Below are 72,089 nucleotides of genomic sequence, written 5' to 3'. Positions count from 1 at the left end.
GTCAAGGCTACCGATAGCACACTGACCCATTCATTTCTATGTCCCCGTACACAAGGCCATGTTATATCACGGGTATGTGTGTGGGGGGTGGGGTGAGTCCAGACGCAACATGATATTCCTGTTCATTATACAGTCATGGGTCCATCCATACACCTTGTGTGCATATAGCCTTAAATATACACAAAACACATATACTAGGCAAAGCCAGATATTACTTCCATATATTGCTATGTATTACCCAAAAAAATACAATGTCTTAAAGGGGTGGCCCAGGATTTAGGGCAAACTTAGGGGTGGTCGGGTTGGGTGTAAAACAAAAGCAATAGAGCTCCAAGGATAGGTGAGCACTTCTTTTGTTTTACACTCCCCCCCCCCCCCCGAGTTTGCCCCCAAATCTTACCCTTTAATGATATCTCCAAGCAGTATACATTACTATATATCACCCATATAACACGCCTATTATTCAGTGCCCAAAGAACACCGCTATACGTAGTGAAAGGACAATGTAAACTTAGTCATGTCCTTGGACATTTTCTAAGAAACGAGGGCACTGGACGATTGCTCGGTTCATCACCCCATTCGTTCTCTCGTCCTGTCTTCAGAATTGAGAAAGATTTCTTCTCTGAAATATTGCGGTTCTTTTAGCTTCTGCTATTGGCACATGATGTACAAAGTGTCTTTATCTAAGACATTCCTCTCATTCCTGGAGCTTGGAGCCACTTCAGTTTATTTTTAGAGACATCATGAGATGTAGAAAGCTCAGCTGATAATGGACGATATATAAGCTCCATCTGGTGCCGAGGAACGTCACTGGACTGTCCTTCCATTAAATCTACCTTTCTTCTAAGTAGTTGCCATCTTCAGCTACATTGTGGCCCCAAGTTCCATTACTCCAGCTTACCTGACCTACTATGCCATATCAACCTGACACTATGTTGTCACTTGTCTTATACTGTAGCTTCAGTCTATAACTAAAGCCTCAATTATTATTATTATTATTATTGTTTGTTTATATAGCACCATTAATTCCATGGTGCTGGACATTATTATATTAATTCCATGGTGCTGGACATTATTATATTAATTCAATGGTGCTGTACATTATTATATTAGTTCCATGGTGCTGTACATTATTATATTAATTCCATGGTGCTGTACATTATTATATTAATTCCATGGTGCTGGACATTATTATATTAATTGCATGGTGCTGTACACTATTATATTAATTCCATGGTGCTGTACATTATTATACTAATTCCATGGTCCTGTACATTATTATATTAATTCCATGGTGCTGGACATTATTATATTAATTCCATGGTGCTGTACATTATTATATTAATTCCTTAGTGCTGTACATTATTATATTAATTCTATACTGCTGGACATTATTATATTAATTCCATGGTGCTGGACATGATTATATTAATTCCATGGTCCTGTACATTATTATATTAATTCCATGGTGCTGTACATTATTATATTAATTCCATGGTGCTGGACATGATTATATTAATTCCATGGTACAGTACATTATTATATTAATTCCATGGTGCTGTATATTATTATATTAATTCCATGGTGCTTTAAACTATTATATTAAGGCCATGGTGCTCTACATTATTATATAAATTCCTTGGTGCTGTACATTATTATATTAATTCCATGGTGCTATTATTATATTAATTCCATGGTGGCTGATGAAGAATCGGGGGAGAGGTGGATTAAGCGAGCAGCACAGTTTAAAATAGACTGTAGGGGGTGTTCGCTGGGAGGCCATGGAGATGGGTGTTACAATAGTCTAAGTGGGAGATTATGATGGCATGGACTAGCGTCTTTGCAGTTTCTGGGATGAGGAAGGAGCAAATTCGATGGATGTTCTTGAGTTGGAGGAGGCAGGAGGTGTTGAGGGCTTGAATGTTCTGCCAGATCTGCCATATGATGGATAACACCAGTGCACCCTGACGGGGGTGCAAATTTATTTTCCAGATAAAGCTGACCACCAATTCTTATCCCTCCCAACTCCCATACACACGAACACTCGTATAATGTTGCCAGGTCAGCCATCTCTATGCTATATATGGGCCTCTTTCTCCTGGGGCCATCAGCATCTCATGACTCATCTGACTCTTTTATTTGACCTTAAGGCTAAGAGAAGTCAAAACTCTCTCCAAGATCTTAAAAATTAACACTACTTTATGGGAATAGCCGAGTAAACCACATAGATCATACCGTACCATGCAAAAATGATAGGCAGGGGGTGAAAAATGCTGCAAAGTAAGAATGCTTTCAGAAATAGAAGGGTTAATCATTTATTTTTGGTCAATTCGAAAAATGAAATAAATAGAAATCTAAATCCTATTAATATTCGGTGTGACCTTTGGCGGAGCCTGGAAGTGATGATATGGCCCTCACATAGCCCTGATCTCACCATCATCCAGTCTGTCTGGGATTAGAGAAGAGCCAGGCGGATTGGAGCAAGCCTATACCCACAGAAGATCTGTGCTTAGTTTTCCAAGATGGCGGAAAGAACCTCTCTGCCCAGTTCCTTTATAAACTGTCTTCAAGTACCGGGAACTGATTGAAGGCAAAGGGCAATATTGATGGGATTTACATTTCTCTTTTATTCATTCACTCCATTATACTCTCCAACTATGAATCCAATACGAGCCCAAGGTCTACCCAAAGACCCTACACTGAGCCTATACACAAGGGGTGCCCAATACGTCGAACGCGATCTACCGGTCGATCGCAAAGGACGTATGGCTTGATCGCGGGATGTAGCCAGGGATTCCCAGTGTCTGCTTGTTCACAGTGCAGGCTGAGAGTTGACTCTCAGCCTGCGCTGTGAACAAGCACTCCGGACACTTGCAGGTCGGGCAGCAGCAGCTCCGGGGGATGACGCGCTCCCCGCTCTTAGGGATGGAGGGAGCCGGGGTGCTGCTTGTTCACAGCGCAGGCTGAGAGTCATCTCCGGACACTGGCAGGCGGGGTTGCCGCAGCCCCAGCCCCAGCCTGCCAGTGTCCAGAGATAACTCTCAGCCTGCGCTGTGAACAAACAGCCACCGGGGATCCCTGGGTGGCCACAGAACACTGCTGTCTCCTGCTCTCACGCTCCGCCCAACCCCACCCACACGCCCGGCCCCACCCACAGACACGCCCCAGGTCCACCCCGGCCCCGCCCACAAGAAGTGGGTAGTAGATCTTTTGACTTGGTCAGTTTATAAAGTAGCTCACATGCTGAAAAAGTGTGAGCACCCCTGCTATACACCATCTTCTTTGAGGAATCCACTCAAAACGTCTTGATATGTAGCACACTGGCCATGACACTCCAGATATCCCGTATACATACCTCCCAACTTTTGAAGAACAGAAAGAGGGACCAAATGTGCAGCAATTTTTAGCTCCGCCCACTTTTACATTGACTCCGCCTATCTTCATTAATTTTTCATGTGCCCCACAACGTATAAACCTCCTACAGTCACCCGTACATTATAATGTTCCCTTCCAACTGTCCCACAGTATTAAGCCTCTCTCCTGGTGCCCCAGTTTAAACTGGTGGAAACTAGAGGGGACATGAAACTGGAGCAGTTGGAGGGGGACAATAAATTAATGGCAGCTTGAGCGGGACATTAAACTGGGGGCAACTAGAAGGGGACATTAAACAGTGGGGGTAGTTGGGGGGGCAATAAATTAATGGCAGATGAAGTGGGACATTAAACTGGGGGCAACTAGAGGCAGACAGGTCCAGCTACCTTCACGGTTTAATGCCCCCTCCAGTTGTCCCCAGTTTAATGTCCCTCCAGTTTAAGTGCCCCCTTCATCTGCCCCATTTCATGTCCCCCCTCCTTATATACCTGATAATACTCGTCTGTGGACGAGCACTGTGAGCAGAGGGAGGAGGCGTTCCTCCCCGCTCACACAGCACAGCACTATAGGTGCTGCTGAGCAGAAGGACATTCCTGACAGACTGTCAGAAACATCCTTCTGATGATGAAGAGCTACAGTACTGGCACCGATAGCTCTTCACCCGGGGCACAGATTGGGAAAGCCGACAGTGCGCTGAAATCAGTGCACTTGTCGGCTTTCCAGCGGTATATAACACCGCATGTGCCCAAATCCATGAAAGGTCCTCTTTATGTGGATTGGGTTTCTGTTTTTCGAGTCCCCAAGTGGACCCGAAGAACGGAAACCTGATGACAGGTGTGAAGCTCGTGCCCCTTGTACACCACATCCCTACATCTAATCCCCCGACCTCTCACCTGCCTATACACATACTCTAATACAAGGAGGCATTCACACGGAGTAAAGTGGCGCTGATTCTGCCATGATAACTCGCGGCAGAAACAGTGCTGATAAAAAGACTCCCATTGACTTCAGTATATTCCGTTTTCTGTGCGGAACACATTAAAATCAATGGGAGTCTTTTTATCAGCGCTGATTCTGCCGCGAGTTATCATGGCAGAATCAGCGCCACTTTACTCCATGTGAATGCCCCCTAATTTCCACATCCCTGCACACTACACATGTACAGCTTCAGCCACCTCCCAATATGAAGTCTCATGTAAAAATCATTACCCTCTCCCCTCTCCCCCACCTACAACATGGCACTGCATGCAGACAGCACTATCCTCTCTCCCTGCTTCAGCTCCATCCTGCAGGCAGTCCAATGAATAAAAAAGCCCTACAATTTATGCAGTCCCATGCATTTTAATTAAATTTAAAAAAAAAATAAAAAAAAATCCACGAACACCAGCCTCTCCAACCTGCAGCCACTACAACATGGAGATCCATATAACTTATTACAACTTCTTCCAAAGTTTAGAAAAATGCAGTTTAAAATACACAATGCCTCCCCTGTCTGCCATCTCCTCTCTAGTGCCCAGATTGCAGGTCTGTGAAGCAGCATCACCGGACACCTGATGGAAAGAGGAGGCCGGGTTCACACGGAGTTACGTGCCGCGAGATTTGGCACGTAGACGCCGCGTGACCCTTTGCGTGCCGTACACGCTCCCATTCATTTCAATGGGAGCGGGGAGCGTATGCGCCGCGCTAGTTTGCGGCCGTGAATGCACGGCCGCAAACTAGCGCGGCGCATACGCTCCCCGCTCCCATTGAAATGAATGGGAGCGTGTACGGCACGCAAAGGGTCACGCGGCGTCTACGTGCCAAATCTCGCGGCACGTAACTCCGTGTGAACCTGTTTACACAGGAGACGCGGGGTAGTTCAGCTTCTCTCTTCTATGCATGGACTTGATTGCAGAGGGGGAGGGGGGAGGGCTTATAGGTCAGGTGTTAACTCTCCTCTCCGGCTCAACAGCAGTGGGGGGAGGAGACGCAGCAGAGAGCCGGGAGATCGGGGAAAAAAACTTTTAAAGCGACTCGGGGGAGAAAGCACTCGGGGGAGAAAGCGGGACAAGCTGTAAGCTGTCGGGACAGCGGGACAGGACTGCAAATGCGGGACTGTCCCGCCAAAATCGGGACGGTTGGGAGGTATGCGTATAGACCACCTATGATCTCTCATTAGAGCGTCGTCCACCCATTACCCACATGTCCCCTTTGACTTTGCATGACACCCCTCCTCCATCCCTGAAGTATATGTATAATGTCCTGTCCTCTGTTTGCAGACAGTATCATCAAGTCCTGCTCCTACAAGTCCTTCTGTGACCACGCTCGGCAGAATGGGAATGGCGCCTCGGTGGAATGCTGCTTCTCCGACGACTGTAATGGACCGCCCAAGGGCAACAGCGCAGGCCTGAAAAATTCTGCCAGCTGCCCAGCATTGCCCCCTGTCCTCCTCTTCTCGGCATTGTTGATCATGAGACCCCTGTGACTGAATACGAATATAGGTGTCAAGTCGTATAATGTGCGCCTGGTCAATGGGCACCTATAAAGCACAGTGAGAATTACGCCCTACAACCAACAGGTTTTGTGGATGAGTTTACAAAGCATCGCGCACATTATAACACGTAGCGACTGTGTATTGGAGGAAGGAATACGCGCCACTGAGTACAGATGTAGAAGAGTTTAATTTGTCATAGGTAAAATCAGACATTGTATATTGTAAGGAAGTGACAAATTCAGCTCTGCTACATCGCTAGACGTATTTATTACCCCCCATTCCGCTGCATGTACGTTACAGTGTACCAGCGTCTTCTCAATGTCTTCCTCTTGTGTACTTGTAGCTTCTGGTGTGGTGTACTATATGTAGAGAGCTATGTATGTATATGATGTAACTAGACTGACTTATAAAACACGTCAATGACTGAGATTTTTTTTTAATTCATGTTTTTATGTCCATAAAATACTGATGATATAGCGGAGGCCTGCTGCGTGTGGCTACTCCCTGTATCCGACTAATAAACCTATCACACTGTGGACTGCTGATGACAATCATTGTACTCCGAGGGCGACAAACTGCTGTACCGCTCTACAGACACAGATCAGAGGGGGCGCCAAAACAATGGGGCACATGAGATCTTATTTTTTGTGGAATAAATTGTACTTCCTAACGGTACTCTTTAGTATTTCGTACAATGTAGTGGGAGGCTGGAAAAAAATTCAGAATGGGGTGGAACTGGAAAAAAAACTGTAATAATTTCCTTGTCTTACAGCATTGAGTGCGTAGAAACTTGGGCAGAAAATATAGCCATGTGCAGAAAATAGGATTTAAAAAAATCTAAAAAAAAATAAAATTGATTACAAAAAATTTCCACATGGTATGTGGTAGGCATGCTGCAATACAAGCACAGACTGTGCCTCAGATAGAGACCCCAACCTAAGAGAGACAGGCACAGGGTGATTCGTGAATGGCAAGTTGCGGCTAAAGTGGGAATGGGCCTCTTAAAAGGCCACAGTTACATATAGACTACTAGAGCTTGTGGCTCAGTTAGTAAAGTAACAGCCTTGCAGGCTCTGAATCCTGGGTTCAAATCCCCATAATATTCATTGCATTGGAGTGAGGTCACAATACAGTGAGTACCCTCCATCTGATGTTTCAGTAAGGCATGATGGTCCCACAGATTCTCGATTGGGTTCAAGTCTGGGAAATCTGCTGGCCAAGGTTACACTGGTAACTGCTGGTACAGTAAACTCATCCTGGCGCTCCTCGAACCACGCACGTACACTGTGAGCTTTATGACACGTGGCATTGTCCTGCTGGTAGATGCCATCATCCTGAGGAAAAACAATTCGCATGTAGGGGTGAACATGGTCCACAAGGATAGATGCATACTTGTGTTGCTCCATCGTGCCTTGCACAATTATGAGTGCACCCAATGGCTGATGACACGTGCCTTCTGCCATTGGTTATTTAACGTACTCAAAAGTAGGCGCTTGTCACATTAATATGACTGGACTGTGTATAATATACGTTTACAATCTAAACTCTATCTGCCCAGTTTCCACCTTTCCCATATTATTTTATGGTTTTTGGAGCTGCATTGTCCCCATAGATGTTTCCATTTGAATATATGGAAATCGTAGTTCTGGCTGGGAACTATCTGCTTGTGTACAGAGCCAGGTACACTGCGGCCTCCTAGATGTAGTAAAATCTAAACAGGAATAAACTGATCACATTTGCATCAAGATTTGTGTAACCCTTTTATATTGGTAATATGTAGAAGCTGAACTGCATACCAGATTACATGAAGAGAAGGTCACTTTTACCTATGATGGTGCTATAAGGACTGGCTGACTCCCCTAAAGTGTCTGTTTTTGTATATACCCTTTCTCAGGATTTTGGGTTGTGATTTTCCTCCGGTACTCTCCCTGGAAAGGTATAAAAAAAATTGACCATTCCCTTTGTCAATGGGATACATCTGACATTGCCAACATTGATAAGACACTATCAGACTATGTAGGGTCCCATGCAAATCAAATCAAACAAGCTTTATTGGCCCGTCCGAATAGATATTTGGCATTGCCAAAGCTAGTAAAGTGGGGGGATGGGGAGAGTTGGGGTGGGGTGGGTGGTTTGGGGTATAACAGTCTGTGTGGTCTTTTGGGTGGGGGGTTTAATAGTCCATGGGGGTAAGGGGTTTAATAGTCCATGTGTCTCATCTTCCTCTTGTTTGGTGACAGCTGGACACGTATTGGGCAGCGATCTCCACAGTGGCCTCTTCTTCTCCCAGTAGGATGTAGAGTTTCCTCTTCTCGTCTGCAGATATGAAGTCTGGGATGTGGGCAGAGAGTCTTTGGTAGTAGACGGTCATCACAGCTGAGTATTTGGTGCAGTGTAGCAGGAAGTGGGCCTCGTCTTCTAGGGCCCCCTGGTCACAGTGTTGGCACAGTCTGTTCTCCCGTGGCTTGTACGTCTGCCTGTGTCGCCCCGTTTCAATCTCTAGGTTGTGGGCGCTCAGTCTGTACCGGCTCAGGGTCTGTCTGTGTTTGGGGTGGCGTACTCTCTCCAGGTAGGTGGCCATGGTGTAGTCTCGGGGTGCTCACACTTGTACAGGGGTTGAGCTACTTATAAATTGACCAAGACAAAATGATCTACTGTGTGGGCGGGGCCTGGGTCTGCTGTGTGGGCGGGGCCCAAAGTCTAACAAGACTGGGCGGGGCTTAACAAGTCTAAGGGGTGGGGCCTGCTCTGATGCAGATGTTCTGATTGGCTCAGAGCTCACATGGCACTGCCCGGGCACCCAGCACAGAGCCAACAACACTGCCAGTAATGCCGCTGCCCGCAGCACAGACCTCCAGCCTGGAAAGCTCCTGCCCACGGCCGCCTGGAGACTGGAGAGCGCGTCATCCCCTGGAGCTGCTTCTATCCCGTGTGTCTTGGTGGCGGAGCTCTGCCACCGAGACACACGGGACAGAAGCAGCAGCAGCTCAGGGGCATGACGCGCTCCCCGCTCTCCAGTCTGACACGGAAACTAGGCGGGGCTGCTGCCCAGGCCCCGCCCACACAGCAGACCGCACCTGCAATGAACGCTTCTGGCTGCGTCACGCGATCGACCCATACTTCCTTCGCGATTGACCAGTAGAGCGCAATCGACATATTGGGCACCCCTGGTGTAGTCCCTTTGCAGGGATTGGTACATGGTGAGTTTCTTGGAGTTATTTATTTCGTTTCTCCATTCTTCAATGTACTGCTCTCTGTTTGCCTATGTGGTCGCCATGCTATTAACATGTTAACACTATAGACAGGGGTGTAATTTTAAGGGGTGCCGAGGGTGTAGTCGCACAAGGCCCAGAAATTTTAGGGGACCCGTAAGTAGGAATGAGTGAACCTGTTCGGAACAAGCCAAGTTCATTATGAATTTTCCAAAAATTTTGGGTTTAGGTGAGCTTGAAATTTTTGGGATTTCAAGTGTGAAGTCTTCAAGGTTCTTCAGTTCCTTTCTTCAAGGTCTCCCAAGTAGAAACTGTTAGAATTAATGTAAGAACTAATACCTCCTTGCCAAGGTTTTCTCACTGACCAAGGTCTCATACGAGGCTTTACTGGGGCATCACAAAATAAAATTGCTTACAAAATTTGACAAGACAAATCTCACAAGGTTATAAAAAAAAAAAAAAAAACCCTCCCCCCCCCCCAATTTCCCTTGCACTCTTGCATTGACAGTTGGCGCACCCAGAAACCACATGGTTATAGCAATACAATCTTACAAGAAAAAACGTCTCATAAAATCACCTCAAAACAATGTAAAATCTGAAACTTTTACCACAATTAACGTCTGTTCTAATTTTTTTTCTTTTTAACCAGAATTTTCAGTTTCAATTTCTTGTTCTCTGTATAAAAAGAGGAACCGGCCGGTCTAGCAGAGATTTTAGTGAACCCCAAAAATCAGCGCAAACATTGTGTTTGTGAGGGTCACAGTTCCTGCTATGTTCTGTAAGGGCACCCCTAGGCTCATGGCTATGTTAGGGCACAGGCTTATACAATTTGTCTTAATGGGTTAACAAGGTGGCCGAGGCCTAACAAAGGCCTAACATGGCATTGGCCCTACCGCCAGAGGTTATAGATGTAAAGCTCACAGAGGAAGATCCAAACTACTGGGGCCATGTGAGTGACTCTGGGGGACCCGTGAAGTTTTGATCAATTGAGAATATTGGTAAATCTGTTTATTTTACATCTGGACACCACTGAACATGGCATTGGGCAACCCCGCTTTTAAGGCCAAAATTAGGGGGTCCTAAAGGGGTTAAAAATTCCAAATTCAGTTGTGCAACATGGGGCTTGAAGGTTGCAGTAGAACATCTATTGTACCGGTAGAGGAGCCTTTGTGGTTTCTTCAGACACCAGGGATCTGGTATGACTGCCATCTCTGCACTCCCTATAGCACAATTCCCAAATTTCAAAGGACTTAGTTGCACGTAAGCCACACCCCGGAAACTGCCCCTTTGGCCTCACCTATTTCCACCCATGTCCCTTTCTGTCCCCACACAGTATATTGCCCCTTTAGTGGCGTCAACCTAGTATCATACCCCCTTGGAGTCCCAACACAGTATAATGTCCCCCCTTATTATGCTCTCTACAGTATAATGTCCCCTTCATTATAGCCCCCTACAGTACAATGTCCATCTCATTGTGCCCACACACAGTTTAATGTCCTCTCACTTTGACCCCACCAAAAAATGTACAAACCAAAAAAAACCTAATGCTTACCTCGTCCACCTCACTCCTTCCCCCAGTACACCTTTGATCTCTAATGCTGGCTCCTTTGGTAATGTAACTACACCGCCCCTGCCTCCTTCCAAGCTTCTGGCAGGAGAGACCAGGGATCAATGGTGGAGCAGTTGAACAGACAGCTTCCTGCTTCACCAGTGCTTCACTTTATTTGCGTCTTGAGGTGAACTCAGAATCTATCTATCTATCTATCTATCTATCTATCTATCTATCTATCTATCTATCTCCTATCTATCTATCTATCTATCTCCTATCTATCTATCTATCTATCTATCTATCTATCTATCTATCTATCTATCATCTATCTATTTAACTATCTATCTATCTATCTATCGTCTATCTTCTATCTATCTCCTATCTATCTATCTATCTATCTATCTATTATCTATCTATCTATCTATCTATCTATCTATCTATCTATCTATCTCCTATCTATCTCCTATCTATCTATCTATCTATCTATCTATCTATCTATTTATCTATCTATCTCCTATCTATCTATCTATCTATCTATCTATCTACTATCTATCCATCCATCCATCCATCCATCCACATACTTTTCTGGAGCTCACATCTGAGTTCTTGAGTATAATTGCACCCATTATTTTTTCACAGACATCAGTGGACAAAAAAGTTTGGCTTTCAGGACTTTTTATCCCGGGATTTCTTATGGACTTGGCACCACAGGCTCCAAATGGATAAGCTGACCAGCAACTACGCTCCTTGGCAAAATCAGCCATTTGCTGGGGATGGCGGTGACCTGAGGCGATCAGCTGATCTGCATTCTGAGATTGTCCCACTAGAGACCGACCGGGTTTAATGGGATATATAAATGGAACCACAAAATGAAAACTTATATCTTTGTAACTTTCTCCCCTCCCGCACTTATATGCAGTTATGGTTTTTGTTATCTTTTTTTTTTTTTTTTTTTTTTTTTAGAGATTTTTGTGTGAGGGGAACCAGCGGCTTACCAACCCTTCTCCCCCATACACACCCAAGGGAATTCCCTTAAAGAGATTTTCTTTATCAGACAGAGGGAGAAGTTGGGGATCTGTACAAGCCCTGCATGAATTTGCACATTTTAAAGGGGTTTTTCACATTTGTGGCTTTTTTCACTTTCGATTCCTTTCCCACAACTGATGACTGTTCAGAATAAGTCCCAATGCTGGGAAATGCAACGTTTATCAAATTCACTAGGACTTTAACCCTGGATCCTGACAACCTCACAGAGATAACGTCGGTTCTGACAACCAATCACAGATAACATGGGTCCTGACAACCAATCACAGACAACATGGGTCCTGACAACCTCTCAGAGATAACATAATGCCTCCTGATGGGTCACCCCATATATTTAGAAAACAGTAGTGTTACCAGATGAGGGCGCCCTACAAAACATTATAATGTCCCCTCCAGTTGCCCTCACAATGTCCTGTTCATCTGCCCCCATATAATGTACTCCTCCAAGTGCACCCACAACTTTATTTCCCCCTTCAGCCCCCACAGATTAATGTCCCTTTCCAGCTACCCACATAGTTTAATGTCCTCCTTCAGCTGCCCCCACAGATACATGTTCCCCTCCAGTTGCCACCTGTTTAATGTCCCCCTCCCACTGCCGCCACAATATTACGTACCTCTCCTACCAAACAAGCATTAAAAAAACTAATACTTACCTCTCCTCTCTCCCCTGCTGCCTCTGGTCTGGAGTTTTCAGGGAGCTGCAGGCGCCATGTAAGTGACATCATCTCATTGCGCCTGCAGCTGCTGGAGCAGAGACAGGATGAATGGTGAAGCCGGGAGCGGACAGCCTCCTGCTTCACCATTGTATTCAACTCATCAGCATCCAGAGGACCTCAATGAGTTGAAGTTGGAAATGTCTGAACCCTCCTGCACAGAACAGCAAATGTATGACTGTCCTGTTGTCCCAAGAGACCCCTGCTACCATACAGCCCAAGTACAAAGTGGCCCTGACCCCTACCAGTGATAAGAATGAAAGTCCTATGACTCTTTTTGCCTCATCATTATGGGTAGGTCAACATATGCCTGCAAAGCTACATAGACACTAACAGGCACATTGGCCTCATTAGTTATGCACAGCGCAGGACGGCGGCGGTGATTTCACGGTGTGCACTGGAACATACTGTATATCAGTGGTGACGGACACTGAAGCAGCGGGGACAAGTAAATATTATTTTTTCATCTCCTCTGGCCTCCTCACTGAGTTGTCCAATTCCTGGACAACCCCTTTAAGTGTGATATCACATATGACAGATATGATCCAGTTGCAGGCAGTTGTATTCTGTCCTCAGATACTTCCCGCAGATATAGAGATCATTTCCTGTAATATATCCATTAGCAGAACTTTACTGTAACCTCTTCCCTTCTGGATGGAGTTAACGTGGAGATCAGCGAAGACAGAAAACCGCTCGGACATTTTTAAGACTTTAGTAATTTGGGATTCACAGGGAAGTTACTGCTTCATAGAATGACTCATGTGAGGGCTGTGTCAGGGGAAATCCACTCGCGTGGTCTGGATCTCAGTAAGAATCTAAGAATTCACAGAAAATTCCAATAATCCAGCATCTAATAGTCCAGACTGAAATTTTTCTATTTTAGATAAAATACTATTAGGGTCAAGGGTTTCAGTGATGCAATATGCCTGTAATGTTACGTATGGCCATTAGATGCCGCTGTAGCGCCAACCAGTATAAAAATCTAGCAATAGAGGAAGTGTGTCAGTGTGTGGCTGCACCACATGGAAAGCCACGGAAGCCTGAGTGCTCAGCGAGCAGATTGTGGGCCCCAGGGAACCAGAGCAAAGAACATATAGGAGGATAAACTAAAACTATTGTAGAGTACATCACATTCACCTCCAGCTCCACCATCTATAAGTGCACCAGATACTATTCCAGCACACAGTAATAATCATTTACAAATGAGCCGCAGTTTGGTCTAAGTTACGTCACTTTCAAACTGGTTTACATATGCTCAGATATGCAACTAAAGCTCACAGTGATGTCACAGTACAGAGATACACACAGTGATGTCACAGTACAGAGATACACACAGTGATGTCACAGTACAGAGATACACACAGTGATGTCACAGTACAGGGATATTACACACAGTGATGTCACAGTATAGGGATAATACACACAGTGATGTCACAGTACAGAGATATTACTCACAGTGATGTCACAGTACAGGATAATACACACAGTGATGTCACAGTACAGGGATAATACACACAGTGATGTCACAGTACAGAGATAACACACACAGTGATGTCACAGTACAGAGATAATATACACAGTGATGTCACAGTACAGGGATAATACACACAGTGATGTCACAGTACAGGGATAATACACACAGTGATGTCACAGTACAGAGATAACACACACAGTGATGTCACAGTACAGGGATAATACACACAGTGATGTCACAGTACAGAGATAATACACACAGTGATGTCACAGTACAGAGATAATACACACAGTGATGTCACAGTACAGAGATATTACACACAGTGATGTCACAGTACAGAGATAATACACACAGTGATGTCACAGTACAGGATAATACACACAGTGATGTCACAGTACAGGGATAATACACACAGTGATGTCACAGCACAAGAATAATAAACACAGTGATGTCACAGTACAGGGATAATACACACAGTGATGTCACAGTACAGGATAATACACACAGTGATGTCACAGTACAGGGATAATACACACAGTGATGTCACAGCACAAGAATAATAAACACAGTGATGTCACAGTACAGGGATAATACACACAGTGATGTCACAGTACAGGATAATACACACAGTGATGTCACAGTACAGGGATAATACACGCAGTGATGTCACAGTGCAGGGATAATACACAGTGATGTCACAGTACAGGGATAATACACACAGTGATGTCACAGCACAAGAATAATAAACACAGTGATGTCACAGTACAGGGATAATACACACAGTGATGTCACAGTACAGGGTAATACACACAGTGATGTCACAGTACAGGGATAATACACACAGTGATGTCACAGTACAGAGATAATACACGCAGTGATGTCACAGTGCAGGGATAATACACACAGTGATGTCACAGTACAGGGTAATACACACAGTGATGTCACAGTACAGGGATAATACACACAGTGATGTCACAGTACAGAGATAATACACACAGTGATGTCACAGTACAGGGTAATACACACAGTGATGTCACAGTACAGGGATAATACACACAGTGATGTCACAGTACAGGGATAATATACACAATGATGTCACAGTACAGGGATAATATACACAGTGATGTCATAGTACAGGGATAATACACACAGTGATGTCACAGTACAGGGATAATACACACAGTGATGTCACAGTACAGGGATAATACACACAGTGATGTCACAGTACAGGGATAATACACACAGTGATGTCACAGTACAGAGATAATACACACAGTGATGTCACAGTACAGGATAATACACACAGTGATGTCACAATACAGGATAATACACACAGTGATGTCACAGTACAGGGATAATACACACAGTGATGTCACAGTACAGGGATAATACACACAGTGATGTCACAGTACAGGGATAATACACACAGTGATGTCACAGTACAGGGATAATACACACAGTGATGTCACAGTACAGGGATAATACACACAGTGATGTCACATTACAGGGATAATACACACAGTGATGTCACAGTACAGGGATAATACACACAGTGATGTCACAGTACAGCGATAATACACACAGTGATGTCACAGTACAGGGATAATACACACAGTGATGTCACAGTACAGGGATAATACACACAGTGATGTCACAGTACAGGGATAATACACACAGTGATGTCACAGTACAGAGATAACACACACAGTGATGTCACAGTACAGGGATAATACACAATGATGTCACAGTACAGGGATAATACACACAGTGATGTCACAGTACAGAGATAATACACACAGTGATGTCACAGTACAGGGATAATACACACAGTGATGTCACAGTACAGGGATAATACACGCAGTGATGTCACAGTGCAGGGATAATACACACAGTGATGTCACAGTACAGAGATAACACACACAGTGATGTCACAGTACAGGGATAATACACACAGTGATGTCACAGTACAGGATAATACACACAGTGATGTCACAGTACAGAGTTAATATACACAGTGATGTCACAGTACAGGGATAATACACACAGTGATGTCACAGTACAGGGATAATACACACAGTGATGTCACAGTACAGGGATAATACACACAGTGATGTCACAGTACAGGGATAATACACACAGTGATGTCACAGTACAGGGATAATACACACAGTGATGTCACAGTACAGGGATAATACACACAGTGATGTCACAGTACAGGGATAATACACACAGTGATGTCACAGTACAGAGATAATACACACAGTGATGTCACAGTACAGGATAATACACACAGTGATGTCACAGTACAGGATAATACACACAGTGATGTCACAGTACAGGGATAATATACACAATGATGTCACAGTACAGGGATAATACACACAGTGATGTCACAGTACAGGGATAATACACACAGTGATGTCACAGTACAGAGATAATACACACAGTGATGTCACAGTACAGGGATAATACACACAGTGATGTCACAGTACAGGGATAATACACACAGTGATGTCACAGTACAGAGATAATACACACAGTGATGTCACAGTACAGGGATAATACACACAGTGATGTCACAGTACAGAGATAATACACACAGTGATGTCACAGTACAGGGATAATACACACAGTGATGTCACAGTACAGGGATAATACACACAGTGATGTCACAGTACAGGGATAATACACACAGTGATGTCACAGTACAGAGATAATACACACAGTGATGTCACAGTACAGAGATAATACACACAGTGATGTCACAGTACAGGGATAATACACACAGTGATGTCACAGTACAGGGATAGTACACACAGTGATGTCACAGTACAGGGATAATACACACAGTGATGTCACAGTACAGGATAATACACACAGTGATGTCACAGTACAGGGATAATACACACAGTGATGTCACAGTACAGGGATAATACACACAGTGATGTCACAGTACAGGGATAATACACACAGTGATGTCACAGTACAGAGATAATACACACAGTGATGTCACAGTACAGGGATAATACACACAGTGATGTCACAGTACAGGGATAATACACACAGTGATGTCACATTACAGGGATAATACACACAGTGATGTCACAGTACAGGGATAATACACACAGTGATGTCACAGTACAGGGATAATACACACAGTGATGTCACAGTACAGGGATAATAGACGCAGTGATGTCACAGTACAGAGATAACACACACAGTGATGTCACAGTACAGGGATAATACACACAGTGATGTCACAGTACAGAGATAACACACACAGTGATGTCACAGTACAGGGATAATACACACAGTGATGTCACTTTACCCTGCACAGATTCAAGACGCCCTAAAAGGAACATTAAGCTGTTTGCAGATGTTCTTCTAGCTTTTACCTTTGCCTGTAATTTTCTTTCTCCTTAGTTTTCTTTGGCCCATGATGAGTGTGGTGTGTGCACCATAATACATATTAGCACAGGGACTACTTCTCACCCTTTATATATATACAGACTGACTGGTTACAAAGGGTTTCTATTGACTCCTGACATTAATATTTTAGTAAATACCCCGCAGTGATAACATTGATGCAGCGTCTTTTTCATTATTCTATGACATATTGTTCCTTTGTTATTCTTACTAGAAAAGCATGAATAAATTGACAACTGTGTGCTATCTTGTCAAGGAGGTGTGTCAGTACATAGCCTGATTCTTCAGCATTGATTGGACAGTGCCATTCTGAGCAGGGATACACCCCCAGCTAGTTACACCAAATGTCCAGGAGGAATAACAGAGGAACGGCAACATGATCCAGAATTGTTATTTGGTGAAACATTTCCCCCCCCCCCAAAAAAAAAAAATACATGTCAAGACAAGTTTTCTTTAGGAAATGAATCAGCCCCACACGTTAGTATTGTGGAAAGTCACTATAAATTACTCTTGACCATTATCGAAATGTTTTTGTCTCATTTTTCAATCTAAGATGAATCCCAGGGGAGACGCGTGTCATTGGACTGGAAATGCCCTCTAATATTGTGCTTAGTACTATAATATATGCATAATGCTGAGTAATGTGAGGTGCTAGCCAGCAGACCAGAGATACATTAGTCATGTATGACTTTCCCCTGGAAAATTTAGAAGCCATTTCATCAGCCAGTGCAGCCACGCTCTATGACAGCCACTAGTTAACCATTTGACCATATTCACATGTAGTGGTTCATTTCCAAATTGAAAATGTGCCGTATTACCTGAAATCCTATAGAATGAATATAATACTGTATAGAGATTTGTCATCACTCTCAACAGCCCTTGTGGGTTCCCAGTATGTGTGTGGGAGGAAATCTACAGAAATACACATGGTTGGATTTGATCCGAGGACCCCAAGGACACCCTTCCGAATCACAGAGCCACCAACATCTGGCAAAGGACATAAGGAAGAATTTCACTTCCAGTTCTATCCAAAGTTTGTTCAACCCAAAACGAATCAGGGCCCTGAGCCACCCGTACATTCACCCATCTCTACACCCCACCTTTGTGACTCACATCTATCTATAGAACTGTCTCTCCTGACTCCCATCCTGCCTGATGACATAAGAGGTGGCCATGTAAGTTCCAAAAACAATTAAGCAAGCAAAATTCCTGCTGAAATAAAAAAATCTGACCATGTTTCTTCAACCATATTTACTAAACTGTCTGATAGCTACCTGCATCAGCCATATTAGCTCACATGGTCACCCGTGGGTCCTCCTTCACTGATCTCTCTCCACTTTGTTTGACCAAAGGCTTACCTACAGATTTGTCAGACAGACCAGACCCTTCACCCTAACATAAAGCTTACAAGAGTTGATGGAAATTTAGTTCACTGGTGATATTCCTGAGAGAAGAAGTAGCTAACTTCTCCTCCTACAGTTCTAGACTGGCCCATCAGCATATAAGAAGATCCTCTGGTACGCCCTGTCTCTTACACAATAATGGTCAAAAGACCAACAAATTTGTAGGGTCCTATGGTCTATTACCTATGAGTTGTTGGAAAGTGGCACCGCTAATGAGGCGAGGTGAGGCAGCCGCCTCAGGCAACAGAGAGGCTAGGTTCACCACTGGCCCTCAGAATCATATTATTTGGTGGACCCAAAGAACCTCAATCTGACCCTGTCCTCCTACAAGTAGTCCAAGGACCACAAGCCTCTTTTATTCTTTTGTTCCTTTAACCTGGGTAAGAGTCCTTGGAGCTACAAAACCAAAATCACCGGCCTGGCTTTGCATTTACCACACCATATACTTACCACCAGTTCCAAGCAATGGCTCGGTGGCACCATGAATAAAGATGAACCCCTTCTTCCATGTACTAGCTCTCAAGGCCAAAAACCCTGTTACCGTCCACCAGGCGCCAGGCCATCCACCAAAATTGTGCCGTTAACAATGAATGTTTTAGGTGGAGCCTACTGTTGACTCCAACCCTTTTAGGCAAATGACCACCAACCCCACCCGCCAAGGCCATCATGACACCAATACCTGCAAAATAAACACATAGTGAAACCCACTCAATAAAACAAGGGAGGGACAACCTCAGTTTAGGCCGCAAAACTCCAGAGTGAGCCCCCTATTCTCCTGCCAGTCTCTCCAACCGGTCCCCCTACTACTCCCTGCGCTCCACTGCGCTCGCTCCGGTCCTCCTATACCGCACACACCCTGTGGAAAGGTGTGGCACAAATCCTGTACAACCTCTTAAGGGTATAATCCTGGCTAGCCCTATAGGGATCGGGCAATTGTCTTTATACAGGCCTGTACGGATCACTGAATTCAATGTTTGTAGGTGGGAAGGAATGTCTTTTTGGATATTCAGTCCCCACAATTATTCAGTGTTCAGTTTCCATAGAGCAATTTACCCATGTGTATATCAGCGTGCACGCCCTACACTGTTCTCCGCAGCCTCCTCCAGAAAATAGCAGCACACCCATGTGTGGGAGACACAGTGGAATTAGGATCAGGACAAAACATGAAAAACACATGAAATCCAACCAGTTTCAGAAAAAGGGTTTTTACGGTTTCTTGGAAGTCGGGGCTATATACAGACTATGGCATGTCCTAGTTCACTATCCAACTTATTTCACGCTTTGGTCATCCAAGGGACTGTGCTTGGCCTAATCTTATAGATGTTCACGTAGATGGCTACAACTTATTCTGCCCAAGTGGGCCACCAAAGTAGCAGAGGGACTTCCAGGGGTCCGTGTGTACATCAACAACATAGACTATGATGGATCTACGTTCTCTACACAGGGTGGGCCCTTAGGATAACTTCCCCTAGAGGGCCCAAGGCACCCCAGTATTCAATTGCTAGTAAATCTGAAGATGGCCAACATCTTAGTTGGTTTTGTCTTTTGTATAGTGACTGGGCAATGGAACTCCAGCCCAGCTCCCAAGAATAGGCCATAAATAATAAGTTCCCCTTTAAGAAATCCATCACTCCTGATCCTTCTTTTCCCCACTATCTGCCTTAGATGGCTAACATTTTGTGTATGGCTATGATGTCTCATGATTGGCGATTCGACTATAATGGCCAACCACGTGACTACCTTGAAAACGCGCATGGCGCCTACAGTACTCTACGTCCACTTTGTTCTTGTAAGGCTGTGTTCCCATGACATCTTTTGAATTGGAATTTTGGGTGGTTTTTCACCTTGGATTCCTCTCCAAATTCGGGGCCCTTTGTAGTCCATGGGTTTGATCTCAGATTAGCCTCAACGACAGTGGGGTTAGTTAGCAGTAGTCTCGCACTGTGGCTTATGGGGCTGAATCCGCTGGTGAATCCGCAGGAAGATCGAACAGGATGTCTATTTTTTAGAACTCTGCATTGCGCCTTTCCTTTATTATTCCTCCTAGAAATTTATGAATAAATTGACAAGTGGGTGTTACCAGTTAGGGGTGTGTCTGTACAAAGTATAACCAATCAGTGCTGAGAGGGGCACACCTCTTTGACAAGGGGACTGATACAATACAATACAATACAGAATCATAAGAAACAATGTCTTAGAATAGTCATTCCAGGGAGCGATCGCGCCTGTATTAACAGAAATCTTGTACTTCTATCATGTTTGGAATGAACTTGACCTCTGCTGTGAACTTGACCTCTGCCACCCCGAGTCACACTTGTCTCCACCATTAGTCACACGTAGTCACACTCATGGTCACACTTATTTCAGCAGATGACAATTATATGAATATGGCAGCGAATCTTCTGCTCCTCACAAGATATCGGCCTGCTATAAATGAATAAGAACATCCTCGCTAACATCCAGCTGCTCTGACTCAACCTAATACTGTTCACAGATGAGGGTTTGTTACAAGTAGATATGGGCGAAGCGCACAAGATTTGTTTCATGAATATTTGTAAGGCTTTGTTTCAGGCCCAAACCAGAAATACTGTTAGGGCATCTTCACACGGCGTAAGCGCTCGGCTCATTCCGAGCCATACACGCGAGCGCTTCTAAACACTTCCCATTCACTTCAATGGGAGCGCGCGTAAAGCCGGCTTTACGAGCGCTCCCATTGACATGAATGGGAAGCGTTTAGAAGCGCTCGCGTGTACGGCTCGGAATGAGCTGAGCGCTTACGCCGTGTGAAGGGGCCCTCAATATACTCTGGGGTCTCTTGAGAAGACCCCCATGGCAGGAGCAGAAACTTAATAAACACCGATCCTCATCTTCCCGGGGTCACCTTACGCCATCCAGCGCTCCTCCCGTAGTCTTCTTCCAGCCTTCTGGGTGATGTCACAGGCCTGAGCAGACCACTGTAGGGTCACTTGGGGCTTGATGACATCATGACACTTTAATGCAAGAGTTATGACATCAGAGTGCCCCAAGTAGCCGTTTAGGCCCGATCACAGGCCTCAGTGGTCCCCCAGGGCCCAAGACTTCACCCAAAAGGCTGAAAAAGATCACAATGGACCCCATATGAGGTGGGGGACGTGATTATTATTTCATTATGTTTCCTGGCTCTCTGCTTATTATACCCTGTGGTGTGAAGAGACCCCAGACCATAATAGTAATTCTTGGGTGGGGTGGTGAACCAAAAAGTTTCCGGTCTGGGTTGAATCCAGAACTTTTGGAAAATTCAGGTCGTTTCGCTCTTCTTGAGTTACCATTAAATCCAGTCTGTACAAATCTCACTCCTGGCCTTATCATTTGCTACAATGTACCAGCGCAGGCAGTATAAAATCCTGACTTTTCGACTATAATGTCGCAAAAACTGATAATCCGTAAGCAGATGTTATGGCTAACCACGAGCCAACGTGCACTTTCTTCCTCCTTATAATGGGGCAGTCGCAGAATTACTGACACTAAACTACATGCAGCCCTGACAATACGCTGTCTGCAGGTTCCCCTGTGCACGGCTATAAGCAGGTGTGCAAGTGACTGTTTAAAGGGAAACTTCGTGCAAATCCCAAATGTATCCGAAACTTGTGCGGTCATGGCAAAGTGCATGAGACACAGAGTCTTCATGCGGTCTGGGCACTGTAGCGTCTGCTTCTCCAGCTTCCTGCTTTACAGTGCACTTCATCATAACCCGGCCCACACTTGTGAGTGTGTCTTTTGTGTGTCAGGGGTGTGCGGCGGCGTGAGGCGTGCCTGTCACACTGATTGTCAGGGGAAGACTCAGTGATTAGGAAGCAGACAAACAAACACACAAGGAGGGGAAGTGGCACACACAGGCTGCTGAGGAGCATTGCAAGACATTGACTCTGCACTTGACCAAGACGACTGGCTGCAGGAAAACTTTCGTGAAAGATTCTGGACTTGGACCAAGCCTGCTTTCAAATATTCTGCCTTATACGAGCCAAGAGACTTGGAAGACTCAAGTGATAGATTGCAAGACGTGCAGCGGGAGGGCGGTCAGATGGGAACTACCGACTGCACAATGGAAAAGTATAAGAAGAACCAAGTCGAGTGTTAAGGTGGGTGAATAGAAGACCGTCATCTCTGCTTTGTACAGTGCTGCGGAATATGTTGGTGCTATATAAGTAAAATTATTATTATTGAGACCGTCCTAGTGTGCGATGGTCACAAGACTGCGGATGATCAATATGGACAGAATTACAGCTTCTTAATATATATATATATATATATATATATATATATATATATATATATATATAGTAAGGGGGGGGTATGTCTAATGTTCCGAGACCGCCTGACTGTACATTATCAGGTTACCTGAGAAGGATCACTGTCTCCAGGATCCATATGTCTGCATGATGTCCAGTTAGCATAGTGGTAGTATATACAGTATATATGACCTCCTGAATAGTAGTATATATGGTGACCACCTGATGCTATAGTATCATTTCAAAAATTGCCAAGGATTACGTGATCTCCAGCTTGTGGCTCTGCAGAGATTGGTGGTCTCCAACATGTGGACTTCGAGGTCCATAAGATATTTAGTGAACCACTACTATAGCTCAGGACCACATAGTGGCAGTGTTGTATATGGTAACCACCTGGCGGTATTCTATCAAATTGTAAAAATGCAATGGGTGAAATGTTTACAGATCAGTGGTCTCCAACATTAGGTCTTCTGCATCCACATGATGTCTAGTGAACCACTACTATAGCTCAGGACCACATAGTGGTAGTGTTATGTATGGTGACCACCTGACAGTATAATATCAGGTCCAAAAAATGTAAGGGGCCACATTTTTCCATATGATGTCTAGTGAGGTATACTATAGCTCAGGACACCATAATGGTAGTGCTATATATGGTGACCACCTGATGCTACGGTATCAGTTCATGAATGCAAGGGGGCATACTGTATGTCTGTAGATCAGTGGTCTTCAGCTTGTGGCTCTCCAGCTTTATAGATCGGAGGTCTACAACATGTGGTCCATGGGATTCATAAGATGTCTAGTGAACCACTACTATAGCTCAGGATCATATAATGGTGGTGTTATATAAGGTGACCATCTGACGGTATACTATCAGGTTCTAAGAATGCAAGGGAGGCTCTGGTTGCAGAGGACTCTCCGGTCCCTCCAGGTTTGACAGCATCTGGCGGCCTTGGGTTATGTTTCAAGACTCTTCTGAGTTCTCTTCCTCTTTCTCATGATTTTGCTTGTCTGGTCCCCTTCCTACCCTCCCTCCCCTTCTGTCTCTCTTGTCCTGGTCTACTTGTCAGTGGTGTCCTCATGCTCCCCTCTGGTTGTTTGTCCCTCGTTTTTTTCCTTTGTCTATTAGTGTTTTTTTCTGGTACTTTTTGTATTTCATTTTATATTTGCCTTGTCTCATGCAGAGGTTTTTTTTTTTACTTTGCAATATATTTGGCCGATTGGGGGTCCCCCGACTGGTTGTTGTCCCTGGGAGGCTTGCGAGCCTCGGCCCTATTGTTATTTCCTTTACTCTTTAATAAACATTAATTAAAGATAAAAATGCAAGGGGCCACATGTTTACAGATCAGTAATCCCCAACATTCAGCCTTCTGTATCCATATGATGTGAAGTGAACTACTATCATAGCTCAGGACCACATAGCGGTATGGTGACCACCTGAAGGTATAATATCAGGTCCAAAAAGTCAAGGAGTCACATGTGTAGGTCAGTGATCTCCAATTTGTGTCTCTCCAACTGTACAGTCTGCGGCTTCTATACTGCCATGCTGGGAGTTGTAGTTCTGTAACAACTGGAGAGCCACAAATTGGAGACCGCTGCTTTACATTATTAGGACAGGGAAGCAGTTTAAGGGTTATCAATCGAATATACATATCATATCAGGATAGGATCACATGTTATTGCGGATAAATGTAATCTCCAGATTATATGTATAAAGCAGTGATCATAGGGAATGACCAGTGGTCACCTGACAGTAGATTATTACATCAGGGTTATAGAGTGCAGAGATTATGTCTAATAAGCAGAAATCTCAGGTTAGAAGCGCCCATTCCTAAAAAGACAGGGCAGGTTTCTGGGAGAGGCAAACTGGGCAGATGTCTAGAGCCTGCATTATTTAGAGGGTACCCATGGACTGGTCTGGAAATATAAGGCAATGTAAGGCTCTGTTCACTCGGTACAGGATCTCATGGTCAATACCTCTGACTGAAGGCATACTGTACCATATTACTAAGAGATACCATTGCTCTACACAGATTTACCTTTGTATACAGGCCCGACATGTACCATAAGGGCAGCCTTTAGGGAAGAGCATGATGAATGGAGTCTATACTTACAGCTGTCATCCTCACTTGTATGTACTCTTGTTTGCTGCAGGGTGATGTGCAGATGCATTAGGAATGCCTTATGTGGATCGTAACCACAGAACCTGTGGGTTTCTGGACATTGAAGATGCAGGGAGTGGGAGATTCCTCCGAAGATATTTCATTCTGGATACTCAGGCCAACCACCTGATCTGGTATATGGATAACCCCCAGGTGAGCACAACAGGACAGTAGGACCGTTCTGTAAGGAACTTAAAGGGGATATGTCAAGGCTCTAGCCGAGGGTAGCAAGGGATAAAAGGTCACAAAGGATATATAGTTTTCTATATTTTCATAGTATTTTTGATGTCAGCACACATAGAGAAAGCCTGTGAGTCCTGCTTCTCCTCCACACATACAGAAAGCCTGTGAGTCCTGCTTCTCCTGACCACACATACAGAAAGCCTGTGAGTCCTGCTTCTCCTGACCACACATACAGAAAGCCTGTGAGTCCTGCTTCTCCTGACCACACATACAGAAAGCCTGTGAGTCCTGCTTCTCTTGACCACACATACAGAAAGCCTGTGAGTCCTGCTTCTCCTCCACACATACAGAAAGCCTGTGAGTCCTGCTTCTCCTCCACACATACAGAAAGCCTGTGAGTCCTGCTTCTCCTCCACACATACAGAAAGCCTGTGAGTCCTGCTTCTCCTGACCACACATAGAGAAAGCCTGTGAGTCCTGCTTCTCCTCCACACATACAGAAAACCTGTGAGTCCTGCTTCTCCTGACCACACATAGAGAAAGCCTGTGAGTCCTGCTTCTCCTGACCACACATACAGAAAGCCTGTGAGTCCTGCTTCTCCTGACCACACATACAGAAAGCCTGTGAGTCCTGCTTCTCCTCCACACATACAGAAAGCCTGTGAGTCCTGCTTCTCCTGACCACACATAGAGAAAGCCTGTGAGTCCTGCTTCTCCTGACCACATATACAGAAAGCCTGTGAGTCCTGCTTCTCCTGACCACACATACAGAAAGCCTGTGAGTCCTGCTTCTCCTCCACACATACAGAAAGCCTGTGAGTCCTACTTCTCCTCCACACATACAGAAAGCCTGTGAGTCCTGCTTCTTCTGACCACACATACAGAAAGCCTGTGAGTCCTGCTTCTCCTCCACACATACAGAAAGCCTGTGAGTCCTGCTTCTCCTGACCACACATAGAGAAAGCCTGTGAGTCCTGCTTCTCCTGACCAAACATAGAGAAAGCCTGTGAGTCCTGCTTCTCCTGACCACACATAGAGAAAGCCTGTGAGTCCTGCTTCTCCTGACCACACATAGAGAAAGCCTGTGAGTCCTGCTTCTCCTCCACACATACAGAAAGCCTGTGAGTCCTGCTTCTCCTGACCACACATACAGAAAGCCTGTGAGTCCTGCTTCTCCTGACCACACATAGAGAAAGCCTGTGAGTCCTGCTTCTCCTCCACACATACAGAAAGCCTGTGAGTCCTGCTTCTTCTGACCACACATACAGAAAGCCTGTGAGTCCTGCTTCTCCTCCACACATACAGAAAGCCTGTGAGTCCTGCTTCTCCTCCACACATACAGAAAGCCTGTGAGTCCTGCTTCTCCTGACCACACATAGAGAAAGCCTGTGAGTCCTGCTTCTCCTCCACACATACAGAAAGCCTGTGAGTCCTGCTTCTCCTCCACACATACAGAAAGCCTGTGAGTCCTGCTTCTCCTGACCATACATATAGAAAGCCTGTGAGTCCTGCTTCTCCTGACCACACATACAGAAAGCCTGTGAGTCCTGCTTCTCCTGACCACACATACAGAAAGCCTGTGAGTCCTGCTTCTCCTGACCACACATACAGAAAGCCTGTGAGTCCTGCTTCTCCTGACCACACATAGAGAAAGCCTGTGAGTCCTGCTTCTCCTCCACACATACAGAAAGCCTGTGAGTCCTGCTTCTCCTCCACACATACAGAAAGCCTGTGAGTCCTGCTTCTCCTGACCACACATACAGAAAGCCTGTGAGTCCTGCTTCTCCTGACCACACATACAGAAAGCCTGTGAGTCCTGCTTCTCCTGACCACACATACAGAAAGCCTGTGAGTCCTGCTTCTTCTGACCACACATACAGAAAGCCTGTGAGTCCTGCTTCTCCTCCACACATACAGAAAGCCTGTGAGTCCTGCTTCTCCTGACCACACATAGAGAAAGCCTGTGAGTCCTGCTTCTCCTGACCACACATAGAGAAAGCCTGTGAGTCCTGCTTCTCCTGACCACACATAGAGAAAGCCTGTGAGTCCTGCTTCTCCTGACCACACATAGAGAAAGCCTGTGAGTCCTGCTTCTCCTCCACACATACAGAAAGCCTGTGAGTCCTGCTTCTCCTGACCACACATACAGAAAGCCTGTGAGTCCTGCTTCTCCTGACCACACATAGAGAAAGCCTGTGAGTCCTGCTTCTCCTCCACACATACAGAAAGCCTGTGAGTCCTGCTTCTTCTGACCACACATACAGAAAGCCTGTGAGTCCTGCTTCTCCTCCACACATACAGAAAGCCTGTGAGTCCTGCTTCTCCTGACCACACATACAGAAAGCCTGTGAGTCCTGCTTCTCCTGACCACACATAGAGAAAGCCTGTGAGTCCTGCTTCTCCTCCACACATACAGAAAGCCTGTGAGTCCTGCTTCTCCTGACCACACATAGAGAAAGCCTGTGAGTCCTGCTTCTCCTCCACACATACAGAAAGCCTGTGAGTCCTGCTTCTCCTCCACACATACAGAAAGCCTGTGAGTCCTGCTTCTCCTGACCATACATATAGAAAGCCTGTGAGTCCTGCTTCTCCTGACCACACATACAGAAAGCCTGTGAGTCCTGCTTCTCCTGACCACACATACAGAAAGCCTGTGAGTCCTTCTTCTCCTGACCACACATACAGAAAGCCTGTGAGTCCTGCTTCTCCTGACCAGACATAGAGAAAGCCTGTGAGTCCTGCTTCTCCTCCACACATACAGAAAGCCTGTGAGTCCTGCTTCTCCACACACATCGAAAATGTCCTGTTTCACATGAGAAACACAAGTATTTGCTAAACCAGACAGGGTTTTAATATGGGAGGGGGACATAATGAAATGTTTGCATTTCTCATTCGTTCTGTGGCCTCTTTATTGAAACTTCTTGTTATTTCTGGTCTCTGTATACGGCAGTACTTACTTGTATGACTTCACTTGCTCTATGTTCACACTTGGCAGCCGCTAGTACTTTCCAGATAATATCTTAATTATATCTATATCCTAGAAATTGTCTTTCTGAGAAGTGGCTTCCAGCTGTCTACTGCAGTTACTTTTATCCTTTTATTTTACAAGGGATTTTTATTTTTATTTTTTTTTTGGTGACAAGGTTAAAAGTCACTCCGGGAAGAGCCGCACTTTCAGATCTGCCGTTTTGGTGCAGGTCTTACCTCTCCTTTCCCGGAGCAGGGCTCGGGAGGACTATGTGCCCTAAGTACTGAATTCTGGGGGGTTTCCACTCCTTGAGCAGAATACTTAGATACTAGATCAGCAAACCTGAAACTTTTCCAAGGAAAACTTGTAACTTGTGCCAACAACTTAAAGTGTACCTCCGCTTATAAGACAACATTTCAGAAATGAATCCTGCTGGTGAATATGAGAAACTTTGTAATATATCTTATTAAGGAAATCTGTCTCTTTCTCCACTTACTGGGCTGGTCTCCCCATGCTCATCTTCACTCAGGCTCATTGGTTATATAGAGTTTCTCTCCTATTCACCTCACACAGAGAGGGGAGGGGTGGAGGAGCCATCATTGATTTATTGCCTCATTCTGTGCACTGGTAGTCTTTTATCTTGAACAATACCAGTGTTAAAAGGGCCCCTGAGTTACCACGTAGCAGCTTCTGGTTTTTTTTTGTGCCTTTTCCATTAGCCTCCTCCTCCCCTCTCCATAGACTTCTATGTAAAAACTAATAACCTGAGAAGCGGAAAGGAAACATATTTCTTTAATAAGATATATTACAAAGTTTCTTATTCTCACCTGTACTATTCATCTCTGTTTTTGGAGCCATGCTTCCAGTATCTCTTACCGGCTGAAATGGTAGAAATGTATTGCTTTTTTTTCCGCATTGCTTATCACAGAAAGTCCATAGAGTTTTCCCCTGTGGACTTTCTGTCCTTATTATATCTATACGGAAAACGCCACCATTTCCGTAAGTATAACTCACATGCTGCGATTTACATAAACGTAACGCTTTTTGAAATTGCAGCATTTCCGATCTCGATATTGTTCTGCAATGTTCTGCAATTGGCCAGAATCCCATCTACTTTTCGGGTACTGTAAAACATGGCGTTTGTTGCTTCCGTGGTTTTGCAACATGGGGACCAGGCCTTAAGCTGAGACCCCAGATTGCGGAAAAGCTGCTTTTTTTTGGTGCAGGCTTTGCTGAGTTTTTTTGAGCAGAAGGGAGAAGTACAAGAACTTCTTAAGCCAGGTTCACACAGGGGTTTTCTGGACCAGATTTTGTCGCGGAGGCCGCCCCAGAATCCGGTCCAAGAAGCGGCTAGCCGCGACCGGATGTCGCTGCAGTGCATACAGTGCATCGTCATCCAGTCGCGGCATTGCGCTCTGGACTAGGCCCAAATGAATAGGCCTAGTTGGGAGGGAGGTGTTGTGCCGCGGACTCTGCGGCAGATTCCGCCATGGAATCTGCCTCAAGAAAGGACATGTCGCTTCTTTTTTCCCGCGGGTTTGTTCCCGCTCGCGAAAAAAGGAACCCATTGAATTCAATGGGAGGCGGTTTTTCTGAGCTGGATTTTGATGCAGATTCTGTGTCAAAATGCTAACCAAAAACCCCCATCTGAACCCGGCTTAAAGGGATTCTACCATTAAAACATGTTTTTTTCTAATGACCACGTCGGAATAGCCTTAAGAAAGGTTATTCATCTCCTACCTTTTGATGTGGCCTCCGCCGCGTCGGTCATCCGAAATACCGGTTTTTCCAGGTATGCTAATGAGTGTCCGGCAGCAATGAGGGCGGGCCCCAGCACTCATACACCAATGGAGGCGTCCCCACTGCTGCCGGAACTGGGCAATCCAGCCACGCCTTCGCCTTGATCTGCCTCCTCCCCTTCTGTGTCCTCTTCTTTCGTCATCATGGGTGACGCATACACAGTTGGCTCTGGCAGCGAGACCCTGTTAGAGCCAACTGTGCATGCCGGCCGGCGGCCATATTTGCGAGGCCGCAATTGGGCACATGCGCAGTACGCTCCGCAAAGTATTTGCCGAACAGAGTGTACTGCGTATGCTCAGTAAGGTCCGTACAGCCCTCCGACGCGCGAGTGAACTCATCCAGGCGTCGGAGGGCTGTACGGACCTTACTGAGCATGCGCAGTACACTCTGTTCGGCAAATACTTTGCGGAGCGTACTGCGAACTTTCAATGGTCTGGGACTTGTCAGAAACTCAGCCATGATGTCCTTATTGTGGACAGGTTATCAGGCAGAGACATTACATGTATGAGAAGATAACCCGGTCACAATAAGGACACCATGGCTGGGTTTCTGACCCCATAGAAAGTTCCGACATTCATGGTCGTATCCATTGGCAATCGATCAAGACAAAAGACATTTAGAAAAAAAAACAACTTTTCAACTCTAAAATTTTTAATTGGCAAAAAAATCTAAATATGGTTATTTTCGTGGGAACCCCCTTTAAGTCCCTGTGTTATCCTCTTCCCCATTGATACATTTGGTCTAGAGTGTTCCTTTAAGTCCAGTAGATCATTGTAGAGTCATAGCCCTACACAGAACTTAGAACAGAAAATTTGTGGTAAGCCCCATAATTGCAGAAGATGTAAATTTCCCTTGGTCATGAGGGCGGGGGCCGAGCCCCCCAGACATGAAGTGCTTAACACTGAAGTGGTGCTTTTCTGAGTCTTATTGTAGGGCGCACAAGGCTCTGTTGATGCCACTTCCTCTTCCGCTTACCGAACCTTCAGGAAAACGCATAAAGTCTCTTTCTCTGGTGCTGACAGTAGCATCCTGCAGCGGTGGAGTAGCAGACGCTGACTGTGTAGGCTTTCCTTTATAGACTGATCACAATGAAGTTGTGTCTACTACCACCATTATTTTTAAAGTTGTCCAGGAATAGAAAAAAAAAATACTTTTTTTTTTTTTTGAGACAGCGCCACCCCTGTCTTAAGGAAGTGCTTGAAATTGCAGCTCTGCCTTATTTCAATGAATGGGCTGAACTGTAATACCAGACACGGCCATTAGACAGGTGTGGTGCTATTTCTGGAGCAGAAAGCGGGCCCTCTTCTTTCAGACTGCAGATCTACGATCTCTCTAGTATTCAGTATATGATGATATTTTTGTCTTTTACCTTTCAGAATTTGCCCAGGGGTACCGGTGCTGTGGGATCATTAAAACTGACATATATATCAAAAGTAAGTATTCACCCCTGGTTGTAGTCTGATCGTTTGTCCGTTCTTCTGGTCCTCCGATGGAGCAGAACAACGGACCACCAGCAGTAGTGTGAACCTAGTGTGAACTAACCAAATTTAACACTTGACAAAAGAATACAAATGTCACCTGGTAATGCTATAAGTTTAAAGGGCCACTCTAAACAGGATCCCATTGGGCAAACATCCCCCACGTGTATGTCAATTAAGTCATACGAGACCTCCAGGGGATTCTTAGCGGCCCACTGGGCTCCATTTCTTTAGACACATTAATTCTTTATAGAGTATGAGCAGTCAGACAAAAATAAAATGAAAAAAAGTCTTCCAGGTCTATACTAAAGAACTATGTGAGACCTCGTGGGAGGGTCTTAGTGATCTACAGGGCTCCGCCTCTGCAGATTCTTTCATGTGTGAGTGCTCACATGAGCCACCTCAGCCAAGTAGTGCCATTCTCTTGAACACTGCAATACTAGACAAAGCCTGCAGATAGTAGTGTAGCTGTGTCATGTAACCTCTGGAGAGCTGGTGCATAGAGGTAGTGAGGTAACTTAGCATTTTTTTTCCCTCGCGTGATGTTGCCTGATTTCCTGTCTGTGTCTCAGGATATTTTTAGGGCTTTCGCGCTTCATTTAAGAAAAAAAAATTCTCTCTTTTAACCACAGTCTATAAGACAAGATTGTGAAAGGTTATGACCAGTTGAGACATCAGTGACCAATGTCTGGGAACGAAAAAAAAAAAAAAAGCTAAAAACCTCAAGAGTCTTTTTCTGTAAATGGATTTGTCTTATGAGAAAGTCAAAAAAAGTTAAAAAAATAATCAAACCTTGAAAAAATGTTGTTAAAAGACAATGGTACATGACCGCTATTGCATTAAAACAAGGGACATGGTGCGCTCATTTTTGGGATCACTGGGGCACCCTCTGAGATTAGACACCTATCACCTGTCCTGTTGATAGGTTCTTATTCTAGGGTAACCCCATTAGATCCAGTAGGGCAAAATATAATGCAGCTTAGTGGCGGATCTGCAGTACCAGGACTGGCCACTACACAGAGAACAGCGCTGTCTGCTTCCTGCTCCGTTCTCTGTGTATCGGCTGCTGACAACAGCTGATCGGTGAGGGTGTTGGATCCTTGGGTAGGTCATCAATATTTTTAGTCTGGAAAACCCCTTTAACATAGTCACTGGATATTTCCTAAGGGAATACAAATGTATTTCAAAGGCCAGGTCTAAACCAATGAGCAAGTGTGCCACATTTTTTTTGCCAGATTTGGCACATCTTGGGCAGTCTATGAGTCAGAAGAAGAAATCTATGACAGGTAAAGATTGCCCCTGACTTTTGGGTGACTGCCTAGTGTAAAGAATAACAATGCCCCTCGCCCGCTGGTGGTTTTGCCTCCGTTCCAGTGAAGTCCGTCCACACCTTACATTATTAATTCCTCCCATCATGTCTTTGTGGCCTTGTGTGTGCAGGACGGTAGATGAAAGCATCCATTTTAGATTCAACGATGCATTTGCATCCTTTGTTATCAACTTTTCAGTCTGTTGTTCTGACCCTTTGCTGGATCAGAACAATGGACTAAAAAGTGTCAGGGTGAACCACTGAGATCGGGGTTAGGTTATGTTCACAGGGCAGAATTTGGTGCTGATTTCGAGGTGGCTTCTGGTTTTGTTTACAATGAGAGGTGGAGACCAAAGCAGGACACTGAAGAAATAAGTACAATGTTCGATCTTGTCTGGAGAACCTGCGGCACAAGACACTCCCATTCTGCTCCAGAATATTCCGCGAGGAGCCAGAAAATGAAGACGAATCTGAGGCCTCAATTCCTCTTAATTTCCCAAGGGGATCCTATCATTGGGTACCCTTTTTTTCTGACTAACACGTAGGAATAGTCTTAAGAAAGGATATTCTTCTCCTACCTTTAGATGTCTTCTCTGCACTGCCGTTCGGTAGAAGTCCCGTTTTTCTTCGGTATGCAAATGAGTTCTCTCGCAGCACTGGGGGCGGTCCTCAGCCCTGAAACAGCACTGGGGAGAAATCTCCAGGCTCTGCTGATGCCTAGAAGTTTGAACCCCAGGATGGAAGAAGACACAGGGAGAGGGCGTTCCAAAAGAAGATGGAAGTGTCGGTGGAGATTTCTCTCGCAGCATTGGGGATGCCACCAGTGCTGTTTGAGCACTGGGGCCCGCCCCCAGTGCTGCAAGAGAACTCATTTGCATACCGAAGAAAACCCTGATTTCTACCGAACGGCAGCGCGGAGAAGACATCTAAAGGTAGGAGAAGGATAGCTTTTCTTAAGGCTATTCCTACATGTTAGAAAAAAAGGGTATCCAATGATAGGACCCCTTTAAGCTATATATGACGTCTTTACAGCAGGACCAGTAGGGCGGCAGCACTGGTGAGATGGAGGATTTAACCCCTTTAATGCCAAAATAAACAGAAGAAATCAAGTGAAGGAGTTCATTTCAGCTAGACTTAAGATCAGGTCATTTCAGGCTATCTGTGTCGCGGGCGGCCAGACATGTGTCTATCAGATGTTATTAACATGTAGCTCCGGATAAGATTTCAGTCCCTAGCATTTCTATGAATTTTCTCCAAACTTCCAGATCCCAGATATCATGTTCTGTGCAGGTTAGATAATAAATTGAGGCTACGAGAGAGCGACACGTTTTGTTACATAAAAGGGTCAAATGAGGCAAATGCTCACGATAACCGCCATCTATCTACACTAGTAGTGGCAGACCTGGCTGGGTTTGGTACTGTACGGTTGTATTATCTTGGTACTATATAGAGCTATTATTTAGGATCTTCATGGTAGAGTTATGTGGGTATTGCGGTATTTTTGTACACTTTGTAGAGGTTTTACTTAGACACGGTATGGGGGTGCTTTAGGTTTTGTATTTCACATTTGCACACTCGACTTTTTCGGGACTTTTACGTTGGTGATGGGGCCATCGGGCTCTGTGTGTAACAGTTATTTTTGTGGTCCGCCTATCCATTGTTTTGGTCCTCCAATGGATAGCTGGGGATAATGTGAACTTGTGTTGGGCAATATATGGTACTAATATTTGCTATTATACGGTGGTATTATTTGGGCACCATATAGCACTATTATTTATTGTTTATTTTACCTGTTAGTAGCTGTTTGGCAGCATTATTTCGGGCTCTTACACATGGGTGAAACTTGAGTTTGTCCTCTACAAGACACCGTTAGGTCTCCATAAGAGACGTCAGTCAGAAATCCAGCACTAATACCTCCGGAGATATCATCACAACAACCACTAGTTTCCTATTTAATAGGAAAACTGACAGAATTGATACCACGAGCACAAATATGTGATGTGGTTTTTATTACCTCAGAGTATTGAACAGGTTTTCTTAATCGCAGGGTTTCCTTCTGAACGTCATATATTTTCATATATACAAGCAGATGTAGCAGAGCCGAGTCAGTCATTGGGTGTCATCGATGGTTCTACATAGGACTGAATTTTACCAAAAGGGCTCTACATAGTCCATATAGTATAATGTGTCAGCAAAGAGTTAAATGGCAAATTTGCTTACTCTTTCCAGCATATTTGGGGACATCCAATGGGGTGGATTTTTTTTTTAATTCCACGTTATAGGATGTAAACACGTAACCATAAGCGATGTTATTTTCTGTCATTTTGGCATAACACTGACTCCAATTCATTCATGACTTTGCAGTGTGTATGGGGCCCTGAGGCACTGCTCAGGCTGACGGCTGACAACTCTGTTCCCACGCTCCTGGCAGCTGCGGACTCAGAATAAGTCAAGTATTCTAGGGTAAAAAGTTAAAGGGATCCTTGTTAGAAGTCTGCCCCCCCGCACAACCTGACTGCTGCCTCCGGGTCTGTGCTAGGAGTTTATGCAATGGGGGGCTCGGCCTTACAAACCTCTTCAAAAACTGCTTCAAAAACCTGTAGCAGGTTTCTTTCTGCGTGACAAAAATTTTTGGTGAACTTGCCCTTGGTTTACAAATATATGGTAGCATTATGTAGGCACTATAGATAGTAGCAGTATTACTTGGATACTGTATGGTGGCATTATTTAAGCCCTGAATGGTGGTATTGTGTGGACCCTGTACTGTATGAAGGTATTATTTGGCATTGTGTGATGGTATCATTTGGGCAATGAATGGCAGTATTGTGTGGAAAATATATGGCAGTGTTATGTAGATGCTATATAGCTTATTAGCTGGATACTGAGTGAAAGTATTATTTGGCATTGTATGATGGTATTATTTGGGCAATGAATGGCAGTATTATAGCAATATTATTTGGATACTGTATGAAAGTATTTGGCATTGTATGATGGTATTATTTGTACAATAAATTGTAGTATTATGACATATTATTTGGATACTGTATGAAAGTATTATTTAGCATTGTATAATGGTATTATTTATGTGATGAATGGTAGTATTATAGCAATATTATTTGGATACTGTATGAAAGTATTATTTATCATTGTATGATGGTATTATTTGGGCAATGAATGGTAGTATTTGGATACTGTATGAAAGTATTATTTAGCATTGTATAATGGTATTATTTATGCGATGAATGGTAGTATTATAGCAATATTATTTGGATACTGTATGAAAGTATTATTTGGCAATGTATGATGGTATTATTTGTACAATAAATGTTAGTATTATGGCATATTATTTGGATACTTTATGAAAGTGTTATTTAGCATTGTATAATGGTATTATTTATGCGATGAATGGTAGTATTATAGCAATATTATTTGGATACTGTGTGAAAGTATTATTTGGCATTGTATGATAGTATTATTTGGGCAATGAATGGTAGTATTATAGCAATATTATTTGGATACTGCATGGAAGTATTATTTATCATTGTATCATGGTATTATTTGTACAATAAATGGTAGTATTATGGTATATTATTTGGATACTGTATGAAAGTATTATTTATCATTGTATGATGGTATTATTTGGGCAATGAATGGTAGTATTATGGCATATTATTTGAATACTGTGCGAAAATATTATTTGGCATTTTATGATGGTATTATTTGGGCAATGAATGGTAGTATTATAGCAATATTATTTGGATACTGTATGAAAGTATTATTTGGCATTGTATGATGGTATTATTTATGCGATGAATGGTAGTAGTATTATAGCAATATTATTTGGATACTGTGTGAAAGTATTATTTGGCATTGTATGATGGTATTATTTGGGCAATGAATGGTATGAATGGTAGTATTATAGCAATATTATTTGGATACTGCATGGAAGTATTATTTATCATTGTATCATGGTACTATTTGTACAATAAATGGTAGTATTATAGCAATATTATTTGGATACTGTATGAAAGTATTATTTATCATTGTATGATGGTATTATTTGGGTAATGAATGTTAGTATCATAGCAATATTATTTGGATACTGTATGAAAGTATTATTTGGCATTGTATGGTGGTATTATTTGGGCAATGAATGGCAGTATTATAGCAATATTATTTGGATACTGTGTGAAAATATTATTTGGCATTGTATGATGGTATTATTTGGGCAATGAATGGCAGTATTATAGCAATATTATTTGGATACTGTATGAAAATATTATTTGGCATTGTATGATGGTATTATTTGTACAATAAATGGTAGTATTATAGCAATATTATTTGGATACTGTATGAAAGTATTATTTGGCATTGTATGGAAATATTTACATACAACGTTTTATATATACATCTATATATTGAAGCTAATGTATATAAATGACATGAGTGAGGGGCTTTTGTGTTGCCCATTTTCTATAAAACTATCACTGCCGGTCACTGCCCCCAATTCTGCATGACTAAAGAGATGTCAATGAGTCCCTGAGAGCTGACTAAATCGCCTGAGGGTGAAGCACCAGCGAGTCACCTCCATGCGTTGGACATACAGTATGTGAGCCTTCAACATCAGCAAAAGAAAATCATCAGCGCTTGGAGGAAAAAGGGGAAGCGGACATGAGGAAGTGAGAGTTTATGAGCAAGCACGTCTGTATTAGGCAATAGGGCTGAGGCATGCCTCTACTTGTATGGGCTTAGTATTGTGATAAGGATATTTATTCTGTCCGTACAGTCAGTTCATACAATGTAACGCAGCCAGAGTCAGGCTGGGATTCCCACCCTCTAGCTACCGCAATGAAAAAGACTATAGTATCTTTCAAATTTGGGTGACTGTAATGGGGCCCCTACCTACCTTGTGCCATTAGGAATAGTGGTATATTTTATGTGGCAGAGGGACCTTTGGGCCCCCCTCAGGGTCCAGGGCCCGGTAGCGACTGCTACCTCTGCACCTCCTATAGCTACGCCCCTGCTCTGCAGATCTGATTCTAGTATACTCAGTATAAAGGGGTCTCCCATGATCAGCCCTTATACCCTTGCCATAGGATAGGGAACCAATCAGACACGAGAATGGGTTCCCCAAGTCCCTTGTGTGAATCTCATATAAGACAGCCATCTCTATGGGACTGTCAGAGCGCTGTACTTCAGCTACACAGTGTGAATCTCTAACCAGACACTCCATTGAAGCTTGGGTGCAGAAGACCCCTATTTTTGTGATCATGGTGGCCTTAGCTGCCGGACCCCCTATCAGGGAGTTACCCACTATTCCATGGATATGACGAAACTTGTGACCATACCACCCCTTTAAGGCACTTTCCACCTCGTGTACGGAGCTGGACTTGACTCTACCCACTTTTTTAGTTTTGGCCCCAAAAAAGTCCCAAATACCACCAAGTCAGATGAAATTATACCAAAAAGTCACATGACAGCAGTCTCGTATGGCGAATGTACCTACATGTAGGGCGCTATCTGAGGGAAAACAAGGTACCAGGTACCTGGTACCAAGCAATGGGAAAACTTGTTGTGTTGGCTATCATGTCATCATGGAGACACGGCCGCCATGTTGTGAGTCACAGTCCGGGTGTCTCTATAAATATGTCTCCCGTATACTCTTATAGAAGTTTTATGACGCCTCCTTATCTAGTACGTGACATAAATAACCCAATCTGGTCATCTTTTTTTTTGTCAGGTCAGCATCGCCGCCGTGAAACAGAAATCTAAGCTGACACATTGCTTTGGTAAGGAAACCGCCCATTTACATATATTATTAACCCTTTGCTTCTGGTCGTTCTGCTTATATTATAAATACGATCATCCTATAGGCTTCCTGATTATCATGAATCTGCTTCGTATATATACTACCGTATACTGGTATTTTCCAGACATGTCTACCGTCCTTAAAGGGGTTTTTACGGACTCAACCTTTATCAATTGTGCGAAACCCCCTTTAAAATATGGAAAACATTAAAAATTCCTCCAGTTTATGCAGTTAGACCACGTTCACACCACAGTGACTTCCTTTTTTTTAGCAGATGTCACATGCCAGTATTACATTCAATGCTAGTGAATGGGGGATATTCACATGACTGTTATTTTGAAGGTCCGTTGTAATTGGAGGTCAAAGTCTAGGTCGTGTCCTATTGTTGTCCCTTTTCATTGCGTAACTCAGTAACGGTAGCACCAGGGATACAAGCTGTGAAAAATGGAGGTTTTTGACGACTGTTTTGCACCTTGGTCGTCTGAATGTAGCCTTAATACATAGCGCATGTAGCTGGATACCGCATGATAATAGACACTTGTTAATTGTGATTTACATGTGGCAGTCATCATTACTATAGGAACAAAGGATTGTTAGTACAGTCAGTCATCAATTGTCATCTATCTATCTCCTATCTATCTATCTATCTATCTATCTATCTATCTATCTATCTCCTATCTATCTATCTATCTATCTATCTATCTATCTATATCCTATCTATCTATCTATCTATCTCCTATCTATCTATCTATCTATCTATCTCATATCTATCTATCTATCTATCTATCTATCTATCTATCTTCTATCTATCTACCTATCTATCCATCTATCTATTATCTATCTATCTATCTATCTACCTATCTATCTTTCTTTCTATCTATCTATCTATCTATCTATCTATCTATCTATCTCCTATCTATCTATCTATCTATCTATCTATATCCTATCTATCTATCTATCTATCTATCTATCTCCTATCTATCTATCTATCTATCTATCTATCTATCTCATATCTATCTATCTATCTATCTATCTATCTATCTATCTTCTATCTATCTACCTATCTATCCATCTATCTATTATCTATCTATCTATCTATCTATCTATCTATCTACCTATCTATCTTTCTTTCTATCTATCTATCTATCCATCTATCTATCTATCTATCTATCTATCATCTATCTCCTATCTATCTATCTATCTATCTATCTATCTATCTATCTATCTCCTATCTATCTATCTATCTATCTATCTATCTATATCCTATCTATCTATCTATCTATCTATCTATCTATCTATCTCCTATCTATCTATCTATCTATCTATCTATCTATCTCATATCTATCTATCTATCTATCTATCTATCTATCTATCTATCTTCTATCTATCTACCTATCTATCCATCTATCTATTATCTATCTATCTATCTATCTATCTATCTATCTATCTATCTATCTATCTACCTATCTATCTTTCTTTCTATCTATCTATCTATCCATCTATCTATCTATCTATCTATCTATCTATCTATCATCTATCTCCTATCTATCTATCTATCTATCTATCTATCTATCTCCTATCTATCTATCTATCTATCTATCTATCTATCTATCTATCTATCTCCTATCTATCTATCTATCTATCTATCTATCTATCTCATATCTATCTCCTATCTATCTATCTATCTATCTATCTATCTATCTATCTCCTATCTATCTATCTATCTATCTATCTATCTATCTATCTATCTATCTATCTCCTATCTATCTATCTATCTATCTATCTATCTATCTATCTCATATCTATCTATCTATCTATCTATCAATCAATCATCTATCATCTATCTATCTATCTATCTATCTATCTATCTATCTATCGCATATCTATCTATCTATCTATCTATCTATCTATCTATCTATCTATCGCATATCTATCTATCTATCTATCTATCTATCTATCAATCATCTATCTCCTATCTATCTATCTATCTATCTATCTATCTATCTATCTAACCATGTATTATATTATTACTAATATTTCCTTATTTCCACCAGTTATCAATGCCTTATCTCAAAGATATTTGCTTCAAGCCAGTGACCAAAAGGATCTTCAGGGATGGGTTGACGCCTTAAATGCAGCAAGTAAAATCACAGTAAGTGACAGTAATGGTTTCTTCACACTATGCATGTATGTATTCTATAAGTAATTGGGTCCAGAGGACAAAACCTTCTCCATCCATTATTGGCAGCCTTAACCTCTACCCAGATCCATCCAGTTATGGCAGCCATTACAGTATGGGGTTATATAGGCTTCCTCCACAGTATGGGGTTGTATAGGCTTCCTCCACAATGTCCCGTCTTCAACATTCTCAATGAAGTATTTGCTATTCTAATGATTTTATCTATTTGTAGATAATTTGTAGATTTCTTCTTCAATTTTCGCAAGACGTGGTTCTTCATATTGACATTGTGTACTGTATATCCTGACGTCTTTCAGGACGTTATCAGCTGAAAAATCTTCGAATCTTGGTTGGTTTCTCATTCATTGATATGAAACTTGTGGGCGACTTCTAATGTGAGAGATAAGACTGTCTATGTCAACACTTCTACAGATCAGGAAACTGCTGCTGCGCCTGGTGCCAGTCTGCAGCCCTAAAGCCCACATCAGCTCTGTATGTGACGTGTCTACTTGGAAAAGTGATGTTTTTGTCATTCCGCCCGTCGATGGTGGTGTTTCAGTGGATTGGAATATTAGGTGTATCTCGGATTATGTAAGATCTTTCTGAGAACATTTGCCAGACTGCATTCCAAGATATAATTAAATCAAGATGCCTCGAGATAAGACGAACTTCTCCTGGGATAACAATTTCTACATCTGTAACTCTTATTGTTTTAGCGTGTCAGCAGTTTTGTACTTTGCGTTTGGCCATGCTTTAGTATTAGGAGCTTCTAGTCATTTGCTTTGTCTTCCTCCTTTATATGTAGCTTTAATGTATCATTGGATAAGTTGTCAGTAGTAGCACCCGATATATCAGCCCAGGATACAGATAGGTTAGGTCACCTGAATCCTTCACTGTCTCCCCCTTGTGAGTCGCTGCCACCATTGCTGTTTTTGTCAATATGCAAATGAGTTGTTTGGAGCAATGTGGGCGTTACCGTTACCTGTTTAGAGCAATGGCAAGGCCCTTGTTCCTCCAAAGACACTATATCTCAGGGGTGATAAGCTGGGTTCTGGTGACAGACTCCCTTTAACACCTAGATCAATATTCATCCATCTCCACTGATAACTGATAGCTAAAATAACAAAAATGACAATGGGGTGGGGGTTGGGGGTCTTTTAATAATTTCCAGTTGTCCTTTAAAGGATATGGCCAATTTGGTACTTAGGATCTCAAAGAGAACCAAGGAAAGAGCCAAAGGGACCAAAGCAAACCCTTTCTTATAGTCCTAGTTGGGGGGGGGGGGTGTTCACGTGGACTCCCAATGATCCCCCTACAACCATCCCCCTCCCAAGAAAAGGAATTGATCAAAGCTTTACCCTGTATACCATGACCAAACATCTTCCCAGCAAAGTCTCTGGCAGGATGTGTTAAAGGGGATCCCAGAATGGTAAAAGCATGGATGATGGTTTTTGAGAAATAGCGACACACCTGTCCACAGGTTATGAAAGGTATTGAAGCTCAACTACCCTTACTTTATTGAAGTTGACACTTGTATGCAGGCCCTTCCTAAAGAGGATCTAGCCTCATTCATAGTCTATTGTGAGGTATATCCCAATCTAAGAGCATATTCACATGTAGCAAATGCATAAAACACTTTAAGTAAAATGAACCTGTTTTTGGAAAAGCTGCTTTTTACACATGCTTTTTTCTGTCCTGCATGTGATGTGCAGAAATGTCATATAAGGGGGTTAATATAAACAATATGGAAGGATCAGGGTGCGCAGCAGCACAGAGAATTTTAGGAAATACCCTTGCTGATGACGGGTCCGCTCATGTGACTATGTTAGTCCTGCATGTGACAGCGATGGGGATGAGGAAACAGAGGAAAGTGGAAGCATGGAGGCCGGTTCTCTAAATGCAGAATAATTAAAGGTTCTCATTTACAGCTATTTACATATTGTATAGGATATTACACAACCCCATACACTCAGATTTATCAAGGCGGACCCCCCCTCATAAAGTCAAGCCTCAAATGATGTTTAACTAGAACACAGGATTACCATATGTCACATATAGATTACCATAAAGAGCCGAGGATGTGCCCCGAGCATCTACCTGCCTACACCTACACAATGCAGGAAGCCATCAGAACAGGAGAAGCCTCGGAGCTCCTCAGCGCAGGATAAGACGTCTTATTCCTAACACCATTCTTACCAGAATCTGATCAATGGACCAGAAAGACACAGAAAAGGTCATCTCTCTTCCCAATGTACTCATGGGTAGGGTATCCCCAGATGAGCTGGTATTGGGGAGGGTGTATGGGGGGCAGCAGTCACATGACACCATCCTCTATCTCAGGACAGTATTCATTGGATTTCTTTATAGATGTAGTGGGAAAGTCTCCAGTGATATATTCAGGAAATGATAGGAAGGACATTTATAGTCTAGATTTGACAGATAGTTTAGCGTTACCCGAATCAAACAGTGTTATCCCCATGTGAATTGCTTCCCCCATTACTAAGATAGCACTGTTTATGTCAATAGGCAAATTAGTTCCAAACAGCTCATTTACATATTGAGAAAAATAACAATATCTCGGCAATTCACAAGGGAATAACACTGTTTGATTTGGGTGACCCTAACCTATCTATCTGTAGGGATGGGGTGATATGCTGGTTCTGGTGTCAGTAACCTATCTATCTGCGGGGCTAGGATGATATGCTGGTTCTGGTTACCCTAACCTATCTATCTTTGGGGCTGAGTTGATATCCTGGGTTCTGGTGACAGACTCCCTTTACATTGGGTGAGCATCATGCAGTTATTAGTGTCTTCTACCATTCTGGAAACCCTATAGCTAGCAGTGAATTCAGTGTTGCATGCACAGGATAGGTCTTGAGTATGGGATCTGTTGGGGTCCGACACTCAGACCCCACACAGATTATCTATTCTATCAACCTTCAGGTTTTGGAATCTGCTAGTGGATGGGTGGCACGTTCAGCACCGCTCCTACGCAAGTCCATCAATTCACCAAAACCAGTTATATGCAGTGGATAGAAGTGCTGCACACACCGCCTGTCCACTAGCACCCGTGGAAAGGTCATCAGTATGGAAATTCAATTTGGGGTCGGAAAACCCCTTAAAACCTGACTTGGAGTTCCCCTGGGCCCCAATGCAAAATCTATAACAGGACCCCCACTTACCAAATGTAACACTAATTTCCTCTTATATGGCAGCGATGCCCCCTATAGCCCCCTCTCTGACAATGCTGTGCCCTGTTACCAAAGTCCTGTAGATGAATCTGTTATAGGACACGGTGCCCGGGGCAGCTTTGCCAACGTGAGATCTGTGCCCTGAATATGCCTGACCTACTTTTTCATCTCCAGATACAGGAACTGTAAGATTTAACTCTTTGGGGCAGCAGCACTATGCCTTGTTACTAAATCCGTATAAGACCGTACATAGCGCGCTCATCACCGCTACATCTGTCGGCCACGTACGCCAGTGATAAGGCAGGGCAGAGACTGGCGATGGTCAGCAGTTCTACAGAATATATTCAGCTCGGAGGACTGGAGCCTCAGCATTTTTACATAAGATATTGGCAGGGCGCTTGGGAGGATTATGGGCCGCACGCTGGGCCGTAGTGTGAACGCTGCGTTTTATAGGACGCTGCGCTGACAGATGGATCTTCCTCATAGTTTATACGGATTATTAGAATCCTAATGAGCCTCCATTATCCTGATATCAATAAATCCTCCTCGGCATTGTGCTCGGCTGTAAGGTGTTTGGGAGCGGCACTCACTTCCTAAGCTTCTCAAGGAGGTGGATTGTCCTGACTGCGACAAGTACGTACTTGAGTGCTACTTACAATGTGGATGTCTTACAAGCCATAAATACTTCACGTTATACAAGGGAATGAGCCATCGCCTCGGTAATACCCTCAAAACCGAGGGGCGAGGTGCCACCAGAGAGGCAGGGTATCATAAAGACTGGAGTAATGTACGCCGGTCTTTATAACCCCCCCCCTCCCCCCCCCCAAAAAAAATAAAAAAAATTCAGTTTCCGTTTTTTACTCCATTCTTGACTGGTTCAGCCATCTGGCAGTCAACAAAAATTTACAAGGGTAACCGTTGTAAAGGCGACGCTGGAGGTCACAACGCTCCATTGAGCACCATTTCCTCTAACAACGCCCGTATGCGTATTACCATGTCTGAGATACCGCCGCAGCTGCTGTTTTTGTCATGTTCATGCTCCGTTTCAGTGGATGCCAAAAATATATGGCCACCAGTAACAAAATGTTATTTGCTATGGTCTATCGCCCCCAAAGCTCACGCTATGTATTAGCTTTATGGGAGGGAAATAGTCTACCAAAAATTCAAAAAAATTATGAAAAAGTTGCGTGCCCGTAGACAATATTTCATGCCTGTTACGAGACGTTGTCTAACATATCATGAATATTTCATTCGGTCGTGTGAATCCATTATGGTGGTGAGGGGGTGGACTTGGTTATCGCTTTTGTACCTGGACCTAGACTTTCAGCTGTATCTCTGGTCCCATAGGAACTCCTTCTATATATGGGGTATATATGTCATGTAGCTTTGTTGGATGGAGCTCCCCATAGGTAGGGTATATAGGTAGTACTATTAACCCTTCTATACGTGAAAGCATTCTTACATTGCAGCATTTTTCTACACCTGCCTAAAACTTTTTCACAGTACTGTAGTATGTGAAGTCAATATAGCAAGGTCCTGATGCCAGCTACGAAAGTTATAACTGGGACCGTGACCTTCATGGCTTATCTCTAGCCCCAAGGGGCCTCCTGATATGTAGTAGAGGTGGAGAATATCCTTGAGGTTGTCCTAGTCATTGCCTATCGCAGTCATGTGGATGGAACCAAGGTTGTACATGCCATATACGCAGTCCATACCGGTGTCACGGGGCCCATAGGAATGAAGGGTCAGCTCAGTCTACAGACTTTTCCCATGAGTTATAGGCAGAAGCGTCCATATATTGGCACATCAAAAATGAGTTCTGGCTTGACCCTGCCGATTCAGGCATTACGGTATAAATACCACATATAAATTCTACTCCTATCATCGTGTACACCTAGTATAATCTATGGGCTGGGATTAAACAGGGGCTTGGATGGGAATAGAGATGGATTATTCTGAGTGCGTTGGAATCAGACAAGCTGCAGGGCATATGGTCCTCTCAGCACTGCACAGGATAGAGCTAATAATACTGTGAGAATTGGGCCCCGCTCCAGAATTGTGTAACCGCTGTCTGGAATGGGAGGCCTGTCATGTGTGAGTAACACATCTTCAGAGCTAAGAAAGCATGCAACGTGCCAAAGGCAAAGTCACTCGTAGGTTTCCAACAATGTGATCGGTGCTTTGTGTGGAGACCTATCACCTGGGGGTATTCTATCAGCTGGGGGTATTTTATCACCTGGGGTATTCTATGAGTTGGGGGTATCCCCTATCACCTGGGGGTATTCTATTACCTGGGGGTATCCCCTATCACCTGGGGGTATTTTATCAGCTGAGGGTATTCTATTACCTGGGGGTATCCCCTATCACCTGGGGGTATTCTATCATCTGGGGGTATCCCTTATCACCTGGGGGTATTTTATCAGCTGAGGGTATTCTATCATCTGGGGGTATCCCTTATCACCTGGGGGTATTCCATCACCTGCGGGTATCCCCTATCACCTGGGGGTATATTATCAGCTAGGGGTATTTCTATCACCTGAGTGTTATTCAAGGGAAGTGACAACTGGTCTGATCAGATCTTGTGCTCAAAGATCTGGTAGTCAGAGCATGGCTCTTGTTTTTCAGGTACCCAGACCAGGATCGACTCAGGCACCTGAAATAGGATCTACTGGATCTGAATCTCAGGAGAAGAAGACACAGACTGCGTACAAGACAGAGATCATTGCCGGAGTAGTCGTACAGACTCCCATTAGCCAGGTGAGTTTTATCCTATAAAATTTCCTTAAAAGGGTTTTTCAGCAGGTCATTTTTTTGAATCAGGGTCAGAAGGGGTTAAAAAATTAAAAAGTGCAATACTTATTTTACCCATCCTTAGCCGCTCCCGTTCCAGCTCTTCCTGGGCCCCACTAATCTCTATTTTCTTCTGACTTTGGCTCACAATAAACCGTATGAATTTTCAGTCTCAGGCTGAGGTCGCACATTGCGGAAAAGCAACTTTTCTGCAACTTGAATGGGACTGAGCTTTAATAGACATGGCCTGTAAAGTGTAAGTGACTCTCACTCAGCAGATCGGTGACAGTGCCGGGTGTGGGACCTCTGCCGATCTAATATTAATGACCTCTCTTGCTGTACTACATAACCCGTACACCATATGTTTACATGTCCTTGTGTTCTCAGAATGGATGTGAATGCCCAGAGGTTATCCAGCATGAAGTGGCCCCTCACCCCACGCTCCGCCGCAGTCTCAGCCTCATGCCACAATTTGTTCATAAACCGCCATCTTCCATTTGTGTTCTCAAGAGTGGATATTGTGTCAAGCAAGGAAATATGGTAAGGATGTCTCTATCCTATATATATCCTATGTATACCACATTTACCACTTGTATTCCAAGTTTGTTTCGCTCTTACTTTGTGGGCCCAGCTATTTAGCACGGTTTGGCAGCATTATTTCAACGCTATGTGACAGTTCAACATACTGTAGGTGGTCTATGAAGTTGATATTTAGCACGTTATAGCAGCATTATTTCAGCAATATGTGGCAGTAAAATACAGATAGAGTATAATATTAGTACTATATACTGCTCTATGGCAGCGTTATTTAAGCAGTATGTGGCAATACAAATAGGTATGATGTTACTATTTAGCAATGTATGCAATATGTGGCAGTAAAATCTAGATAGTCCATGATATTAGAACTATTTACCACACTATGGCTGCATTATTTCAGCAGTATGTGACAATAAAATATAAGTATTCTATGAACAACTCCCATCCCATGTATTAGACCGTGATAGCACTGGACAGTACTGTCAGTGACCGACTGCTTCACCCCAAGTGTGAGAAGGAGCTATCGGAGATCCTTCCGCCCAACCGCGGTCAGGCTGTATAATCTACATCAGACCAAGCGAAGATCACTCCGCACAGAGAACTAAGTGATCCTGAGTCTTTCTTTTCTTCTTAGTTGCTATGACTTCTAGTATATTTTCTATCTGCTATGAGCTTGTATGTGTTCTTTCTTATAATATATTACTGAATTATCCATGCTGCTGTAACACACTGAACTTCCCCATGGTGGGACAATTAAAGGATTATCTTATCTTATCTCTTATTAGTATTTTGCATTATTTCAGCAGTATGTGGCAGTAAAATACATTTACTCTATGATATTACAATTCAGTGCTGAGTGGCAGCATTATTTTAGCAATATAGGGCTGTACAATAGAAATAGTTATTACTATGTGACGGTATATTCTAGGTACTTTATGAAATTATTATTTCACATTGTACAATGGTTTTATTTTGGCACTGTAAGGCGGTATAATATGTGCACTGTATGGCAGCATTATTTCAGCACTATATTACGGTATATCATAGGTACTTTATGAAATGATTTGCTTTGTATGATGGTTATACTTTGGCACTGTAAGGCGGTATAATATGTGCACTGTATGGCAGCATTATTTCAGCACTATATTACGGTATATCATAGGTACTTTATGAAATGATTTGCTTTGTATGATGGTTATACTTTGGCACTGTAAGGCGGTATAATATGTGCACTGTATGGCAGCATTATTTCAGCACTATATTACGGTATATCATAGGTACTTTATGAAATGATTTGCTTTGTATGATGGTTATACTTTGGCACTGTAAGGCGCTATATACAATGTGCACTGTATGGCTGTTTGTGGACAGATAAGCCACAGCTGGTGTCTTTCTCTTCTACAGACACGTTGTATAGCGAGCTTATAGGAAGTGAAAGTGAACACGCTGGGTACAATGGTTATTTATAAGCCCGACACTGACGCTTGTTGATTAATCAGTTCTGCTATGTCGTTAATATAAATTAATGAATGTTAATCAGTGCTTGTCACTTAGAAGGCCACATTCCTTTACTAGTGTATTATTAGGTAGGGGAATATATAACTACATCCATACAGATACAGGTCATTGTACTGTACTCTAGGGCTCCTCATTGACCTTGGTTTACGGTACATAAAATGATGAAATGTACCGCAATCTATATGCATAAACTTTTGTCAGGGCGTAATAAATTCAGTGTCGGGGGAGGGGCATGTCTATAAAAATTCTTACATTTTTTTAGCTTGTGCCAATTGTCACCTCCATTTGCGCGTATCTTACAGTACTATGGGAAAGCAGTGATCTCAGTTTTTTTTTACAAGTTCATAATGTACAGCCCTACGTGATGTATGGCTTCATCTGGGACCCAATTAAAGGACAACTGTAATTAAAAAATAAAGAGGTCTTATTTACATTGGAATGTTAATGACACCCTGTGGGTGATTATAGCTACTGAAATATTCCATTCATTAGTTCTAGGGCTGAGGGCGAGTAGCCAGGTATGTTCAGTGACACCGCCCTGCAGCTCAGGTGAGCGTGCGGTCATGAGATCTGATATAAAGGAGCTATGTGGTTCTTCAAAGCAAAACTTGTGTGGCACCGAATGAAAGGCTTATGGCTTCCACTTATGTTCAGATTGGGGTGGCAGTCAGGCAGAAGCGTGTGGTGAAGCAGCCATACTGATAAGGGCACAAAGGGAACCTGTCAGGTGATTTCTGCTGCCATATGTGAGAGGAGGATATGATAGAGGAGAGAAGCTGAGCTCTGTGATATATAGGGTTATATGATAGAGGAGAGAAGCTGAGCTCTGTGATATATAGGGTTATATGATAGAGGGAGAGAAGCTGAGCTATGTGATATATAGGGTTATATGATAGAGGAGAGAAGCTAAACTCTGTGATATATAGGGTTATATGATAGAGGGAGAGAAGCTGAGCTCTGTGATATATAGGATTATATGATCGTGGGAGAGAAGCTGAGCTCTGTGATATATGGGGTTATATGATAGAGGAGAGAAGCTGAGCTCTGTGATATATAGTGTTATATGATAGAGGAGAGAAGCTGAGCTCTGTGATGTATAGGATAATATGATAGAGGAGAGAAGCTGAGCTCTGTGATATATAGGGTTATATGATAGAGGAGAGAAGCTGAGCTCTGTGATATATAGGGTTATATGATAGAGGAGAGAAGCTGAGCTCTGTGATATATAGGGTTACATGATAGAGGACAGAATATGAGCTCTGTGATATATAGGGTTATATGATAGAAGAGAGAAGCTAGGCTCTGTGATATATAGGGTTATATGATAGAGGGAGAGAAGCTGAGCTCTGTGATATATAGGGTTATATGATAGAGGAGAGAAGCTGAGCTCTGTGATATATAGGGTTATATGATAGAAGAGAGAAGCTAGGCTCTGCGATATATAGGGTTATATGATAGAAGAGAGAAGCTGAACTCTGTGATATATAGGGTTATATGATAGAGGAGAGAAGCTGAGCTCTGTGATATATAGGGTTACATGATAGAGGAGAGAAGCTGAGCTCTGTGATATATAGGGTTATATGATAGAAGAGAGAAGCTAGGCTCTGTGATATATAGGGTTATATGATAGAAGAGAGAAGCTGAACTCTGTGATATATAGGGTTATATGATAGAGGAGAGAAGCTGAGCTCTGTGATATATAGGGTTACATGATAGAGGAGAGAAGCTGAGCTCTGTGATATATAGGGTTATATGATAGAGGAGAGAAGCTGAGCTCTGTGATATATAGGTTATATGATAGAGGAGAGAAGCTGAGCTCTGTGATATATAGGTTATATGATAGAGGAGAGAAGCTGAGCTCTGTGATATATAGGGTTATATGATAGAGGAGAGAAGCTGAGCTCTGTGATGTATAGGATAATATGATAGAGGAGAGAAGCTGAGCTCTGTGATATATAGGGTTATAGGATAGAGGAGAAAAGCTGAGCTCTGTGATATATAGGATTATATGATAGAGGAGAGAAGCTGAGCTCTGTGATATATAAGTTATATGACAGTGGGAGAGAAGCTGAGCTCTGTGATATATAGGGTTATATGATAGAGGAGAGAAGCTGAGCTCTGTGATATATAGTGTTATATGATAGAGGAGAGAAGCTGAGCTCTGTGATATATAGGGTTATATGATAGAGGAGAGAAGCTGAGCTCTGTGATATATAGGGTTACATAATAGAGGACAGAATATGAGCTCTGTGATATATAGGGTTATATGATAGAAGAGAGAAGCTAGGCTCTGTGATATATAGGGTTATATGATAGAAGAGAGAAGCTAGGCTCTGTGATATATAGGGTTATATGATAGAGGGAGAGAAGCTAAGCTCTGTGATATATAGGGTTATATGATAGAGGAGAGAAGCTGAGCTCTGTGATATATAGGGTTATATGATAGAAGAGAGAAGCTAGGCTCTGCGATATATAGGGTTATATGATAGAGGAGAGAAGCTAGGCTCTGTGATATATAGGGTTATATGATAGAAGAGAGAAGCTGAACTCTGATATATAGGGTTATATGATAGAGGAGAGAAGCTGAGCTCTGTGATATATAGGTTATATGATAGAGGAGAGAAGCTTAGCTCTGTGATATATAGGGTTATATGATAGAGGAGAGAAGCTGAGCTCTGTGATATATAAGTTATATGATAGTGGGAGAGAAGCTGAGCTCTGTGATATATAGGGTTATATGATAGAGGAGAGAAGCTGAGCTCTGTGATATATAGTGTTATATGATAGAGGAGAGAAGCTGAGCTCTGTGATATATAGGGTTATATGATAGAGGAGAGAAGCTGAGCTCTGTGATATATAGGGTTATATGATAGAGGAGAGAAGCTGAGCTCTGTGATATATAGGTTATATGATAGAGGAGAGAAGCTGAGCTCTGTGATATATAGGGTTATATGATAGAGGAGAGAAGCTGAGCTCTGTGATATATAGGGTTACATGATAGAGGAGAGAAGCTGAGCTCTGTGATATATAGGGTTATATGATAGAAGAGAGAAGCTAGGCTCTGTGATATATAGGGTTATATGATAGAAGAGAGAAGCTGAACTCTGTGATATATAGGGTTATATGATAGAGGAGAGAAGCTGAGCTCTGTGATATATAGGGTTACATGATAGAGGAGAGAAGCTGAGCTCTGTGATATATAGGGTTATATGATAGAGGAGAGAAGCTGAGCTCTGTGATATATAGGTTATATGATAGAGGAGAGAAGCTGAGCTCTGTGATATATAGGTTATATGATAGAGGAGAGAAGCTGAGCTCTGTGATATATAGGGTTATATGATAGAGGAGAGAAGCTGAGCTCTGTGATGTATAGGATAATATGATAGAGGAGAGAAGCTGAGCTCTATGATATATAGGGTTATAGGATAGAGGAGAAAAGCTGAGCTCTGTGATATATAGGATTATATGATAGAGGAGAGAAGCTGAGCTCTGTGATATATAAGTTATATGATAGTGGGAGAGAAGCTGAGCTCTGTGATATATAGGGTTATATGATAGAGGAGAGAAGCTGAGCTCTGTGATATATAGGGTTATATGATAGAGGAGAGAAGCTGAGCTCTGTGATATATAGGGTTATATGATAGAGGAGAGAAGCTGAGCTCTGTGATATATAGGGTTACATGATAGAGGACAGAATATGAGCTCTGTGATATATAGGGTTATATGATAGAAGAGAGAAGCTAGGCTCTGTGATATATAGGGTTATATGATAGAAGAGAGAAGCTAGGCTCTGTGATATATAGGGTTATATGATAGAGGGAGAGAAGCTAAGCTCTGTGATATATAGGGTTATATGATAGAGGAGAGAAGCTGAGCTCTGTGATATATAGGGTTATATGATAGAAGAGAGAAGCTAGGCTCTGCGATATATAGGGTTATATGATAGAGGAGAGAAGCTAGGCTCTGTGATATATAGGGTTATATGATAGAAGAGAGAAGCTGAACTCTGATATATAGGGTTATATGATAGAGGAGAGAAGCTGAGCTCTGTGATATATAGGTTATATGATAGAAGAGAGAAGCTTAGCTCTGTGATATATAGGGTTATATGATAGAGGAGAGAAGCTGAGCTCTGTGATATATAGGGTTATATGATAGAGGAGAGAAGCTGAGCTCTGTGATATATAGTGTTATATGATAGAGGAGAGAAGCTGAGCTCTGTGATATATAGGGTTATATGATAGAGGAGAGAAGCTGAGCTCTGTGATATATAGGGTTATATGATAGAGGAGAGAAGCTGAGCTCTGTGATATATAGGTTATATGATAGAGGAGAGAAGCTGAGCTCTGTGATATATAGGGTTATATGATAGAGGAGAGAAGCTGAGCTCTGTGATATATAGGGTTATATGATAGAGGAGAGAAGCTGAGCTCTGTGATATATAGGGTTATATGATAGAGGAGAGAAGCTGAGCTCTGTGATATATAGGTTATATGATAGAGGAGAGAAGCTGAGCTCTGTGATATATAGGGTTATATGATAGAGGAGAGAAGCTGAGCTCTGTGATATATAGGTTATATGATAGAAGAGAGAAGCTGAGTTGTGTGATATATAGGGTTATATGATGGAAGAGAGAAGCTGAGCTCTGTGATATATAGGGTTATATGATAGAGGAGAGAAGCTGAGCTCTGTGATATATAGGGTTATATGATAGAGGAGAGAAGCTGAGCTCTGTGATATATAGGGTTATATGATAGAGGAGAGAAGCTGAGCTCTGTGATATATAGGGTTATATGATAGAGGAGAGAAGCTGAGCTCTGTGATATATAGGGTTATATGATAGAAGAGAGAAGCTGAGCTCTGTGATATATAGGGTTATATGATAGAGGAGAGAAGCTGAGCTCTGTGATATATAGGGTTATATGATAGAGAGAGAAGCTGAGCTCTGTGATATATAGGGTTATATGATAGAGAGAGAAGCTGAGCTCTGTGATATATAGGGTTATATGATAGAGAGAGAAGCTGAGCTCTGTGATATATAGGGTTATATGATAGAGAGAGAAGCTGAGCTCTGTGATATATAGGGTTATATGATAGAGAGAGAAGCTGAGCTCTGTGATATATAGGGTTATATGATAGAGGGAGAAGCACAAAAATGTAAGCCTGGTTATTCCACCAAATATTGATTTGTGCTCTTCCTGAGTTACATTAGTATTGTTGTTTCTAAACAAACATGATCTTGTTTTCTTTGCATTATTTGAGTTCTGACAACACGGTTTCTTTTTTATTATTTTGACGATTTCTCATTTGCTGTAAATAAATACAACATTTTTTTGCTTTCGGAAACATAGAGCTCAACTTGTAACAGAGGCCTGTTGTGGTCCATGCTACAGCTTTAGTCTGTGACGATTGTAATGATGCCATGTCTGGAGAAGATCTGGGCCACTCTCTCTGGTTATGACACATCCCATAGGTATTGCACAGTAGGTCTAGCACAATGTACCACTATATCTTCCTCTTACTGTAGCCTACGTGACCATCCCAGATGCTAGAAACCGCACAATGACAAGGAGTGCCATTATTATTCAACCTTCACAAATTGCATCAGACAGATTCCCTGTAAAAGTAGGCAGCACTGTATCTGCGGGGGTGTATATGTGATATATACGTTTCATAGTAAGAGATCACAGTAAGGGACGAGTGTCAGTTGTGGCTTCTAGAAGGGTGCGTCTAATGTCAAACCTTCCTGCCTTCTTTCCTGTCTTTGGGTTTTGTGGTTATTGGGCTGAGTAAGGTACAAAGCTGGTACTGTGGAAGGAAAAAATGAGAGATGTGCTGCCCTATATCATCGAGGTGTGAGAGGTGTCAGTGTGCTATAAATAAAGGCGTCGGGAGAGGTGTTACTGTGCCGTATATAATCATGGCCTTTACATGCCACCGTATAGTAATATCTCAATATATATCACCTTGTAACTCCAAATAAGAAGGCAATTCTAAGTTACTCCTTGTAGGTGGGTCACTCCAGGCACAAGTGAAAGCTCCTGGGCCCCAGTGCAATATTGATCTACTATATGCCATTTATAATACTGGTCTCTTATTAAGATAAGATAAGATAATCCTTTAATAGTCCCACAGTGGGGAAATTTCAGCATGTTACAGCAGCATAGTAATACAGATACAGGATAATACACACTATATACAGACGTAGGCACACCTAACCTGAGAAGATATACTAGGAGTCCATAGCAGCTAAGGAACGGAAGAAGAAAGAAGGAAGACTTCATAGTCATAATCATTAGTTTTCTGTGCAGAGCGATCTTTGCTTGGTCTGATGTAGATGGCCAAGGGACCTTATGGATCTATTCTGAACCCCTATAGCTATACAAGCTATACACCTATACACTTCTTCCTATTACAGAGTTTGCATTAGGATTCAGGAGCTTGAAGTTACGTCTCTGATGATGTCGTATGTCACTCTGATGATGTCATTGTGCTGGAGGCCAGAAGGGTATGGGTTTAGTAATAGTTGCTGTGCTTGCTCACTCTTCCAAAGCCAACACTATCTACAGTTCTTAGGCCGCAGGTGTAGATTTTACAAGAAGGGCAGGGATAAATCCCATCTCCTGACTGCAGAACAACAAACTCTGATCTGGGGTCTTCCAGAATATCGAAGGCTGTGTACAGGGCTGCCGATAGGCCAGTATTACCACAACTGGCGTCAGGGGCCCGGCCAAATTGAAAAATGGGGGGGGCCCGGTTTTGGCCGGCGCCCGCAGCAGCAATTGTGCCCTGGGCCGGTGTCACTGTAATATAGTCGGGCAAGTGCCGGGGCCCACAGAGCCTCTTGGGGCCCCCCGGCACTTGCCTGTCCCGATTTCAGCTCATCGGCGTCCATCGGACGCCGATGAGCTGAATACACAGGCGATTAAAGCAGGAGCTCAGCTCAGCTCCAGCTTTAATGCTGCGCCCGGCTTCGGCGTGTGTAGGCACGATGTGATGACGTCACATCGCGCTTACACCTGTCAGTGGAGTGAGAGGAGCGTCAGAGAGAGGAGCGGCGAGGGAGCGATGGAAGGAAGGGTGAGTGTAAATAAGTGTTTGTTTTGTGTAACATAACATAATGAAGGGGGCCCATGAAACTGGGGGGCAAATGAAGGGGAGGGGGGAAACGGCATGACACTGTGGAAGATGAAGGGGGTGGGGAGAGAATGGCATGACATTGGGGCAGATGAAGGGGGGGGAGAATGACATTACACTGGGGCAGATGAGGGGGGGAGAATGGCATTACACTGGGGCAGATGAAGGGAGGAGAATTCCATTACACTGGGGCAGATGAGGGGGGGAGAATGGCATTACACTGGGGCAGATGAGGGGGGAGAATGGCATTACACTGGGGCAGATGAAGTGGGAGAATGGCATGACACTGGGGCAGATGAAGGGGGGAGAATGGCATTTCACTGGGGCAGATGAAGTGGGAGAATGGCATGACACTGGGGCAGATGAAGGGGGTGGGGAGAGAATGGCATGGACACTGGGGCAGATGAAGGGGGGAATGACATGACACTGGGGCAGATGGGGGGGGAACGGCATGACACTGGGGCAGAGATGGGGGGACATGAAACTGTGGGCAGTTGAAAGGGGGAGAACAGCATGAAACTGGGGACAGAGATGGAGAGGGGGACATGAAACTGGGGGCAGAGGAAGGGTGTATATGAAACTGGGGGAGAGATGGAGGGGAGGCATATAATTTACAGGTGACTGTAGGAGGATTATACTGTGTGGGAGCACATGAAAATGAATGAGAATGGGTGGAGTCAACAGAAAAGTGGGCGGAGCTAAATTTGTTGCACATTTTCTCCCTCTTTCTACTCTTCAAAAGTTGGGAGGTAATACATAATTGGTATGTCACAAAATAAAGTAGTGTTAAAATGGCGCGGGGTGGGGGGGGGGCAGTCACTTAGGGTGTATGGGGCCCCAAAATTCCTGGTGGTGGCTGTGGATCAGTCTCCTTGTTTCTCCTACCCCTTCTAATAGGAAGAGTTGGTCTCCTAGGGAGGAGAAGACCAACTACTACAGGGTCATACCTTTAAACAAATATCAAATTTACAGGAAACTACACTCTTAGGCTAGGTTCGCATTGTTCAGATCCCCCAGCAGATACGAATGATGTAGAACTCATCTGCTAAAACACCAGTTATGTGCCTCCACGGACACCTGCAGAGCCCATAGACTATAATAGAGTCCACCGGGTGTCTGTTGGAGTTTCAATTGAATCCCATGACCACTATGCGCAGCACGGACATGCCTCGATTTTCCAAAACCTGAGGCCCCACTTTGCGGAAATGCAGTTTTTGGGGGTTTTTGCAGATTTTGCTGCAGATTTTTGAGCCCAAACCAGTGGATTGAGCAGAAACGAGAAGTATAAGAACTTTATATATACTTCCCATTCCTTTTGTAGCCACTCTTGGCCTTGGCTCAAAAAATCACAGCAAAATCTGCAACAAAAAAAGCTGCATTTCCACAACATGTTCCTCCACCTTAGCCTTGAATGAGTAACCATGTGACAACAGAAATAAGAAATTCTAAATCAGTAAATTTACAAAGTATTTATACATTTACTTATCGTTTTATATAGATTCAACCCCTGGAATTAAATGTTGCTTAAAAATATTTGTTTAGGAATTAAAATGTAAAACCTTTTATTTTACAGAGGAAAAACTGGAAGAGAAGATTCTTTGTCCTGAGCAATTTTAATATTAGCTACTACAAATGTGAAACGGTAATTCCTTCTTGCATTCGGGTAAAGTAAACCTAATGCAGATGTTTTTTTCCTTTGCACGATGTCGCCCCCTGCTGAATAAAAAATGTTGTATGCGATGCCAATAGGAATATGGGAAGGGAAGCGGGACCTGCGAATGTGGCGGTCACTTGTGGTCTGTGTTGGAGTCTCCACCGCAGAATCTGCCGAAAATCGGGTCCATGGGTTTCCATGTGTAACCACTTTTGACCACTTTTGACCACTTATCAGGGTCTCCGTCTTTCGGGTCCCCGAGATCTCATTTATATCATATGTGACACTTTATGTACTGGTCACGTCACAAAAAAGAGGCTGTGACCAACGCGTTTTATGTCCATGTCATGATATAAGGACATAGGTCAGTATTCTCCTATATAGGATAGGTCCTTACTGAGGAGAGGTGTGCCTGCCGCAGCCTGCATGGTCTCCTGGAGGCCAGCTTAAAAAAGTTACCCCTTCAAGTCCCATGCAATATATGTATTGTGTTCCCACAAGCCACCACACATTTACAGCTCCGCAATGATGCAGCTTCAGAAACTGGGGTGTACGGACAGTTTCTGAGGTAACTTTTGACTTCTCAACCTCTTAGAAGCCGTGATTAATAGCGATGGCAGCATCTAAGAGGTTAGCTGGAAGAAGACGACTCCCTCTGTGACATAGTGCTGATGGGTTTTGATGGCAGCTTGATACCTACTGAAGGCCCTCAGACCTGCCATATTTATACTCCTACTAAGAGAGATGGAATGTGACCTTTATGGACAACTTACAAGGATGACGTTATCTGTTTGGGTTCTGTAGATACCTTTCCTAATTCTTTTTCTGTTCTCTATAGGATCGGGAGCCTCTGCGTTGTATACATCTTAGAGATATTTTAAAGACGCACGAATGTCTTGTTAAATCGGGGTAAGTAATGACTATCTCATCGTCTTAAGACCGGCAGATTTCTGTTTGAGGTTGAGTCTATCTAAGCGTCCATTCACATGGAGGAAGTTGGTGTGGAATCCATGTCAGAATCAGCGCTAAAAAAAAAAGACTCGTTCCGTTTTCCGTGCGGAACCCATTGAAATCTATGGGAGGCTTATTTTTCAGCGCTGATTCTGACGCAAGTTGATAAAATAAGCAAAAACGTAGATCTACCCGATCCACCGGGAACTAGCCCTAAACTGGAGACCCGTTTTTCCCGCCCTTTTCTGGTGGGATTGCTTGAATTTTCAATGACTATTGCAGAAAAATAGGGTCTGTCCTGGCAAACACATGCTTTCTTCTATCTGGCCCCCGAACATATTTGGTACAGGGGTGCAGAGGTACGGTAGCGACTGCACCCAGGCGGACAGCGTTACTATAAGTGACACCTAGTAGGCCCTGCTATAGAGATCACATTGGGCTCAGGTTGGGCCTCTGCTCCCCCCGCTGTGCACTCTGCTCGCTTATCTCTAGATACACATTGTAGATGTTAACAAATCATGAGATTGATTCAGATGACATTGTGCTGATCCCCTGCAGAGAGCGGCGCAGCTGTGACACCAGAGGAAACCGCAGCACACAGGATGTCTCTCTCTGAGCTTCCTTACCTCTCTGCACCCCTCACACTCCCAACCATCAGCAATGTGCTAGACCGCTCAGCCACACCTAATGTCCAACCCGTGACCCCGTTATCAGTCCTATCACATCATGTCACCCAGTATCTGTCACAGCATCTACACGGCGGGCGCAGATCTACGTATATATAATATCCTCTATGTACCGTATGTCCGTGTATCACAGACTTATCAGCCCAACCATCTTTATCTCAGCCTTGGATTGTCTGTGTAGTCAGCATCTAATCTTTCATCGGCGTGCGATATCTTCTCTATATCTTATGCTGGCTTTGCTTTTCTTCCAGTTTCTTCTAAATCTGTTGCTATCTGGAAACCATCAGCAAGCTGTTTTTTTGCGGTTGATGGATGTTACTATTTCTTTATGGCTATAGTATATACTGGACATCGCAGATTTTTAACCAGTTCAAGGCTGGGCCATTATATACTCCGACTAGCTTTGATTTTTTTTTATCTTGTAGATTATGCGGGATTGAAATTTTTCCTTTTAGCTATCGAGACTGTTTTGCTTTATTTTTACGAGACACGCAGGGATTTGATATTGTGCCATTTTAATATTAGTATTTTACAGTTTTTAGCTTGAGTGTTTTTTACAATTTTATAAAATTTAAAAAAAAAATTTTTTACTACCACAAAATGCCACTAAAATATATTTTTTTAAACTGGGTCCCATTTTTATGTAACATTAGTATTTTATTTTTTTAAAATTTTTCCTCTCCTTTCGAATTCAATGGGGAAATTGAATACTAGGATATGCCATAATTTTACACAATTTTATTTTATATTTTACTACTATATTTTCCTCTCTCATTGAATTCAGTGAGGCGCCGGGCTGCTAGGATATACCGTAAATGTTTAACCCCTTTAATACATGAATACAGAGTAGGCCTGAAGGTCCTATTCTGATGGCCGACCCTCCAGTTACATAAAACCTGCGCACGTCCACGTTTAATAATAGTCATATCTTATTTCCAACATAGTCATATGTAACAGCCTGCGGAAGCCATGTCACCGCGATGCTCTGCACGACTACCCTCGTACAAACAGCACATTTCACTTTACATCCTGTCAGTGTGCTTCAATTCACAAGATCTAGCAGGAGATATTTTAATTACTTAAAAATCAGCTCCCCCTGGTGGCAAATTCTGAAAATTACATGTAGCTATCACTTTTTTTTTTCCAGCGACAAGTTTCATACAATAAATCATTCATTTTCTCCAATCTCCAGGACATGGGCTGCATATGATTTATTCTTTACAGGGAATATATATATATATATATATATATATATATATATATATATATATATATATATACACACACACACACACGTATAATACTGTATATATGAAGAATTATCTTTTAATATATCAGATTTGAGTAAGGGTCTGAAGTCAGTATAGGTTAAACCTAGCAATATAGCTACTAAAGTATCCAGCACTTTTTAGGATTATTTTTGTTTGTTTTGGGTTTTTTTTTAGCTTGTTTGTTTTTTTTTTCACTTAAACTAAAAACGCTGATACTTGGAAACCATCAACAAGCAGGCTAGTTAATTGTGTGAATATTCAGCATCGCTCGACTTGCTAACACCATAATACAGGATGACCCTTGAATATCACCATAGTCTTTGAACAGGACAATAATATGTACTGTATTGAGAAACATTGTTTTATATATATATATATATATATATATATATAACTGTTCCGGCGTTGCTGCTAAACTCGTTCCTCGCGCTGTGCCTGTGATTGTTTCGGCATCTCAGTAGCTCACTGGGACACAATATAATGAGTGTGTTGTTGGTGTCGATGATCTCTGTCAGCTCCGCTTGAGGAGAACTCTGTGACTTCTGGCTTCTTCATAGCTCTCGTTGTTTTAGAATTTTGCAACAAATTAGATTTTCTTTTTCCTGGCATGTTTAAAAGGAGCAAACTGGATTAAAGGTGTTTTCCTATCCAGTGTGTCAGCATGCTGTCTGGAGCAGATCAGATAATATGCAAATGTATGTACAGAATCCACTGAGGGTTAGTGTGTGTTTACACAGAGAGATAAAAGACCTGGGACCTGAGATAAGGCTGCTGCAAGAGCAGTGTAATATAGTATGTGAACATAAATTCATAACAGTTGTGAAGCCATGTCATTTACTGGGATAAAAAGAAGCCTATGTGTTAATCCAAGGGCAGGGTACGTCATCATTAGCCTGGCCAGGATCTTGGACATGCACCAATGTCTTTTAGTTGTGACGCATGCACAGCGAAGAAGGGAATCCTTGTCTCAGCTTTATCATCGCTCTGCACATGTGCCAGAACTAGACAGCTAGGGCATCAATATCAGATCGGGAGGACTCCAGACATCCCCACCGATTAACTATTCTCAGCAGCTGATACAGAAAACAGAGCAGGAAGCAAACAGTGCTGTTCTCTGTGTAGTGGTCAGATCAGGTATTGCAGATCAGCTCCCATTTACTTGAATGGAAGTGAAGCTGCAGTGTCCTGGTTTGGCCACTACACAGAGAATGGAGCTGTCTGCTTCCTGCTGCTCAGAATAGCTGAACGGTGGGGTTGTCTGGTGTCAGACTCCCAAATATCTCATATATATATATATATATATATATATATATATATATATATATATATATATATATATACACTCATTACAGTCACATTCTCTACCATTAGAGGGAGCTTATGGCAGGTTGTGGTATTACCCAGAAAACCTTGGCGTATACTTTATATAGCCCTCTAAGAACAGCTCGTACACAGGGAACATGACATGTGAGGTCTGTAAATGCTTTCCTAAGATCTCTACAGAGTAGTGATGATAATACAGCAGCATAGAAAGCCATTCCAGCTAGTAGACACTAAAACTGTGTCTGCGGAGCTGCCCGGTGACTACCAGTCTGACGTGAGGCGTAGATGTGGGTGGTGGAAATGTGTGCATGGCACATACAGCCATGCGGACTGTTCCCAACATCTGGACAGCCATCATGTATCAGCTGGTAAACCTAATTGCTGGAACATCGTAATTACTTCCCATCTTAATGAGGTCACGTCTAGCTGAGCACATGGATGAGGACTGGCACAAAGGGCAGTCATGTGTTTATATACTGTATATAGGTAGGCTATAGACAGGCGTGTATATACTGCCTATACAAGCTTTAAGGAGGATTCACATTGGTTAGTTTTTCAGGTATGATTATATATAAAGACAAATACATACATAAACACGGTCTGTACTGTTAATGCTGTCGTATAGTACATATATGTATACATATACATACAGTCTACATAAATATTTGCTACCATTTGGTATGTATTTACATAAAAGTAATGGCACTACACAGCATATACGGTATATATATATATATATATATATATATATATATATATATATATATATGCTGCCACACTGCATGTAAAAGTTATGTTATTACACAGTATACATACATATCTGCTGCCATACTGTATGCATGAATACTGTCACTACTCAGTACATATAAATATCTGCTGCCATACGTATGTATAAGTAATGCTATCACACAGTACATATAAATAACTGCCTCTATATAGTACACATAACTAATACTATTACACAGTACACATACATACCCATTGCCACACAGTACACATAAATAACACTGCCATATGCTATGAATAAATAATGCTGTTACTAAGAGAATCTCTCACCCTGGAGGACCCGACCTGTCCTGTATGACACAGACAGACCATTTATTTCAATAAACACTATGTAGTACTTGATCTCCCCTATGGTGGCGCTGTCTACTATCAAGTTACCCAACATATTACGCCTGATAAATGGGCAACACTTTCGGATCACCTTTTTGTTGTAGGACCCTTCTAAGTACAGATTCTATAAAGTGTTTTTCCTCTTTATTTGGTGTATCTCTGGTAACCTATGGTATCAAAAGGGGACAATGTCCCCAACATTCTGTTTCAGTTATTTACACAGGTCTCTGCTTATTGCTTTTATATCATATAGATTCGTGTAACCACCACTAGGAGGCGCTTAGGGCATACAGATGTATATATAGCTTACACTCTACTCACTCATGGCTTCAGGATAAGCTTCTATATGCCACCTAGTGGTGACTGTTGGCAGCCAGAATATCAGTACTAGCAGCATGCACACATGCCAACTTTTCCTTGGTAAAATTTATGACATCTAAGTTCCCATTGACAGTCCAGGAGAAGCCAAACTTGCCAGGATTGTTAGAGAGAATATAGAACAATCCTGGCAAATTCGGACTGTTGGCAATTTGTGGTGGTGAACAATTCAGTAGACTGTTTATATGACTAGGCCATGGAATGGGCTAGTACCACCTGTATCCCTCTGATGGTTGACCCAGGAAAAGGCACAGTGGTGATGGACTTGGGTGGCCCCCTAAAGGAACTATGTCCATCATTACTACTCTGATGGTGGCCCTGGAGGAGGGTGCAGTGATGGTGGACAATTTAGCAGGTCTCTTATTTGGCTAGGATCCTGAATGGACTAGTACCACCTGATGGTGACCCTGGAGGAGGGCGCAGTGATGGTGGACAAATCAGCAGGCCCCTTATTTAGCTGGGCCCTTGAATGGACTAGTATCACCTGTGCTGCTCTGATGGTGACCCTGGAGGAGGGCGCAGTGATGATGGACAATTTAGCAGGTCTGTTATTTGGCTAGGTTCCTGAATGGACTAGTACCACCTGATGGTGGCCCTGGAGGATGTTTGACAAATCAGCAGGCTCCTTATTTAGCTGGGCCCCTGAATGGACTAGTGCCACCTGTACTGCTCTGATGGTGGCCCTGGAGGATGTTTGACAAGTCAGCAGGCCCCTTATTTAGCTGGGCCCCTGAATGGACTAGTACCATTTGTACTGTTGTGACGGTGGCCCTGGGTAAAGTGGAGCAACACACAAGCTTGTAAATGCGTGCTGTTACCTATGTCCTGTATGAAGCTTCTGTCATGGCCTTTGGTGTCTGCTAAGTGTTATTTTGGTGTCTTGGCAGGGATTTGCTGATGCGAGACAATCTGTTTGAGGTTATTACGGCCCCCAGGACTTTCTACATCCAGGTAAATATTTCTCATTCATTGAATGTCATGATGTTTTATCTGCCAATGATCTGTAAAGGTCTGCATGGCGCACGGTGTTACTAAATTTTATGACTCCTCTTAGCCGTGCCACTTATTTTTGTCACCTATGAAAGCTGTCAGGGAAGGTGGAAAAAGTGCCAGAAACACATCATAAATCGGAGGCCACGTTTTTGGTTCGTTTTTCTTAGTAAATCTGAACCACCGTGTTAGAATAGATGGATAGGCCGGGATCTAGGAAGTCAAAGGGAAGTCATGGAAATTGTAGACAACAGTCCTGATGCCTGCGGAGACCCAAGGCCACATAAGACACCACCAGACCACGTACTCCTCTGCTGGAGGTCCTGACCCACCTGTCACATTTTTTGTTAGATAGTAAAAGCCAAATTTTGTGAATTCCGATTTCAGTGGACAGGGAACGTGAAGTGGGCTTGTGATACAGGGTCAAGTGGGTTCTCGGTTCCAGAATTGGACGTGCGTAGGGTCTAACAACGTAGGGTCTGAACTTGCTGCAGAAGTTAGACATGGTGGCCCCATACCAAGTATTTCTGGAGAACCCTATGGTTAGTTGTTAGGCCCCTGGTTCTGGAGGTGGATTGGGGCCCCCCACAGATTTGTTGCTCATAGGTCTACAGAAGATAATGTCAACGTATTAAGACCAAGACAAAGTGCATACTATGTTGAAGGCTGAAGGAACACTTCAGTTTTGGCATGTAGAGATGGTCGGTACTTTCTATCTGTCTTGACAGATTCCTTTAAATTATAAAGTGCAGTAAGAGGTCCAGAAATAACTCCCAGGTTAGACTCGGCCAAGCAGAGAAGTTCTCAGAAGTAACATTGTCCATTTATGTTGGCGGCATCTCAGATTTTATTGGACGAGAAGCTATGCCCAAAGACGTTCAATGGAAATATGGGTTATTTAGCTTCCATTTGACACATTACCTGATTATTTTCGGGAAGATTTTGATGACAGAATGTGACTGCTATAAGGAGACCTTTCCGTACATCTAGATGACATCAGCCCTGGCTTACCGCTCTCACAAATACCCTCTTTATGAATGATGGACTTTCTCCTGGTTGACTCCTCGATCCTTGTCAGATGGTTGGAGAACCTGCAGAGTTGCTCTTTGTGACAGCAGGCCAGGGACGGATGGGATTTCATGACCAGAAGCATGACATCTTATTCAAATAAATCAGAAGTGTTATTTTTTAGCAAGTCCGCCAGCTACGCTCCTGACCCCATCTTGTAGCTCGGTCCAATAACCAAATGAGCTTCCGCACCCATTTCTTCTACCACTTGAGTTCAGCTGAGTATCAGAGACAGAGGGTCGCCCAGGTCTATGAAATGGTTAGTCCCTGCTTTCTCCTCCTCTTCCCGTCAAGAAGACAACCCACTAAGATGGGTGATATCACTCTGGTGGACTTGGCATGCCTATATATTACATAGCCACCCATTTATTTGTATGGGCAGCGTGAAAAACTATATTTTGGTAATTGATGTAGTATGGATAAAAGGAAAAATTTTTTTTAAAGGGATTCTATCATTATAAACACATTTTTAGCTAAACCCACATCAGAATAGCTTTAAGAAAGGCTATTCTTCCCCTACCTTTAGAAGTCTTCTCCGCGCCACCATTTGGTATATATTCCTGGTTTCTTCATTATGGTAATGAGTTTTCTTGCAGCACTGGGGGCGGTCCCTAACGCTCAAACAGCACTGGGGACAGTCCATGTGCTGCGAGAAAACTTTGTAGGAAAATAGCCAACGGACATGTGCAGTGGGCACAGTTGGCCATTTTCCTATGGCCGAACAGGAGAGAAGAGGCAAAGAACAAGAAGAAGGTGGTGCTGGAGAGTTTTCTCGCAGCACATGGACCGCCCCCAGTGCTGTTTGAGCTTTGGGGACCGCCCCCAGTGCTGCGAGAAAACTCATTATCATAATGAAGAAACTGAGAATATATACCGAACGGCGGCGTGGAGAAGACATCTAAAGGTAGGGGAGGAATAGCCTTTCTTAAGGCTATTCCGACATGGGTTTAGGTAATAATGAGATTCTTATGATAGAATCCCTTTAAATTAAATTTAAATCTTGACATAAATTCTCCGTTTTGTGCAGACAATTCACACATATGTGTCTCTATGGTTACAGACTACACAAACATACTCTATGTGTAGTCTGGTCTTATTACTGTCTGCCAAATATACCGGTATATACTACTACAATATAATATACTTCAATATAATAGTCGTAGCCCAGAACTCGGTGGTAATGATTATGTTTGGTATATGATTTTCCCACATATGTCTCTCTATGGTTACAGACTACAAACATACTCTATGTGTAGTCTGATCAGTTTGATATCCAATTTCTGTAGCAAAATACTTGTGCTTACCCAGAATTTGGTGGTGATTATCGAGTTTAATATCTGCTTGTATGGAATGAAGATATCTTATTACTATCTTGTGCTCTTGTTCTTCACAGACTGATAGTCCTCAGGAGATGCACAGTTGGATAAAGGCCATCAATGCCGCCATTCAGACCTTAAGGACTCGCTGTCGGGTATGTACCAATGTACCATGGTCATCTGCTGTATTCATCACCATCAATATATGGAAGGCAACACCTACTACGAGGAGCATCTTTGTCACTAGCGGATGTGACTTGTAGAAGTTTTAGCCATGTGTACTTCATAAGCCACAGTACATAAAAGGTCACTGCTCACCTACCTTTCCAAAAGCTCAAATTCAGGTGACAAAAAGCCATCTATACCATAGATAGTTCATCCGACAAGGGGGTGTGGCTTATCAGAAAGGGCATTGTTTACAAGAAAAGATATCTTCACCAATTCTTTTGATCTTTTCACTATTTTATAGGAATCCCTTCACTTATTCCATCGCAGTTGAAATTTTTTCTCTAGCGCTCGCCTTTCTTGAGTAATCAGTGCAGTTAGTTTTGGTGCCAGATATATTAACTAGACTCTCTTATGTCAAGTGGGTGGTTACAGGCAATAGCATGCAAGGCGGTGTGAGCGCCAATCAGAAGTGGACAGTGTGGGAGCTCAGAATCACGCCCTTTGCCTGCTCCTGTCTGACACCACCCACTTGGCATTAGAGAGTCTAGTTAGCATATCAGACACTAAAACTAACAGCAAGGATTGTTCAGGAACAATGGGGCTAGGGAAAAATCCCAACGGTGCCATATTGGAAAGAGAAGATGGAGATATATGAGCATGCCAGATCATAGTCAAGCAGGCCGGTGGTTGGTAAATGGTGGACACTTGGGCTACCACCAAATACTGCCAATTTCTATACACTATAGCATTCATATTAGGGCCACAGTACGGTTACCACCCACAGTTCTATGGAATAGGGTCATCTCTTGGGGTCTATATTGGTTAGATATAGAATTTTGTGGCTTTCCAGCTCTAATGTCACATAGCACATCTAAAACATTACAGACTTTTTCTTACACGTGTCATGGATATTTAATGTCCTTCCACTGTTTTTCCTTCACACTTCCAAACAAGCCTGAGATTTCACAAGAGACTATATTTAGTTTTTCCTCCACGCAGGAAAACAACATTTTGCAATTTCATGCTTGGAATATAAGACAGATTAATATCATGTCATCATATGAGGTGGCGATAAATCTGCCCAGAGAGCGGGTGGCACAGCCTGGATGCCTGGGGATGTTTTTGACATATCCCTTAAAAATGGGATATCGCTCAATTTAAAATTGTCTAGATATAGTATTATAATATAGATTTATTCTGATGTATGTTCCATAAATTATATAGACCTATATAACATTCTAAATGACAATATACAACTATATAAAATTTTTTGGTATGTTTTCCCCCTTTCCAGGTGCTTTGCCACTGTGCCTGAATTGTATGTTCACACCTATAAACATATATGTTATATTGATGGAGGCCAAAAAAACTGGTGGAGATTTTTGAAGATAGGTGTCTTCTGTGCCCATCTTCAAATCTCCTGCACCGGTGCACAGCTCATAGTTTTCAGGCATCATTTATGCTAGCTGCCTTAAAGGATGTGTGGGGAAGGTAGCTCGGTATCAGCAATGGTGTGGACCCGACCATTCAGAGACAGGGACACAAAATCTGGTACAAACAGGTTTATTTAGAAAAAACAGCAAAATAAATAAACCTTCATTTCAGGTATAAAATAAGCAAAGTAAAATACAGCCTTAAATTCAGGCAAAAATGACAAAGCCCTGCTCGTCCGAGCACTAACTAAACAGTATGAAGATAACTATACATGTGGCTTACTACCAACCATACGAACAAACAAAATAGCACAGTATGGTCTCACCAGACTCTCAGTGTCAGGACAGACGCAGGTTCCTCCTCTCGCTCCCAGGATCTCCCCTAAAGTTTAAGCATTGCAGCCTTTTATGGCTCGGTAATGAGCCCAGGACACACACCGTGGCTGAGGCCTACTCAAGATCCGCTCTGGACTACACGCATGTCACCTTCTCATATATGATGAGAACAAAAAAAGTCACAATTTCTTTGCATCTTAATTCATTTAAGACCATCCATGTTGGTTGGGTAGACTTGTTAGAAAGGCATTATGGTCCATATACCCTTAGGTGAGGCTAATCCACTTAGGAGATCCAGTGTGACCGGGATCTTTTCGCAGTTACCTATGTTCTGGTTCTGTGTTGGATCACAAACAACTAATCTCCATCTTCTTTCCTCTCCACAGGACGCCTTTGGACGTACCATGTCATTAAACCGTACCTCTGTTACATCCCCTACCCCAACCTCCTCAGTCCACTCTCTACCACCGTGCGATGTCAAACGGTCCCTGGGAAAATCAATGTCCATTAAATCATCATGGCAGCCTTGGACTCCAGTGCCAAAATGTGAAACAGAGTCAGTCGGAGATGTGACCTTGGGGAGATCTGCGGAGAGTGAATTTGGTGTACGAGCCAGGCACATGTCTGAACCCCAGCGCTTACGAGATGACCCATTTCTATTTGATCTAGATAACATAAACATCCGCACTTCAGATGTGTAACCAAGACTCAGCTTCACATAGCTAGTCTACGAAAGAGACAAGATGGCTGCCACATCTACAGACTCTATGTTTATTACATGGCGGATGAACTATCATGCAGTATTTGTTGTTGTTGTTGTTATTTGACGAGATTCTACCTGCAATGCTTCATTGCTTTCTTACTGCCATGGTCTTGGCGCTTGACTGTGAAATTTTCTAATCTTTTTGTTTCAACTCCATATCATAAATAATAGGTGGCCATTTATATAGCCCAGGTCCTAACCATGTCCAGAATGGCTCATATCAGGAGAAGACATCTTTGTATTACATAAAGCACATTGATGTGTTTATCTTGATATGTCTTGTCGTTTCCTTGACATTAATGTTACATCATGTATAGTACAGAAAATGTGAATACAAAAATAAAAAGAAGAAATGTTGTTATATTTTTGTGTATTTTACATTATACCTCTGATATCTGGTGGCATGTGGTATATTAGGTGCCTTATCCGTGGTGGTCCAATGTTGGGAGGGGTGTTAAGATCACTGGTGGTCCTGCAGGAGAAGCCTATTGAATGATGGTGGTCCATGATGACCAAGTGCAGGAATGGAGACTATGTTCCCTGGGGGTGGAATATTAATGCTAGAAACCAGATAATCCCTGTAACCAGCCAGAAGGATAAATCTACTCCACCCCTCCCTTCTCCATAGATCTCTGTGTATGAGGATCATGTCACCAAAGGTTCTTTGTATAGACCTGCAGTGCCGTTCATATGAGTTACCGTATATATTCGAGTATAAGCCGACCCGATTATAAGCCGAGGCCCCTAATTTTACCACAAAAAACTGGGAAAACTTATTGACTCGAGTATAAGCCGAGGGGGGAAATGCAGCAGCTACTGGAAAACTTCAAAAATTAAAATGGTCGGAGTTTTTGGGTGCAGTAGCTGCTGGGGAAGGGGAGGGGGTGTTTTGGTTGTCTGTCTGCCCCTTCCCTGAGCTTGAGGACTGAGTTTTTTTTCCCCACTTGGAATTCAGCCTGGCTGAATATAGGGTATCTATATCGGTGCTGAAAAAATTCGGCTTATACTCGAGTATATACGGTAGTTCTCTGTCTATAGAGAATGGCAGTGGAGATTGCTCCGATTGACCCGAAGGCCATGGGCTGTATGTCTTCTGTCTAGTTTTCCATGTTCCTTTTCAAAACAAAGTCAGTCATAAGGGTATTGCTTCTTCAGCATTCAAGTCTTGCATATTTCTATATTCTTGTGGTCCATTGACAACCTAAGAATCTGACCAAAAAAGTCAATGCCTCCTTAAAGTAAAGGACAGGAGAGTTCCTTAGATTCCTCAAGTGAGTTCTCTACCAAGTGTGTTACAAGGATAAATCCTAAATTCCCCCTTTGCAGCACATGGACTGTAGATATATCCTTTATTATTGCTTGCCTGTTTCTTATAATAGACTGTTCTGAGATCTTTCCATAGACATGTATGTGCTTCAGGGGAGATAGTGGAGTAGGTCCAGAAATTGCTTGGTTGTGATGGGGAGAGATGTATGGTGTATGCACTGTGCCACCACACCGTGACAGGTAGCTGTTTGGGCGACTACTTGGAAAGAAGTACATGGAGAGATTTGTCAGAAATATCTGAGAATGCAGTGGTACCTATTGCCACTAGTAGATGAGAGCAGATGGTCTACATATGGTGCCCACTGGAGGCGCTATTGGCCTGTAAAACAGTTATGCCTGGGGCCTGTTCCACCTGGGAGCCAGCCACGCTTAGATAACATGAGCAGGGTCATAACTACTGGGGTAGCCCAGGACATTAGGGGGTCTGGTGGTAGCCACTACCGTTGCAAATTTTTTATTTTTAAATAGGTCATTACCTGCTGGAGTAACTCCGCAAACGCCGCGTATACGCTCATAGTAAAAAAAAACGCTGCGTAAACGCGCCGTAAACGCTACCCTCGCATTTCTACGCCAGTAAAAATAAGCACACATTGAGCCCGGCGTTACTCCGTGTGAAGGCTCCCTTAAGGTTAACAGAGCAGAGAAAAAGCTAAGGCAAGATGGCCGCCCTCATAATCATTCACGCAAAATAGAATGAAAAAAAAAGCTACCATCTGAAAATAAAAACACTTTAGAATAAAGGGATAAATCTAATTTTAACACATAAGAAAAATTGACAACACATTCCTTTTAAAGGGGTTGTCCTATCTCAAGGATTCTATCTATACTTGTAGTTTATGTAAATTACAGACTTTTCCTAAATATATTGCTTTAGAAATTCTGCTTTGTTTGCCTGCTGTGTGAATTTATTCTCCCATTGTTTACACAGCATTTCTATAACCACAGACCTATAGGACTCACTCACCGCTCTTGCCCGATTCAGCTAATTGAAGCTTACTGATAAAGCCTGGTCTATTATCTCTGTTTGTGAACACACAGATAACACTGAGTCCATTCTGTACAAGCATCTGCATATTATCTGATCTGCACAAGTGTTGTGAGACTTTTCCGGCCGTTTTGCAGGAGGGAGGAAGGAGAAATACAGGAAGTGAGAAGCAGACACTGCAGGCAGGCTGGTGAAAGACTGAGATGGGAGAACCCCTTTAAGAATACGCCACCCTACAGATTCAAAGATGTAGAAACCTTGGAGACTGGACAACCCTCGAAGGAGTTGTTCTGTTATGGACACTTAACCTTTATCAACAGGACAAGGGAT

The 72,089-nt window shown here is 42.9% G+C and overlaps 1 protein-coding gene across 2 annotated transcripts; it reads left to right on the top strand.

Annotated features, from left to right (window-relative positions):
- Window positions 1-22,480: 22,480 nt before the first annotated feature.
- On the top strand, window positions 22,481-69,778 carry PLEKHA2 (pleckstrin homology domain containing A2). 2 transcript variants are annotated; one of them, XM_075272864.1, is made up of 12 exons: window positions 22,481-22,784; window positions 25,089-25,249; window positions 31,424-31,480; window positions 38,575-38,623; window positions 40,698-40,795; window positions 46,639-46,770; window positions 47,191-47,343; window positions 57,569-57,637; window positions 58,488-58,558; window positions 64,262-64,325; window positions 66,826-66,903; window positions 69,072-69,778. In XM_075272864.1, exons 2-12 carry the CDS (start codon window positions 25,112-25,114, stop codon window positions 69,384-69,386), a joined length of 1,224 nt encoding a protein of 407 aa, XP_075128965.1. In that variant the 5' UTR covers window positions 22,481-22,784; window positions 25,089-25,111; the 3' UTR covers window positions 69,387-69,778. The 2 variants fall into 2 exon arrangements, with proteins under 2 accessions (XP_075128965.1, XP_075128966.1); XM_075272865.1 differs by having other exon boundaries at window positions 22,481-22,788.
- Window positions 69,779-72,089: the final 2,311 nt, after the last annotated feature.

This window comes from Leptodactylus fuscus, chromosome 5 (genome assembly GCF_031893055.1).
Source record: "Leptodactylus fuscus isolate aLepFus1 chromosome 5, aLepFus1.hap2, whole genome shotgun sequence".
Lineage (NCBI taxonomy): Eukaryota > Metazoa > Chordata > Amphibia > Anura > Leptodactylidae > Leptodactylus > Leptodactylus fuscus.
The sequence above is the reverse complement of the archived record's forward strand: the minus strand, read 5'-3'. Positions and strand labels throughout refer to the sequence as shown.

Excerpts from the sequence above, each read along its gene's own strand:
- PLEKHA2 (XM_075272864.1), top strand. The coding sequence starts at position 25,112 with ATGCCTTATGTGGATCGTAACCACAGAACCTGTGGGTTTCTGGACATT. Across the intron at positions 31,481-38,574 it reads AACTGACATATATATCAAAA|GTCAGCATCGCCGCCGTGAA; the intron begins GTAAGTATTCAC and ends TTTTTTTGTCAG. Across the intron at positions 66,904-69,071 it reads CCTTAAGGACTCGCTGTCGG|GACGCCTTTGGACGTACCAT; the intron begins GTATGTACCAAT and ends TCCTCTCCACAG.